Source organism: Lissotriton vulgaris, chromosome 6, assembly GCF_964263255.1.
Source record: "Lissotriton vulgaris chromosome 6, aLisVul1.2, whole genome shotgun sequence".
Lineage (NCBI taxonomy): Eukaryota > Metazoa > Chordata > Amphibia > Caudata > Salamandridae > Lissotriton > Lissotriton vulgaris.
Window position 1 is genome coordinate 748,823,781 of NC_141694.1, and position 72,089 is coordinate 748,895,869.

Consider the following 72,089-nt stretch of genomic DNA (forward strand, 5'->3'; position numbering starts at 1 on the left):
GAGGTCTAGGAGGATGAGGGCCGCTGTTTCTCCGTTATCCATCAGGGTTCGGATGTCATCGGTGGCAGCGATGAGGGCGGTCTCGGTGCTGTGGTTGGCTCAGAAGCCAGACTGTGAGGGGTCGAGGGATCCGTTCGTCTCGAGGAAGGCGGCCAGTTGCTTGTTGACGGTCTTCTCGATGACTTTGGCTGGGAACGGGAGGAGCGAGATGGGGCGGTAGTTCTTGAGTTCAGTGGGGTCCGCTGTTGGTTTCTTGAGTAGAGCGCTGAGTTCGGCGTGCTTCCAGCTCTCAGGGAAGGTGGCGGTGTCGAATGAGGTGTTGATGATGTCCCGCAGGTGGGGTGCGATGACAGCGTCGGCCTTGTTGAAGACGTGATGAGGGCAGGGGTCGGTCGGAGATCCGGAGTGGATGGAGTTCATCATGCGGACAGTGTCATCGGTGCTGATAGGAGTCCAGGCGCGGAGGGTGGTGGTGGGGGGCGGTGGTTCGGTTGAGTCGGACGTGGCGTTCGTCGGTTGGGTGTTGAAGCTGTTGTGTATGTCCGCGATCTTGTTGGGGAAGTAGGAGGCGAGGGAGTTGCAGAGTTCTTGCGATGGGGTGATGTCGTTGTTTCCGGCGTTGGGGTTGGAGAGCTCTTTCACGATGTTGAAGAGTTCCTTGCAGTTGTGTGCGTTGTTGTCCAGTCGGTCCTTGAATGCAGTTTTCTTGGTGTCGCGGATCAGCTGGTGGTGCTTCCGGGTGGCAAGCTTGAGGGTGGTCATGTTGTCCGGTGTTGGCTCCCTTCTCCAGGCTTTCTCGAGGGCTCGGCAGTTCTTCTTGGAGCTATTGAGTTCGTCGGTGAACCATGGGGCCTTCTTGCTGCCGGGTCTGCTGGGCGGGGTCTTCAGTGGGGCAAGTTCGTCCGCGCAGTTGCTGATCCACTTCGTGAGGTTGTCGGCGGCCTGGCTGGGGTTCGCTGAACTGGCGGGAGGGTGCTGGCTCAGGGAAGCGGTGAGCTGGTTGACTGTGATCTTGCTCCAGTTTCTGCGGGCGACCTGTTGCTGGTGGTGGTGGATCGTCGTTCTTCTGAAGGTGAAGTGGACGCAGCTGTGGTCCGTCCAGTGGAGTCCTGTGGCGTGGCTGAAGGTGATGTCTTTGCTGGATGAGAAGACGGCGTCGAGTGTGTGTCCGGCGAGGTGGGTGGGGGTGGTCACCAGCTGCTTGAGTCCGAGGTTGGCGAGGTTGTCGAGCAGGGTGGTGGTGTTGCGGTCGTTGTTGTTCTCCAGGTGGAAGTTGAGGTCCCCCAGGAGGATGTAGTCAGCGGAGGGGAGGGCATGCGGGCTGACGAAGTCGGCGATGTCCTCGCTGAATTGTGTGCGTGGTCCCGGGGGTCGGTAGATCAGGGTGCCTCTGAGGGTGGTCTTCGGGTCGGTGTGGATCTGGAAGTGTAGGTGTTCGGCGGTAGTCAGGATGTCGTCGGATGATTGGCGCTTTGACTTCTTAGGCGCTATTTTTAATTGAAATATTTAAAGAATCATGACTCTGCTCCTACCGATTGTATTTTTAAAGTTTTAGTGTCAAATTATTAATTAAAATTTGCTTTCTTTTTCTAAACTGGTTTGAGATTTTTCTTGTGTGCTGTTTTCACTTTATACATGTTTGTATGTTGTATAAATACTTTACACACTCCCTCTAAGTTAAGCACAACTGCTTTCGTGCCAAGCTGCCAGAGGGTTAAGCACAGGTTTAGTGACTTTTTTGTTGTTCAGCCTGACAGGTATTGAGTTTGTTGCTTGAGAAGGGTTCACACCCCCCTCAGCTGGCAACACATTTTCTAGCAGTGCCCAGTCAATAAGCCCTCTTACAGCTTCTTTGTCCCTGCAAGGAGCTGAGGCAAAATTGTTCTATCAGTTGCATGGGGTCATGCCCCTAAGCTATTGAGAGAATGCACACCTGAAATCATGCTGGCACACATTTTGCATCACTGCACTCCATAGTGCAGAAAGGGCAGCACAAGCAACTATGACCTTTTCTTAATTTACAAAGTACCTAAGGGATCCAAAATGTGTTTCAGCGGGATTTCAGGTGTGCATAAAGGGGAAGCAAGTGGCACACTTGGGCACTATGTGTAATGCAGCTCCTGGACCACAAAGCATGTTCCAGGGATTTGTCAGCTGCTCAAAGGAATTCGAATTAGCAGTTGACAGCCAATCAGAATGGTTCTACACAAGGAGCTTTCAACCAATTGGGACAGAACCATGTGGTAGGACCATCCTGCTTATCAGAATAGCTCCTATGTGTATTGCTCCCAATTCATATATTCTGCAGTGGCCTGTGGATCATATTAAAATGATCACCTCCAATTGGCCTTCCTTTTAGCACAATGTGGGCAAATGCAAATTGCATAAAAATGGTAGATTCATAACATGAATAGGGGTGGACGGAACTCGCGGAGCAACATTAAAACTCCACAGGATTACATGGAGTTCCGCAAATCAGTGGAAATATGCACTTTGCACTGCTTACCCTGTGATTTAACACTGGGATGTCCTTCCACCCTGAAAGATCACCACAAATGGCACCATGTGGTGCACCAGAGAGTTCTGATTCTCAAGTTGATGTTGCTGCCGCTTGAGTAGATTTTCTACTCGAGCAGCATCTTTCTGATGACGAATGATCGCGACCACCTGCATTGGAGAAAACTCGCCGGGGACCCTCCTAGCAACTGAAAATCATGCTAGGTAGGGAACGTCAGCTCTTGCTCGCCAACTTACCATTACTGAGCTGTACGTGAGAAAAGCTCAGCCACGCAACGGTTGGTGGAATTTGTCCGGAACACTGCGTTTCAAGTGTAAAGCGGAGTGGCCAAAATTCTACCAACTCTACCGGTGGAGCGGAATTTATCACCCACCTCTAACCATAAATCATAAAAAAAACACAAATTGTTTACTCCTAAATATGACATTCTTTTCATCAATGTTTTGTTTTGTTTTTCCTTCCTACATATTTGAAAAGAGGCATCCTAAAATTTGAACTAATCAAAAGTGGAAGGATCACTTGTCCTGCATTGGAGGATCACTTGTCCTGCATAACATTGGGTATGCGGTCTCGGTACTAGTCCCAATAAAAAACCCTCATTAACGTGTTGTTTTTGTGGTTGTCTCTGAGCAGTATATTTTCGTTCTCCGCTTCTTACACACGTTTTTGCTAAATCATGGGGTTTAGTGGTTTCGCAACCTCCACCAGGAGGTAATACCCTTTGCTATAACAGTAGTGACCAGAGATGGTGCTCGTGAAATAGTGAAGTGGATTTAAAAGTCTCTCGGTTCCGGATATAACTTTTTATTCGTTCCGGGGTCTTTTGAGACAGTAAAACTATTAGAGGTGATTGAGGAGCTTGTTATGGCTCTATCACGCAATGATTGTGAATAAGGTCGACATGTTTCAGCCCTTGTTCGCCAACAGGTCGGGTGGGCTTTCTTCAGGACCAGGGTGAGGTGAAAAGGTGAAGGATACTCCTAAGAATTACTTGGTGTATCTCAATTCAGAACGTCATTCATTAGTGTTCTGACAAGGTCCTTTACTGGTACCTATGGGAAAAGGATGTATAGAATGTGATAGCTAAAGTAAAATTAAACAAAGGGAGGGGATATGGGAAAAATGTAACATTATTTACAATTATATACACTATCCAGTGTGGTAGGGTATAATCGATTTTGTGCTCGCTCTCCAACCCCTGCACAGTGGGTCAGGTCAACTCTCTCGGTAACTTAGGCAAACTGAATGTATTAAGACCAAAACAAAGGTATGTGCATATTAAGAGCACGCGTCATAGTAGCGCGCAGAATCACGCACTTGAATGTTCCAAAAAAAAAAAAATACGCATGCCCTAGGAAATAATAGGAAGCACACAACGAGCACAACGAAGCTAATAGCATGCTGGAATGACACTCACTGGAAAGGGTGTTGTTGATATTTGAACCATTTCCCAGAATAGATGGTGTATGTATGAAATAAAAATGAAGGTACATGAAATACGCCTTCGAGCCTGCAAATGAATGAGTGAATGACTGATGAGAACCTTGAATGTTTCTATACAAGACAAACGATGGTCGTTTTTCAACTAATACCGAGACAGTCAGTATCCATACAAAAACCAGACTGCTTAATACATTCAGTTTGCCTAAGTTACCGAGAGAGTTGACCTGACCCACTGTGCAGGGGTTGGAGAGCGAGCACAAAATCGATTATACCCTACCACACTGGATAGTGTATATAATTGTAAATAATGTTACATTTTTCCCATATCCCCTCCCTTTGTTTAATTTTACTTTAGCTATCACATTCTATACATCCTTTTCCCATAGGTACCAGTAAAGGACCTTGTCAGAACACTAATGAATGACGTTCTGAATTGAGATACACCAAGTAATTCTTAGGAGTATCCTTCACCTTTTCACCTCACCCTGGTCCTGAAGAAAGCCCACCCGACCTGTTGGCGAACAAGGGCTGAAACATGTCGACCTTATTCACAATCATTGCGTGATAGAGCAATAACAAGCTCCTCAATCACCTCTAATAGTTTTACTGTCTCAAAAGACCCCGGAACGAATAAAAAGTTATATCCGGAACCGAGAGACTTTTAAATCCACTTCACTATTTCACGAGCACCATCTCTGGTCACTACTGTTATAGCAAAGGGTATTACCTCCTGGTGGAGGTTGCAAAACCACTAAACCCCATGATTTTGCAAAAACGTGTGTAAGAAGCGGAGAACGAAAATATACCGCTCAGAGACAACCACAAAAACAACACGTTAATGAGGGTTTTTTATTGGGACTAGTACCGAGACCGCATACCCAATGTTATGCAGGACAAGTGATCCTCCAATGCAGGACAAGTGATCCTTCCACTTTTGATTAGTTGATATTTATACAAGGGAATTGAACGGATCACGAATTCCTTCCTCCCTCACCATTGATCGAGAAAAATCCTAAAATTTGGCCACACAGTTCACAGACACAAACCTCACTGAAACAAAGTAACAGTTACTAATCTTGATCTTTCCTGGCATACTGTTTTTTTTAACAGGAGAATGCATTTAATATTAAGCAATTCTCCCTAACTGACATGATAGGTGGATCACTACATTGGTAAGTTGTTTCCAATGCCCCCGCAATTGCTACAAATAAAAACTCCGGTTATGAGTAAAAAAAAGAAAGTTGCAAATCGCAGGGAATACGGAGAAAATTTAAAAATATAATACATTAATGAATCATGGAAAATGTCAGCTTGGAAAACATGAGAAGGGAACCTCGCGCTGAAAGAAATGAACTTTTGCATCTTGTAACAGTGCACACAGGTCCTCTCGTAACAACATGCAATGTCCAATCAGCATTGCAATCTGTCAGCACTCATTTCTGTTGCCTGAGGTGTCCTAAGTGATATATTTCAGGTTCGAAGGCCTTTAGGGCCATGTTTAATAAAGACATGACAGTTCAAACGGAGATTCTATTAAACAGGACATTATGGTTGAGAGAAAAAAACACAATGGCAGAATCACTCCCAGCTGCCACATGAGGAAATGGCATGCTTCCTGCACAGCTGCAGTCCTTGAGGGGAGCTGCTGTGCAGGCGATACCCTGGATCTTTACTGTTCTGACAGACTGCTGCCAAGACTCGAGATTGAGACAAGAGCTGATTTCCCCAGGGTATTTAACAAAACAACTAATGTAGATTGATCGGGGTCATTCACTGTGCTCCTTGGCGTCAGTAAAGCAAATCCATGACAGTCCAATTTTTCAATTTATCAGAGGTATCGAAATCCAGTTTCTGCAATTTCAATTAAGAATATTTTTTGAAAACATGGAAACAAAGTTCGATCCCTGTTGTCAATCAACAACAACAACAATTGAATTTCTTGGCTACAGAGGCTAGATTATCAGAGATAGATTAAATAATCTGTGTCATCAACGTATGATAATGCCTGAAAGCCGAAAGAACGTATTCATTCTGCAAGGAGTGACACATATAGATTAAAGAGAGTGGAGCTAAGCGAGGAAACCTGAGGGAGCCCACAAGGGAGGCTGAAGGCCTTCGCTCTGAACACACCACAGCTCAAATCTCACAACTTGTATCCTGCCAGTAACAAAAAGGTAATGAGGTATGAGCGGTGGTGTAGCTAAGGGGGGAGGGACGGTGGGGACGGACTGCCTCAGGCGGCATGAGCTTTAGGGGCGGCAGCCAGCCCCCCACCCCGCCCCAGCTCTTACCTGTGGTTTATACGGCCGCCAGAATCACCAGCTCCCCCTCAACACCCTCCCCGCTCTTACCATCGGCCGTCGCGGACAGCAAACACAAGCTGCCATGGGCGGCCTAAGGTCTAGCTACGCCACTGCTAACGAGGTTGAAAGGACCCTATGAATCTAAGCTACTCATTCCTAGGTTGGCGAAACTCATGAGGAGGGGTGGTAATACTGATTGCCGGCAGTGGGATACATGCTTGGAGGAATTACCTAAGCTTCACAAATTTACTGGGAGAAATTAGCAATTTCATCCCAGAAGAGCTATGTGCAGCTCCTCTTTCCATATTTATGAGCAGGTACAAATTGCCAAAATGTGTCAGATGACCAGTGTGAGAATTTAAGAGCATATTTCTGAAGAGGTAATGCAGCGCAGCAAGTCACCTTGCTGCACTTTATAACAAGGAAAGGCAGATAATAAGGTGCATTATTGCCTTTTTCCAGCGTGGGCGCACAGTGTGCTGTCTAGAGCCAACGCAGGCACTCTTGCACCTTGCAGCAAGGGTGCCTGCTTTGCACGCAGGATTGTTTTTGTGCAGGAAGGGACACCTTTTGTTTTTGTGCAGAAAATATTTTTGTGCGGGAAGTGGCTCTTTCTGCACAAAAACAATCCTTTTGGCATTTTCCTCTTTCTATGTGTGTTACAAAATGCAGTAGACATAGAAAGAGGAAAATATGAGGAGAAATAAAGATATTTCTCCTCGTTACGCCACCCCTGCAGATGCGTAGCAGCTTTAGCACGTTCCCAGTTCTTCATATGGTAAATCGCGGAAAATTCTTGGGTTTTGGTTTGAAAAACCCACGCACCACCCATGGAATGCCTCTGTGGGGCAGAGTAATAGAACACAGTGATTTGATCTGCGTTACAATACTCTGGATTTACCTAGCCACTCCAGACCAAAGGGAAGGTAAATCACACCTTAAGGGTTGCATCACTATTGCACCCCATTGCATGGTTCAAAAGTGACTCAGCCATCTGATAAATACTATTTACTACAAATGCCCAATTTGTTTTCCTCCATTCGTAATTTCGGCCTATGGAATCGTCTATTACAGGAGTGAAAAAGAAACCTACAAGTGAAATGTTTTTTACAACTCCAGGCTTTTCACATAAAGCACATCAATTTTATTGAGAAAAACACAAACTAATGTTAACGCCTTATGAAATATGATGAAAAGTCTTTGAATGTGCTGCTATCTATACCAGAAATCCCCAACCATACGGCTGCCTCCTACTTCCTTAACAAGATACTCAGTTTTAATCACAGAATCTATATTTCTGGCCAAGGGACATTGTCTGCATACACATTTCAAATGCAAACTGGAGGCAGGTCTTCTAGCTGAAGCCCTCCACCTCAGTGGTATGTTGTTCCCCAGAAGCATTTGTAGTATATACTGTTCACAAAAAATGGTTCCAATATGTGACCAGTATTTTAGTGACAAGTAAAGATTTTTAAGGAACGATCTATCTATTAATAGGTAGATTCTTAAAAATCTGAATTGTAGAGGGTCGGAATCTGACCTGCCTCATGCATATTCATGAGGTAGGCTGCAAATTCGGATTCACTACTATTCGTTGCCATCAAAATGATGGTTGGCTGCTGGGGTCAGCAGACCACCATGTCTGTGATTGCTTTTAGATAAAGAAATCTTTTTTTTAATGCAGCTCATTTTCTTTAAAGGAAAATTAAATGCATAAAAACAATGCAGGGTTTCATAAACCCTTTTTTTTTAGCAATATCAGTGGTCCCATGGACCACTGTCTACTTCTAAAAAATGTTTACAAAAGGTATGGGATCCCTTGAGAACTCCTACCTGTTTGCGAATAGGTTACTGCTACCTTTGTGTAACCGTAAAATATTAATGGGTTGCAACCGAAGTTCAGTTGCAAAACATAATACATACCTTTAGGAATCAGTACTTGAAAGTTAAGCGCAAAACATGTGTAGTAAATGTCCTCTCCACTGTTCTTCTCTAGATAGACTGTACTATGATATCTGTGACATCATAGAATGCCTGGGTGTCCCTCTGGCTCACAGTGCCTCTCTCTAACTTACTGTGGCAGTTGGTCATCTTAGGCTGAGCTGCTAACAGCTGGCTCCTGGTGCGGTTTACTTCTGATCTTGACCTGTCTACCTGACTTGGAAGGAACTTGCAATAAAGGATCTTAACTTACACAGTGGACTGTGCATCATCCATTTACCACAATATGCCCCTTCCCAATACTCAATCGGTATGGTTTCCTGGACCCAGTTACCGATTTGCAAAACCTTTCAGATCGTTTACGAATGCTAAAACCCTTTGGACAGCTGGCCTTCAATTCTAATACCAATGTGGTTTATCCTGCTGCCAGTGTATAAGGCACTCAACATTAACTACAGCAAAGTTCTGCATTGCAGTCAGTGTTTAAGGTCCTCTGTTTTAAAAGAACTGGGGCTCTGGCCTGCAGCTGTTGGAGAATGTAATTCCTATGAAATATACATTTTGAAACCACTGCTTTTAAGCAATATAAGCAGTCACAAATTATATATATGCACACATGCTGTAAAATTATTCACAGCAGTAAAACACAGGTGTGTGCTGAAAAACAAGTAAAAGTTTTACAAAATAGTAGAATAAGGGCCATATTTGGAGTTTCGGAGGCCCTGAAGCGGCAAGCATGCCACCCCTCTGGTCCAGAACTGTTGAAACGGACCCTCCCACCAGATCACACATCATTTTGTGGTCTGGTAGGTGGGCAGTGTGGAGGTCCCACGGTGGTACTAGTTGAAGGCTGATTCTGAGCCTTTAACATCACCACCGTTGCACAGCAAGTGCATGTTTCTGCACGGGAAGGAATGCATGATGGTGCATTTCTTCCTGTACAGGAGTTGGGGGTGCATAACTACTCTGCCCCCTGCAAGCACACCTGTGCACAGAGGCACAAGAGGGCCCTATAGGGTCCGCATTGTTGCCTCACCACCACTCTTTTCATGGCAGTGTGACAGCCATGAAAATGGTGGCAGTGAGGCAACTTAAAATATTTTCGGCGGTGCAGCTGTGGCACCACTAGCATATTTTGGCCTCAAACCGCTGCCTAAATGCTGCAGGATCCTTTATCCACCGTGGGAGCAGCAGAAGTCAGTGGCGGTCCAACAGTCACACTTATAATACTGCAAGAGGTCCAGCAGTGTGGCAGACGACGATCACAACTACAGTGGTCCCAGGTACCGCCGTAGTCGTAATAAGCCCCTAAGATAGCACCGTTAAGTTGCTGCACTGCCTTGCTTAGCGGAGAGAGTAGCGCAGAGCCATATTTACTGGATATGGCCTGCTGATGCTCTTTTCCCTTGTACTGGCATTATTCAAGGCTGCCTAGTGCCATTCACACACCTTTGCAAAGGTGTGTGTGCAATGTAACATAGATTTTTCCACCGGAAGGATACCCTTTCAGTCCAAAATCCTATGCCTCGACATTTTAAATAACTTTTCACACACTAGGTGTGTGGTGTACAGTGCTGCACCTACATAGTGTGTAAAATGTAAGGAAAATAGTTTCTCCATTTTTCAGCTTACTCAATGTAGCATAATTATTTTATGCAAAGCATGGAATAAAATTGTTAGCATTTTGGGTCATAAACCATAGGTGGTTGCCCTGGAACACCGAGTACTACCCAGGGAACAATCTCTTGATGCAAAGAAGTGCAAAGACTATTTGTGCAACATAAAGGACACCTTCTCTAGCAAATAAAATGTGTGCTGGAAAGTAAATGCTATGTTAAGACTTTGTTTCACTTTCCATGACTTTGCGGCTGCACAAAGTCCTGATAAATCTACAACTCAAATTTTCAAGGAGTCTTTTCATTCACTAACAGACTCTGATGGAACAACTACAAACCCTTCAGGTAGGGACTGGAATCCTTTGCCTTATTTGAACATTGCATCTATTTTCCACCTTAATAAAGGTCTTATAAGTCTAGCTGCGCCCTGGGTCTGTTTTTTAGTGGCGTCTGTGGGCATGCCAGGTGAAATATGTTTTAAAATGGCATCAGGAGATTGGATTGGAACCATACTATCCCTTCTCCCAGTTTCTTACCAGTTGTGCCGGTTATGCCAGCTTGTCTGTAATTCACCATGCGCTGCAGCTGACGATACCTCAGGCATTTGGAGATTTCACATTCATCAATATCAGCTATAAAGAAGCTACCGGTAAGAAGGGGGTCTCCGAGGGGAGGGAGCTTTGCCTATATAAAGATGGCAGTCTTCTGAAAAGCTCCGTCATAGCCACACCCCATATTCTATTCAATGGCGTGGCTAGACCAACCTCATCAAGCAAGAACAGTAGGGGGAAGACCAGAGAAACTACCCGTAGCCAGATCACTATACGAATTATGTGCCATGACCTGGGCAAATATCTTCATAGTGGCTCTACAGCTCAACCACCACTGCAAACCCTGAGGCCTTGTACCTACCGGTGCTGCCTTCTGTAATGCCCTTTTCCCCAGCAAGGAGATCGTTGAGGTGACAACATACACCCTCCTTTAGCAGCAGCATCCACCTTGGATCGGACAAGGGTGGACGTGTGGCACGCAAACTTCTTGCCACTAGTCTCTTGCCCATCAATATCGAAACATATCATTCTGCTCAGGAGGGAGGTGCTTTTGCTGCTGCACAGCTTACACTGCGGCAAGCAGTCTCCCTCTCGTTCTAAATTTCACAGACTGCTTCTGCACTCCATACTTACCAAAAAAGGATAGACCCAAATTATGTCACTGGAACTCGTGTATAGAACAGTACATTGCATAAAGTGGTCCCAACGAACAATTCATCAACACCAAAGATATAATAGTCAAATAAAGATATTAAAAGAAACATGTCATATAGTTGGTACTAAGGGCCATATGTATCATACTACAGTTTAGCAAATTCCAAATAGCGAATTTTAAGGAATCGCTATTTGGAATTCGCAAAACGGTATGTATGTACAAAATCGCTATTAAATAGCGATTCTTTGCCATTCCTAATTTGCGATTAGCAAATTGCTAATCGCAAATTACCCATTCATTTCCATGGGCCAGGAGGCCCATAGGAATGAAGGTGCAATTTGCGATTAGAAGCAACTAGAAGTTGGTGGTAATTTGCGATTCCTTAATGGCATTTTTTGAATATTTTTTGTTTGATACATTGCATTAAGGAATCGCAAAATTTGCGATTCCTTAAGTGCAATCGCAAAATAAGGAGTTGCAAATTTTGCTATTCCTTATTTTGCATCAAACATGTTTGATACATACCATTTGTCAGATTAGCATTCGCAAAGGCCGAAATTCGCAGAATTTCGGCCTTTGCGACTGCTAATTAGCTTGATACATATGGCCCTAAGTGTTATTTAATCACACTGACTGTACATATATTAATAACAATATTTAAGCAATACCAAAACGTTTTTGTGCCCCTAGAAAGGAGAAAGAGGAGGTTTGGGTAAGAAGTGTCTTGTTGAATCCAGCCTAGAGAGCGTTGCCATAGTCCAGTCTGCTGCTGATGTGTGTGTGCATGACAGTTTTTCTGGATTTGGTTGTGATCCATCTGAAGGTCTTTTGAAGCATACGGAGGGTGTGGATAAAGGTCAAGGAGACAGCATTGATTTGGTGGTTCATTGTGAGCGATAATGCTGGTGTTTCCGCGTGGTCCGTCGTGGTGGGGGGATTTCTTAGGGCGGAGGGCCACAAGGAGTCATTCCATGTGGACGGGGTGAAGCCAAGGATGAGGACTTCTGTTTTTTTCTGTGTTGAGTTTCAGGCAGCTGTTCTTTATCCAGGTGGCGATGGCTCTCATCTCGTCTTGGAAGTTGTGCCTGGTGATGTTGGGTTTGTTGCTGTGGGAAAAGATCAGCTGGGTGTTATCGGTGTATGAGACGATGCTAAGCTCGTGGTTCCTACTGGTGGTGTGAGGGGGGACGTGTGGACGTTGAAGAGGGTGGAGATGAGGGAGGAGCCCTGGGGCACTCCACAGTTGGTCTCTGTTGGTTACAAAAGGTAGGGAGGGAGTCTAACCTGCTGGGTTCTACCTTGTGAGGATGGAGCAAATCCAGTGGAGGGCCTTGGTGCTAAGGCCGGCGTTGTGGAGTCTGATGGCTAGGGTGCGGTGGGAAACATTGTCGAATGCAGCCAAGAGGTCCAGGAGAATGAAAGCTTTCATTTAGGCCTGGTGAAGGAGTGAGCGGATGTCATCGGTGGCAGCAAATAGGGCTGTCTCAGTGCTGCGATTGCTTCGGAATCTGGATTGGGAAATGTTCAAGGCGTTGTTTGTTTTGATGAATTTTTCTTGCTGGGATGATGACGGCCTTTTCCTTGACTTTGACTGTGAAGAGAAACAGGGAGATGGGCCTGAAGTTCTTGAAGTGTGTCAGGTCCACAGAGGGTTTCTTCAGGAGGGGGTTGACTTTGGCCTGTTTCCAGTCGTCGGTTAAGGTGGCGGTCTCAAAGAAGCAGTTGATCATCTGAAGTAGTTTGCTGGCGATGGCAGAGGCGTCTCTGTGGAAGATGTGTTGTGAGCGGGAGTTTGAGGATACTCGGATGTGGATGCTTTTCATGGTCGTCAAGGAACCATAACACCGGAGTAAACCTGTTAACCCAGTTGAAGACCGGGTAGAGTATGCAGCAAAACAACAATGTCTCAACCGGTAATCATTAGCGAGGACAATTCCAAGTGTTGTATAAATCACTGAAAGGAGGTGGAAGAAAGGAAGACCATGAGAGTGTAGAGTGTTATCTGCAAGTAGTTGTATCAGCACTGCAATACAATTTTACAATAGTAACCATGACACACAACTGTGCACTGAAGAAGCAAGTGACGGTGAACAGCGCAGTGACACAAGGGTAGGAAAAAACAGCTTGAACAGCAAAAATACAACTGATACAAATGATTGAGTGGTCAGTAAAACAAAAAAGATATATACAAGGTAGATTTTTCGATTTAGACTGAGTTGGTTGACCGCATAAGCGCCACAGTTTGCGCTGAATAGTCAACGGCGTGTTGACCTGTTCAATTCCAGGTCATGGTCTTCAAGGCATTTTCTATCATGAGCGGGATCCATTTGAGATGGGTCGGTTGGGTGGCACCACATGAGGAGGGAGCTGGAGCAGTGAGTGAGGTGGTCTTGGTTGTCGAAGTTGTAGATCATCTTGATCTTCTGGTGGAAGAAGGTGTTGAGTCTGTTTCAGAGGTCTTGGGAGGGTGGGACGTCTGTTGTTTTACTGCAGGGTTTGGCAAATTCCTTAATGATTGAGAAGAGTTCTTTGGTGTTGTGTATATTTATCAGGATTCTGTCTTTAAGGGATTTCTTCCTTGTTGACTTGATGAGTTGGTGGTGTGCAGTGGTGGCTGCTTTGTAGGCAGCACGTGCTTCCAGGGTTTTGTTGTTCCTCCATGTCTTTTCGAGTCATCTGAAGTGGCGTCTAGATTCTTGGAGTGCAGGGGTGAACTAGCTTGCCTTCTTTATGTGTCTTCTGGTGGATTTCTTGAGGGGGCGAGTGTGTGTCAAGCATGGAATAAAATGTCAGTGTCAGTGGTGGGGTGCTGACAAAGGTGGAGATTAGCTGCTCTTTGGTTTATTTATTTCAGTTTCTGTGGGGGAGGAGGTGGACATGCTTGTGCATGGTGGGTTTTTGGAAGGAGAAGTGGATGCAGACAGTGATCTGTCCTGAGGAGTTCTATGGTGTAGCTGTAAGAGACGCTGTTTCCTCTGGTGAAGACGGGTTCAGGTGTGTGTCCCGCATTGTGCATGGGGGCAGTGACTAGTTGTTTCAGTCCTATGTTCGCGAGGTTCTTTAGGAGGCAGAAGGGGTTTGAGTAATCATGGTTAGCCAGGTGGAGGTTTAGGTCTCCAAGTACGTTGTAGTGTGTGGATGCAAAGGCATGGGGTGTAAAGAGGTCATTGATGGTGACGGTAAAGGGAGCGTGGACCGGGCAGCCAGTAGGTGAGGGTTCTGAGCAGAGTTGTTTTGGGGTTGGTGTGGATCTGGAAATGGAGGTGCTCCATGAGGGTCATTTTGTTATCCGGGAGGGTGGTCATGCAGAGGGTGCTCAGCATAAAAAAATAACGAGGGACAGGGAAAGGACCACATTCCTCAGGCCACCAACTACTAGTCCAGACAGAGTCTTGGGTGCCTAAGACCAAGACCTCAGTTTTATCAATGTTATGCTTTAAAAAAAATCTTTCCTCCAGGAATTTATCCTGGTCATGCAAAATTGAATTTATTGGCTACAGAGGCTCGATTATCAGAGCTAGGTAAAATAATCTGTGCATCATCAGCATATGATAATGTTTGAAAGCCAAAAGAATGTATTAATTCTGCAAGGAGTGCCACACACAGAGTCAAGAGAGTGGAGCTAAGCGAGGACCCCTGAGGGACCCCACAAGGAAGGCTGAAAGCCTTAGCTATGAACACACCATAGCTCACAAATTGTATCCTGTCAGTAAGAAAGTGGCAGAGGTCAAGAGCCTTCCCACTAACACCAACCTGATTAAGTCTCGCACAAGGTGCATGGGTGAGACGGTAAACACCTATTATTCCGCAACTTTCTTCCCGCATACCATCACTTTGCATACTTTCATTACGAAAGTACCATGACTCCGCAATGCCATTATAACGTATGACTTTACATTTGATATGCTTTTACCACGCATACATTTACAACAAAATTCGTTGTAAATGTATGAATGGTAAAAGCATGTTTTTTTAATATGTTAGGATAAGGTAAGTATGGGTATAGGGGTATATGTTTTGGGGTAATGAGGTATATGTTTTGGGGTGTTTGGGTATTTTAAGGGTTCAGATATAGTTTTGGGTTATGGGGTACAGGGGTATTTTTAGGGTTTAGGGATAGGTATGGGTTTTGGGATCCAGGGGTATTTTTAGGGTTCTGGGCTAAGTTTGGGTTTTGCGGCACTGGGGTATTTTAGGGTTCAGGGCTAAGTTTGGGTTTTGGAGTACAGGGGTATTTTTTAGGTTTCAGAGATAGGTTTGGGTTTTGGGGTACAGGGGTATTTTTAGGGTTCAGGGCTAGGTTTTGGGGTACAGGGGTATTTCTAGGGTCAGGATGGGTTAGTGTTTAAGGGTGCTGGGGTATTTTAAGGGGTAAGCGTGGGTTAGGATTTTGTGGTGCTGGGGTATTTTAAGGGACCAGGGTGGGATTCGTTTTTAGGGTGAAAAGAGGTTTCTGCTTCTTTTCATTGGAAGGGAGATTACTGTTTCATCAATTCCACGCGTTGCCCAGAAGCGCGTTTCAGAAACCCCCTCTTCGAAAGTGGCTTGGAGACTCTGGACCCTGCTACGGCAGTTTTGTTTTTTTTCTTGTCAAGGAAAATCTCCGGGCTCGCCAGCGGTCCGGACTATTTTGGAGCGGCTCATCGAGGCATCGCCTCAACCAGGACGGGTTGAATTGCCCTCCCGCCCCTGCTTACTTCCAAATCCGGATTGTTGACTGAAGAGGTCACGGGGACCCGAGGCAGCACCATCAATTGTGGGGTCCCTGAACGTTCTTGCATAGTGCCCAACCCCCAGCTATTCTCTCGGATTCCACAGAGAACGACCCTGAGCACCACTCACCTGGGAGCCACTGTTGCTTTCTGGGACTCTGAGTCTTTGACTTGCACTGACCAGCTGAACTGAGATAATTGAAGCTTAGGGGCGGAGCTGACATTTGCACCTATCGTAGTGCGGTTGGACTCATTTAAACTGCAGTAACGTGGGGCTCTTCAAACATTTATTGCAGGCGCTGACGAAGGCCACACCGGCCGAAATGCATTCGCCTTTGAATTGTTATTAAAATGGAGCTGCCTTTCACCCCCGCTGAGGTTTCTGCTTCTTTTCATTTGAAGGGAGATTACTGTTTCATCAATTTCACGCGTTGCCCAGAAGTGCGTTTCAGAAACCCCCTCTTCGAAAGTGGCTTGGAGAGTCTGGACCCTGCTACGGCAGTTTTGTTTTTTTTCTTGTCAAGGAAAATCTCCGGGCTAGCCAGCGGTCCGGACTATTTTGGAGCGGCTCATCGAGGCATCGCCTCAACCAGGACGGGTTGAATTGCCCTCCTGCCCTTGCTTACTTCCAAATCCGGATTGTTGACTGAAGAGGTCACGGAGACCCGAGGCAGCACCATCAATTGTGGGGTCCCTGAACGTTCTTGCATAGTGCCCAACCCCCAGCTATTCTCTCGGATTCCACTGAGAACGACCCTGAGCACCACTCACCTGGGAGCCACTGTTGCTTTCTGGGACTCTGAGTCTTTGACTTGCACTGACCAGCTGAACTGAGATAATTGAAGCTTAGGGGCGGAGCAGACATTTGCACCTATCGTAGTGCGGTTGGACTCATTTAAACTGCAGTAACGTGGGGCTCTTCAAACATTTATTGCAGGCGCTGACGAAGGCCACACCGGCCGAAATGAATTCGCCTTTGAATTGTTATTAAAATGGAGCTGCCTTTCACCCCCGCTGAGGTTTCTGCTTCTTTTCATTTGAAGGGAGATTACTGTTTCATCAATTTCACGCGTTGCCCAGAAGCGCGTTTCAGAAACCCCCTCTTCGAAAGTGGCTTGGAGACTCTGGACCCTGCTACGGCAGTTTTGTTTTTTTTCTTGTCAAGGAAAATCTCCGGGATCGCCAGCGGTCCGGACTATTTTGGAGCGGCTCATCGAGGCATCGCCTCAACCAGGACGGGTTGAATTGCCCTCCCGCCCCTGCTTACTTCCAAATCTGGATTGTTGACTGAAGAGGTCACGGGGACCCGAAGCAGCACCATCAATTGTGGGGTCCCTGAACGTTCTTACATAGTGCCCAACCCCCAGCTATTCTCTCGGATTCCACCGAGAACGACCCTGAGCACCACTCACCTGGGAGCCACTGTTGCTTTCTGGGACTCTGAGTCTTTGACTTGCACTGACCAGCTGAACTGAGATAATTGAAGCTTAGGGGCGGAGCTGACATTTGCACCTATCGTAGTGCGGTTGGACTGCAGTAACGTGGGGCTCTTCAAACATTTATTGCAGGCGCTGACGAAGGCCACACCGGCCGAAATGCATTCGCCTTTGAATTGTTATTAAAATGGAGCTGCCTTTCACCCCCGCTGAGGTTTCTGCTTCTTTTCATTTGAAGGGAGATTACTGTTTCATATATATATTCCCCATTGCACCCGCTCAGATACGCGCCAAATAACATATGCTTAACATAGCGGGCCTGACACATCGTAAATAAGGATAAATAATGCAAATGTCCTTACGTGCCTAAAAAACCCCCGTAGCATTCCCCATTGCACCTGCTCAGACACGCGCCAAATAACATATGCTTAGCATAGCAGGCCTGACACATCGTAAATAAGGATAAATAATGCAAATGTCCTTACGAGCCTAAAAACCACGAAATAGGCAACAAGCTGTGATTACCAACTCACCAGTGCCGAGGGAGATTTAAAACACGATTAGACGCGCGAAGGTCTGTCGGTCTAAGCATAGCGAGGCACATGCACAGCGAGGCACAGGCACGTTATGAATGAGGAAATCACTGGGCTCATGTTGCGGGAGGGTTTCTATAGAAACGTAACCACGCATGGGGGCGGATGATGTAATCAATTAACTGTGAAAGTGAAAATAACTCCTCTATGTCAGTCTAATTAGGACGACGCCCCATATCACCATGGGAACTGGGTTAGACACGACTGTGAAATGTGAAAAACAAGCTAAAATGTGCATGGAAACAGGAGTTAAACGTGCATGATGTAATGCAATGACTAAGGGGTATAAATACAATCACAGTCTGTCATGATGTTGTGAACAAGGCGGGTGCTTACCGCCGAAACGCGTCAAGCAGCCTAAATGAGAGAATAAACTTATTTGGAATCAACTATTTTCACGGAGTCAGTGCCTTACTTGTATGAGAAAGTTTGGAGTGTTCCAGATATATATATATATATATATATATATATATATATATATATATATATATATATATATATATATATATATATATATATATATATATATATATATATATATATATATATATATATATATATATATATATATATATATATATATATATATATATATATATATATATATATATATATATATATATATATATTCACTGAAAAAAACATAGGTTATAGACCATATATAGTTAGGAATTAGCATTTACAAAACCTTGAAAATTCACTGAAAAAACCATAGGTTATAGACCATATATAGTTAGGAATCCACATTTACAAAACCTTATTTTACTCACACAAAACCATTGAAATTCCATATATATTTAGTTGCACTAACTATATATCGCGCACCCGCAATCCACTGCTGATGATGTCACATATTACATCATTCATGACATGGTCAGTGACATCACTGATGACATCACTGATGACATCTCAAATGACATCACTGATGACATCTCAAATGACATCACTGATGACATCACTGATGACATCTCATTTGACATTACTGTTCACATCACTGATGATATCATTCATGTGATAATACGATGAACCTCTTCAGACTCTAATATAACCTTAGATACAATCAGTGTAAACAGACACTCACAGACTGTCACTCATCCATGGAGTTACTCACACACCTAGTCAGTCATGCAAAGAATCAATCACACCTCCATTTCCTCAACTATACAGTTATACAAACTTTACTTATTCAAACATATACTAACACATATTTACTCTCTTATACAATCCCTGATACAAGTTCACAATGATCCATACAGCCACTCACACATTCACTGGCTCTTATGCACAGTTATTTATATATGTCAACTCTCACATGGAGTGTGTTTTACATATGTCATCAGTGATGTCATTTGAGATGTCATCAGTGATGTCATCAGTGATGTCACTGACCATGTCATGAATGATGTAATATGTGACATCATCAGCAGTGGATTGCGGGTGCGCGATATATAGTTAGTGCAACTAAATATATATGGAATTTCAATGGTTTTGTGTGAGTAAAATAAGGTTTTGTAAATGTGGATTCCTAACTATATATGGTCTATAACCTATGGTTTTTTCAGTGAATTTTCAAGGTTTTGTAAATGCTAATTCCTAACTATATATGGTCTATAACCTATGGTTTTTTCAGTGAATTTTCAAGGTTTTGTAAATGCTAATTCCTAACTATATATGGTCTATAGCCTATGGTTTTTTCAGTGAATATATATATATACATAAATATATAAACATATATCATCTGTATATCTATATAAATACAAACATAAATGCATGCATACATATACTTATATGCATACAGATGCATGTTATTTACATGAAAGTTGAAAAAACACTAATAAAAGCAAAGCTAAAAAGCCACCTCATTACAAACAGAATGGCTTTAACTTAAACGAGGGCGAGATCTATTGCATTTTCAATGCTTGTTTACTTTGGTTCCATCAAGAAGGCATTCAGATGTGTCACACATTTGCCATAAATTCTGAATGTTAGCACTCTAGTTGCACATTAGATCACTGTAGTAAAGCTACTGCTCACCAGGGACGTCTGCTGCTGGTATTCAAAGTGCATGTTTCAGTCTGCATGTCAGAATTTTTTTAATGAAATAGAAGAGGATTTGAGAAGTCACTCAAAATGATCCCTAATTTTTCTTTCTGAAGCACTAATCATACTTTCTATGGCAAAATTAACCCCCTCATGTTGTTACTTTTTAAATTGAGTGTTTTTAGACTTACCACTTCATTCCAATCAAGATGGCTTCTGGTGTGCCATACTTTTGTCATAAGTAAGACTGTTAGCGCTCTAGTTGTTCTTTAGAACACTCTGGGACATTCTGTCATTGGGCTATACTTGGGGTACATCTGGGTGATATTTGGGCTACATTTAGGCTCTTTTGTCTCTGGTGGCCATCTTGGGAGACTGTATGTCAGAATTTTTTAATGAAATTGAAGAGGGTTTGAGAAGTCACTCAAAATGTGCCCTAATTTTTCTGTCTGCAGCACTAATCATAATTCATATGGCAAAATATACCCCCTCATTTTGTTCCTTTTTAAATTAAATGTTTTAAGAGTTACCACTTTATTCCAATCAAGATGGCTTCAGGTGTGCCATACCTTTGTAATAAGTAGGACTGTTAGCACTCTAGTTGTTCTTTAGAACACTCTGGGACATTCTGTCATTGGGCTATACTTGGGCTACATCTGGGTGATATTTGGGCTACATTTGGGCTCTTTTGTCTCTGGTGGCCATTTTGGGAGACTGCATGTCAGAATTTTTTAATGAAATAGAAGAGGATTTGAAAAGTCACTCAAAATGTGCCCTAATTTTTCTTTCTGCAGCACTAATAATACCTTCTATTGCATAATATACCCCCTCATTTTGTTCCTTTTTAAATTAAATGTTTTAAGAGTTACCACTTTATTTCCATCACAATGGCTCCAGGTGTGCTATACCTTTGTAATAAGTAGGACTGTTAGCGCTCTAGTTGTTCTTTAGAACACTCTGGGACATTCTGTCATTGGGCTATACTTGGGCTACATCTGGGTGATATTTGGGCTACATTTGGGCTCTTTTGTCTCTGGTGGCCATTTTGGGAGACTGCATGTCAGAATGTTTTAATGAAATAGAAAAGGATTTGAGAAGTCACTCAAAATGTGCCCTAATTTTTCATTCTGCAGCACTAATCATACTTTCTATGGCAAAATATACCCCCTCATGTTGTTTCTTTTTAAATTAAATGTTTTAAGAGTTACCACTTTATTCCAATCAAGATGGCTTCAGGTGTGCCATACCTTTGTAATAAGTAGGACTGTTAGCGCTCTAGTTGTTCTTTAGAACACTCTGGGACATTCTGTCATTGGGCTATACTTGGGCTACATCTGGGTGATATTTGGGCTACATTTGGGCTCTTTTGTCTCTGGTGGCCATTTTGGGAGACTGCATGTCAGAATTTTTTAATGAAATAGAAGAGGATTTGAAAAGTCACTCAAAATGTGCCCTAATTTTTCTTTCTGCAGCACTAATAATACCTTCTATTGCATAATATACCCCCTCATTTTGTTCCTTTTTAAATTAAATGTTTTAAGAGTTACCACTTTATTTCCATCACGATGGCTCCAGGTGTGCTATACCTTTGTAATAAGTAGGACTGTTAGCGCTCTAGTTGTTCTTTAGAACACTCTGGGACATTCTGTCATTGGGCTATACTTGGGCTACATCTGGGTGATATTTGGGCTACATTTGGGCTCTTTTGTCTCTGGTGGCCATTTTGGGAGACTGCATTTCAGAATGTTTTAATGAAATAGAAAAGGATTTGAGAAGTCACTCAAAATGTGCCCTAATTTTTCATTCTGCAGCACTAATCATACTTTCTATGGCAAAATATACCCCCTCATGTTGTTTCTTTTTAAATTAAATGTTTTAAGAGTTACCACTTTATTCCAATCAAGATGGCTTCAGGTGTGCCATACCTTTGTAATAAGTAGGACTGTTAGCGCTCTAGTTGTTCTTTAGAACACTCTGGGACATTCTGTCATTGGGCTATACTTGGGCTACATCTGGGTGATATTTGGGCTACATTTGGGCTCTTTTGTCTCTGGTGGCCATTTTGGGAGACTGCATGTCAGAATGTTTTAATGAAATAGAAAAGGATTTGAGAAGTCACTCAAAATGTGCCCTAATTTTTCATTCTGCAGCACTAATCATACTTTCTATGGCAAAATATACCCCCTCATGTTGTTTCTTTTTAAATTAAATGTTTTAAGAGTTACCACTTTATTCCAATCAAGATGGCTTCAGGTGTGCCATACTTTTGTAATAAGTAGGACTGTTAGCGCTCTAGTTGTTCTTTAGAACACTCTAGGAGGCTGCAGTAGAACACAAAGGAATCAACTGACAGTCTCTGTCCTTGTTGGATGTACATGTTTTACTGAGAATGTCAGACTTCATTTTCACATGACTGAGAAAGATAATGTGAATTTACAGAAAATATGCTTTCAGTTTAGCTTATAGATCCCCTTCCAAATCACTGTGGGAAAATCATGAGATATTAGTTTTCTTTCAAACAATATTCATGAAATCACAGCAGAAGGTTTTTTCACATGGTAAAATCACCTTAGAACCCACCACAATTCCTAAAACGAGTATGGTACCATCAACAAATGATTTATAATGTAACTAAAGTCCTAAAACCCTCTATTAACTACAATGCTTTTTAATGAGGTGCTATCATGTATATTGGTCCCAAGATGGCTGCCAACACTTCTTGGATGAAGTGCTGACAGCCAATCAGATCAGATGTGTGGTTAGGCTCCGCCCAGATATATATCTTTTTTTGAACCTAAATTACTCAAAATCCACTGGAGCACATATATTGAGACCTAGCAAAGGCACATCGGGCTAACAGTCCCTACAATTTTGCCAAGTTTCGTGCAAATCCATTCAGCCGTTCGAGCTAAAAGTGAGGCCAACCGCCCTATGGAAATTAACATGGGAAAAACGCGTTTTGGGACCCCCCTTTTTTCTCGCGCCCCCCTTGATGAAACCCCCCCAAATTGTCAGGGGCTGCTCAGAAACAAAATGTTCCATTTTCCTGAAAATTTCAGCCAATTCCGTCCACAAACGCCAAAGTTATTAGACATAGAATTTTCAAAAATCCCATAGAGAAAAAATCCTAACTATATATACCTACTGGCGACCGCCAGTAGGTAATATATATATATATATATATATATTCACAGAAAAAACCATAGGTTATAGACCATATATAGTTAGGAATTTGCATTTACAAAACCTTGAAAATTCACTGAAAAAACCATAGGTTATAGACCATATATAGTTAGGGATTAGCATTTAAAAAACCTTATTTTATTTGCACAAAACCATTGAAATTCCATATATAGTTAGTTGCACTAACTATATATCGCGGACCCGCAATCCACTGCTAATGATGTCACATATTACATCATTCATGACATGGTCAGTGACATCACTGATGACATCACTGATGACATCTCAAATGACATCACTGATGACATCACTGATGACATCACTGATGACAACACCCAGTGACTGTATGTTTCTGTAAAGTTAAAATATGTCTTACATATTGAAGAATGAGTGGATGTATAAGTGTCTGGATGAAGGATTTAGTAGGTGCATGACTGACTGTATGAGAGAATGATTAAATGTGTCTCACTGAGTGTATGGGTTAGTGATTAAAGTGTCTTAATTTGGCAATCATTATTTATGTTGTTCTGTAAACTGCTGCATGTTTAAATCAGTAGCTATATCAGTAACTATATGGGTTATTGAATGGTTGCCCAAGTATTTGTATGGGAGACTGAGTATGTGTGTGGGTGGCTGGGAGGTGTATAACTCTGTGCATAGATGTGTGAGCAGTTGATTCCCTAGGTGTATGGGTTCAAAAGTGCATGTAGAAACAGCTGTATGGACAGTTGACTGTGTGCATGAGTATATTGGTGAGTGAATGGATATCTCAGTGCTACATGTCAAAGTAAGTACATATGTAAAACACACTCCATGTGAGAGTTGACATATATAAATAACTGAACATAAGAGCCAGTGAATGTGTGAGTGGCTGTATGAATCATTGTGAACTTGTATCAAGGATTGTATAAGAGAGTAAATATGTGTTACTATATGTTTGAATAAGTAAGGTGTGTATAACTGTATAGTTGAGGAAATGGAGATGTGATTGATTCTTTCCATGACTGACTAGGTGTGTGAGTAACTCCATGGATGTGTGACAGTCTGTGAGTGCCTGTTTACACTGAGTGTATCTAAGGTTATATTAGAGTCTGAAGATGTATTATCACATAAATGATATCATCAGTGATGTAATCAGTAATGTCAAATGAGATGTCAGTGATGTCATCAGTGATGTCATTTGAGATGTCATCAGTGATGTCATCAGTGATGTCATTTGAGATGTCATCAGTGATGTCATCAGAGATGTCACTGACCATGTCATGAATGATGTAATATGTGACATCATTAGCAGTGGATTGCGGGTCCGCGATATATAGTTAGTGCAACTAACTATATATGGAATTTCAATGGTTTTGTGCAAATAAAATAAGGTTTTTTAAATGCTAATCCCTAACTATATATGGTCTATAACCTATGGTTTTTTCAGTGAATTTTCAAGGTTTTGTAAATGCAAATTCCTAACTATATATGGTCTATAACCTATGGTTTTTTCTGTGAATTTCATTGGTTTTTTAAAAGCTAATATCTATAGCTGTAAAATATATTCTTTATTAAGTGACGTATCACGTAGCCCGTGAGACGCCTCATGATGCATCGCATAACCGTGACGTATCGTCTCTGCAGCGCAAACCAAACCCAAAACGTAAGCGCGCCAGAACACGCTTAAAGATATATATATATTTTTTTAACCTTAATTAGACAAAATCCACACGTGCACATATCACAAACGTTCAAAAAACACAATATGTCGGACTCCCGTTACGCTGCCGGTTAGCTGCCCGGTTAACGTACCAGGAAGCACCTTTACCGCGAAAAATCGCAATTTTTTTTTCTTTTGCCCCGCAGGGAACTTTAATAGCCCCCTCATCAATCCTAGGGGTTCAGGAGGGGTCTGCCTTACCCCTTTCATTCATTTACACCTTTTTTTTTCCACCTCTTGTCTCTCGATCCCACAGAGAGACAAGATGGCGGCCGCTCCAGACTGTTTACAATGATAACAGCCAATCAGCTTCTCCTCAGACTCCTGTTACACTGCCGGTTAGCTGCCCGGTTAGCTGCCCGGTTCGCGTACCAAGACGCGTCTCTACGGCGAAAAAATCGTTTTTTTGTTGTTTTTTTTTTGGCCCCGCGTGGCTTTATAATATCCCCCTCATCAATCCTATGGGGTCAGAAGGGGTCTACCTTGCCCTCTTTCCTTCATTTCCCTCTTTGTTTTGGTCTCCTCTTGTCTCTCGATCCTACCGAGAGACAAGATGGCGGCCGCTCCGGACTGTTTACAATGTTGACAGCCAATCAGCTACTCCTCAGACTCCCGTTACACTGCCGGTTAGCTTCCCGGTTAGCTGCCCGTTAGCTGCCCGGTTCGCGTACCAAGACGCGTCTCTACGGCGAAAAAATCGGAATTTGACTGTGTGCATGAGTATATTGGTGAGTGAATGGATATCTCAGTGCTACATGTCAAAGTAAGTACATATGTAAAACACACTCCATGTGAGAGTTGACATATATAAATAACTGAACATAAGAGCCAGTGAATGTGTGAGTGGCTGTATGAATCATTGTGAACTTGTATCAAGGATTGTATAAGAGAGTAAATATGTGTTACTATATGTTTGAATAAGTAAGGTGTGTATAACTGTATAGTTGAGGAAATGGAGATGTGATTGATTCTTTCCATGACTGACTAGGTGTGTGAGTAACTCCATGGATGTGTGACAGTCTGTGAGTGCCTGTTTACACTGAGTGTATCTAAGGTTATATTAGAGTCTGAAGATGTATTATCACATAAATGATATCATCAGTGATGTAATCAGTAATGTCAAATGAGATGTCAGTGATGTCATCAGTGATGTCATTTGAGATGTCATCAGTGATGTCATCAGTGATGTCATTTGAGATGTCATCAGTGATGTCATCAGAGATGTCACTGACCATGTCATGAATGATGTAATATGTGACATCATTAGCAGTGGATTGCGGGTCCGCGATATATAGTTAGTGCAACTAACTATATATGGAATTTCAATGGTTTTGTGCAAATAAAATAAGGTTTTTTAAATGCTAATCCCTAACTATATATGGTCTATAACCTATGGTTTTTTCAGTGAATTTTCAAGGTTTTGTAAATGCAAATTCCTAACTATATATGGTCTATAACCTATGGTTTTTTCTGTGAATTTCATTGGTTTTTTAAAAGCTAATATCTATAGCTGTAAAATATATTCTTTATTAAGTGACGTATCACGTAGCCCGTGAGACGCCTCATGATGCATCGCATAACCGTGACGTATCGTCTCTGCAGCGCAAACCAAACCCAAAACGTAAGCGCGCCAGAACACGCTTAAAGATATATATATATTTTTTTAACCTTAATTAGACAAAATCCACACGTGCACATATCACAAACGTTCAAAAAACACAATATGTCGGACTCCCGTTACGCTGCCGGTTAGCTGCCCGGTTAACGTACCAGGAAGCACCTTTACCGCGAAAAATCGCAATTTTTTTTTCTTTTGCCCCGCAGGGAACTTTAATAGCCCCCTCATCAATCCTAGGGGTTCAGGAGGGGTCTGCCTTACCCCTTTCATTCATTTACACCTTTTTTTTTTCCACCTCTTGTCTCTCGATCCCACAGAGAGACAAGATGGCGGCCGCTCCAGACTGTTTACAATGATAACAGCCAATCAGCTTCTCCTCAGACTCCTGTTACACTGCCGGTTAGCTGCCCGGTTAGCTGCCCGGTTCGCGTACCAAGACGCGTCTCTACGGCGAAAAAATCGTTTTTTTGTTGTTTTTTTTTAGCCCCGCGTGGCTTTATAATATCCCCCTCATCAATCCTATGGGGTCAGAAGGGGTCTACCTTGCCCTCTTTCCTTCATTTCCCTCTTTGTTTTGGTCTCCTCTTGTCTCTCGATCCTACCGAGAGACAAGATGGCGGCCGCTCCGGACTGTTTACAATGTTGACAGCCAATCAGCTACTCCTCAGACTCCCGTTACACTGCCGGTTAGCTTCCCGGTTAGCTGCCCGGTTAGCTGCCCGGTTCGCGTACCAAGACGCGTCTCTACGGCGAAAAAATCGGATTTTTTTTTTGGGGCCCCGCGTGGCTCTATAATATCCCCCTCATCAATCCTAGGGGGTCAGAAGGGGTCTACCTTGCCCCCTTTCCTTCATTTCCCCCTTTGTTTTGGCCTCCTCTTGTCTCTCGATCCTACCGAGAGACAAGATGGCGGCCGCTCCGGACTGTTTAGAATGTTGACAGACACCGGAGAGCCAATCAGCTTCGCTTCGCAAAGTTCCGATACGCGAAAAGTTCGCGAACCGGAGCGCTACCCGGAGCGCTGTTACAGATATATATCTTGTTTTAAACGTTAATTTCTCAAAATCCACTGAAGCACATATATTGAGACCTAGCAAAGGCACATCGGGCTAACAGTCCCTACAATTTTGCCAAGTTTCGTGGAAATCCATTCAGCCGTTCGGGCTAAAAGTGAGGCCAACCGCCCTATGGAAATTAACATGGGAAAAACGCGTTTTGGGACCCCCCTTTTTTCTCGGCCCCCCCTTGACGAACCCCCCCCCCAAATTTCCATTTGCCATTTTCCTGAAAATTTCAGCCAATTCCGTCCACAAACGCCAAAGTTATTAGGCATAGAATTTTCAAAAGTTCCATAGAGAAAAAATCCTAACTATATATACCTACTGGCTATCGCCAGTAGGTAATGTCCAGAGAGCAGCGCTTTCTTCCGTGGGTCAGGAGTCCTCCACACCACAGAACACGCAGACACGGACCAGGTTCGAGCGCAATTTTCTTTTATTTAGGTGCAAGCAAGCCGCATGATGTTTCGGCTCCAAGGAACCTTGTTCACATGACCAAATATATATATATATATATATATATATATATGGTAAGTACATTTACTAAGTTTATGACTTCACCACACATGCCTTTGCGTTGTAAGGGCATGCATGGTAAAGTTATATGCGGGGTAAAAGAATGCGGAGTGATGGTACTGCGGAGTAATTGCTCATGCGTTGTAATAAATGCGGAGCCATGGTATGCGGGAATAAAGTTTGCGGAATAATGTCACATATTCGGGTGAGACGGTGTCAAAAGCTGCGGACAAACTGAGCAGCATCATGACAGCCACCCCGCCCTGGTCCACCTGGGGTTTGATGCTATCAGTGGCTGCAACAAGAGCAGTCATGGTACCATGACCCCTTATGTAGCCATTCTGTAAGGGATCAAGAATGTCATCATTATCAATGAACTTCACAAGTTCTTGATTAAGATATTTCTTCAATATATTCGCTGGGCAGAAGTGAGATACGGCAGATGTTTTCATATCATCATAGTCAGAATTGTTTTTAGTTTTTAAGTGGGATAACAGTGACTCATTTTATAGTTGTGTAAAAATCCCATAATCAATAACATGATTGAGTACTCCCTGTTAAGTCTTTGAAATACATTAAGGAGCTAGCTTCAAAATTTTAGGTGGATAGGGTCTAAAGGGGACCCTGACTTAGGATTCATCAAAAACTCCATGGTGATCTGTACAGAAGTCGGGGGGAAGACAGTCACCCTGGAAGACTTAATTAAGGAGGCTTTCAGCAAAAGACTATATTCAACAGAAGAAGGGAAATCAGAGTAAATATTAACAATTTTATCTCTGAAATAAGGGGCCAATCTATCACCGAATTCCTGTGAAGGATTAGTGAGACCAAGAATAAACGTGCTGCAAAAGTTCTCTAACGACACTAAAAAGCTCCTTAGAGGAGTTACCTGCTACTCTTATTTATTCTGTATAAAAAGTAGATTTAGCCTACTGAATGGCGAGTTTGTATTAATGTAGGAGTGCTTTGTGACCCACTTTTTTAGTGGGAATGCGATTCAGGTATAATTTTTGTTTCTGTTTATAACAGGTCTGCCGCAATTTTTTTAAACCATCAGAAAAACAGGGCAGCTCTAGTACCTCATTTGGCTCTCACAGGAGCAACAATATCAAAGGCAGACCCTATCCAATTCTGAAACCCTTCAGCCGAAAAGTCAGATGAGGTCCCTGAATTAACAAGAGTCTTATTAAATGCCTGATTGAAGCCATGTGAGGTCAGGAGATACCAATTAAGGGACCATCTCTCAGGGAAACCAGGAAGGGTTTCGCAGCGGTCGAAGCGCCTTGGGACCCTACGGGTAAGTAGTGCGCTATATAAATGCCTATACATTTACATTTACATTTACATTTTATTCCAATTCCTCCCACAAATTACCTAGGGCCTAGAGGCTTCCAGGCCCCTTACCTTCTGCTTCAATGATGGGCATCTGATTTTAAAAGTACTAACTTGATGATAAGCCCAGCTAAGCAGAACGGCTTCATTAAATGTAAGGTCACTAGAATTAGAAAATATACCATCCACAGTATGCTCTGCTATGTGGGTGGGGGCTTTTACCACTGGGGAGAAGCCAAAATTCAACACGGAATCTCTTAAGGCCATGGAGTCCCAATTAGATAGGTCTTCTAGGTGGAAATTAAAATCGCCAAGAATGACGAGGGATTGATAGGCCAAAAAGAGGTCCAGTCTTGAAGCCAAACCTTTAGAAAATCATTGTATGTGCCTGGGGGACGGTAAACCAGAAGTCCAGAAAATTCAGGGGTAGCTGCAAGCTTCAATCTAAAAAAGGCCACCTCTGTAATCTCTGAAGCATGCAGCATCACAGTTTCTAAAATGAAGCTTAGTTAATCTTTGTAAATGATCACCAGGCTGCCTCCTCTGCAGCGATTGTGAACCTGCCATGAGATGGTGGAACTTACAGGCGTCGCTGCTACCAAATCTACACCTGAATCTTGGGATGCCCAAAGGCAATTAAGATGGAGGGAGAGAATAAGTTCATTAATTTCAATGCTATGTTTGATGAGTGTAATATAATATTAACAATAATGTGGTGACCCGGTGTCCCTCAGAACCTGGGTATTAGTATTAAACAAAAACAATTGGTTCTGCAGGGATGTGTACAACTGCTTACGGTACTGTTTGTAAATACAGAGAGCAAATACTTATTAACAGAAAATAGAGCAATGATTCACAAAAGGAAAATGATTCACAAAAAGAAAAACACACGCTAAATAAGATCAATAGTATATTCTAAATGAATATCAAATACTAACGCTGTCACAGTTACAAATTCAATTGCATCAAGAAACCATAAGTGGTGAATAAAGTGACATATAGTAATTAAGTGATATGAACAGTACACTACATACAAGACAAGTACATGTAGAATAAAAAGATACAGATGAGGCTCCAACTGGCTGGTGAATACCTTTTTGTCATTTCCTGACACATTGCCAAGAGTCACTGATCGCTACAACCTAATCACTGCATTTTGATTTCATCTACTGAGACTTCTGCATATTTGGCTGTCCACTCATCCCTCCATCGTCCTGAAGAAGACCCGCTCTGATGCACCTTACATTTGCGCTACTCTCAGGGTTGAAACGTTGATATGCCATGTATGTCCACACAGCCCTCATGATCACGATTTAATTTACTATTGGATTTTGCAGCACATGTGCAAAAAGAAACAAGACAAAACTTTTTCGAAAAATGTCCCCTCCCCCTTTTTATCCTACATGTACTTGTCTTGCATATAGTGTACTGTTCATATCACTTAATCACTATATGTCACTTTATTCACCACGGTCACTTATTGTTTCTTCATGCAATTGAATTTGTAACTGTGACAGCCATTAGTATTTGAAACACATTTAGAATATACTATTGATTCTTATTTCGTGTGTGTTTTTCCTTTTGTGAATCATTGCTCTATGTTCTGTGAATAAGTATTTGCTCTCTGTATTTACAAACAGTACCCTAAGCAATTGTACACATCCCGACAAAACTAATTGTTTTTGTTTAATATGTTTGATGAGGGGACCTGCAGGAACAAGTAGGTGGAGCCAGTTCCATCATGGCTGCTCGGACGTCATTCCACCTGGCTGCTGCATTGCAATGATATTGGCTTTATTCTCACCAAGCGATCGCGCCTGGGATTGAGCGGACTCGCTCTTGGTAGTAGTAGAGCGGGGGCCATGACATCGGGAGCAGCCCCCCGTGAAACTACTCCTGACCGTGTGGCAATCGTCCTTCTGCTGCCGCGATGAAAACCCAACATACAGACCCCTGGACCCGGACCCATACCCGCTCCGACCGCACTCCGAACACCCAAATCCCTGATGCTGAGTCCTTGCTCGGGCCCTCAGGGCGTGCGAAAATTGGGTTCTTCGTGGTAAGGTAAAATCTATCTAAAATTTACCTCTGATAAGGCAAAATCACCTTTGCAGCAGTTTGAATGATGCTTGAATTTGTGAAGGAATTTATTGATGCAGCCTGACCCTAAGATGGCAGCCGTTCGATGGGATACGGCGAACGAAGCAACCTTCGCCTAGGTGAGCGACGGGGACTTGGGCCTCCCGCGGGGAGCAGCACCACAGTCCCTGACGAGAAGTGGCAAGGAGGGGGTGACATCAGCCAAGAAAATGGGGCACCTCTACCCCAGCGTGTCCCACAGAAAGAAACCTCAACGGAGCGGGCAGCCTGATTCCAACATGACGTTCGTTTTGGTCAATTATAACTGGCAACTCCAGCTACAGCTCAGGACACCCAATAACCTGCTGCCTGAGGTTTTGTAAGGACAGCATCCAGGGTTAAGGAGGCATTTTGAGGAGGCATGTGTAGGAGTGGAACGCCTTGAGGACCTAGGCGCTGTTGAAGAGGAGGGCCCATTCTTGACCCTGAAATGGAACTGGCCTGACTCGAGGGAGGGCATCAACAGTTATTTTACTTCCAAAGAGACCCAAGTAAGCCCTTATTTGGCTTTCTTACTTTGCCTAATGCTATCAAGCCCTTTCACTCACCAACCTCCGTCCTGCCTCAGATGCCTGACCTTAATATGGCCGACCTACCTGCAATCGACCACGACCAAATTGGCCCCACCCCTGTCTCGCTCCAGAGGTCTGCAGCAAAGAGAGAAGCCCCTCCAACCACACCGGACTACATGGACTGGCTCTCCGAGCTTCCACCAGCGAGGCTAGGGATGCTCTCTCACCTTCTTCCCCCACTAGGATCACCTATCATGACACTGAATATGTGATTCATCTATTTCCTTTAAATGTTTTACTAGAAACTGATGTAACTTTTTAACTGGTGTTAAATTTGTAACTTTTTTGGTACCTCATGTACAGCGCTCTGATACCTTCGGGTCTTGCCAGCGCTATTTCATAACCCTAACACCCACCTACCACTCAACCAGCAGCTCCTCAAGACTTGTTATCATTTTTGTTGTGGCTAATTTATTGTTAATTGAAGAGTATGAGAGATATACTTTGGGCAGATTTCTGCCTTCGTCTTTCTGTTGTTTCTCCCCCTTATCCTGTTACCCCACCCCTAACCCCTCTACATTTCCTCTGACCTCGTCCTCAAAGATCTCTACATGTTCTCCCCCCCACTAGGATCACCTATCATGACACTGAATATGTGATTCATCTATTTCCTTTAAATGTTTTAGTTGTAACTGATGTAACTTTTTAACTGATGTTAAATTTGTAACTTTTTTGGTACTAAGCATGGGCGAAAAATCCGTTCCGCTCGCGGATTTCGCGGATTTTCGGTAAATTCGCAATCTGCGAGGTTCGCGAATTTCCCGCAAAATCCGCAAACGGAAATCCGCGAATGGGGATTGGGTCAAAAGTTCAAGCTGACTTTTGTAACTCTTTTAGAATGGCGCCAGCAAGCTGCCAGAGCCATTCTAAAATAGTTACAAAAGTCAGCTTCAACAGGAAGCTCTAATAGATAAAGTAAAGCAGGTGCAGCTCAAAGTCAGTTACACAATCATTAATCACCCCCAAACTTGGGGTTAGTAATGATTGTGTAACTTACTTTGACCTTCCACTGGAGCACCTGCTTTACTTTATCTATTAGTGCTTCCTGTTGAAGCTATTTCTAGCTATTTTAGAATGGCGCTGGCAGCTTGCCGGCGCCATTCTAAGTGGGGCTGGGGGCAGAAGGGCACAAAAGTGGGACAGATGGCAGAAGGGGACAAAAAATGAGTGGGGCAGAGGGCAGAAGGGCACAGAAACAAGTGGTACAGAAGGCAGATGGGCATAAAAAACAAGAGGGTGGCAGTGATTAAGCAAGCAAAAAAAAAAAAACCCTGCGAAATTGCAAAGCGCCTTGCGAACACCCGCGAACACGCAAAGCGCCTCGCGAACATGCAAAAATTAAAAAATCCGCAAATTCGCGCAAATTCGCAAATTTTGCGGATTGCCAATTCGCAAATCCGCAAATTCGCGAATTGCCAATTCGCAAAATTCAGCCATGCTTATTTGGTACCTCATGTACAGCGCTCTGATACCTTCGGGTCTAGCCAGCGCTATCTCATAACTCTAACACCCACCTACCACTCAACCAGCAGCTCCTCAAGACTTGTTATCATTTTTGTTGTGGCTAATTTATTGTTAACTGAAGAGTATGAGAGATATACTTTGGGCAGATTTCTGCCTTCGTCTTTCTGTCGTTTCTCCCTCTTATCCTGTTACCCCACCCCTAACCCCTCTCCATTTCCTCTGACCTCGTCCTCAAAGATCTCTACATGTTCTCCCTGCAACCAAGGTAACCTGTAACTGATGTAATTTTGGAGCAAAAAGGATCTCATGTAAAGTGCTTTGATATCTTCTGGTCTAAGCTATTTTAATCCTGAATTCTGAGGCCTGAGCAACATGGCTGATGCCTGGTGGAGCTGTTAGACAGCTAATGAAGAGATTGGCCTTGGTTTCCCGCTCGACCTTCACCTACCCAGCTGGACAGTGGACACAGTTCTTTCTCGTCTCCCTGCTATGGCTCCTTCCCTCCTCCTTTCCTTCGAATTTTTTCAACTTTTGTTTCAACTACCTTACAACGTTACTACGCTATGGTAACTGATGTAGCTTGTAACGCAAAGTCCCTCTGGTAAAGCGCTCTGATACCGCCGAGTCTAGCCAGCTCTATATAAACTTTTCAAATCAAATACACTCAAAACTGGCTCCCCTGTTTCGCTGAGACCTGAGAAACATGGCTCATATGCAGTAGAGCTGGTAGACAGCTACTGAGGAGATGGGCCCTGGTATCCACCTGACCATCACCTAAGCAGCCGGACATTGGGCACAGTTCCTTCTTGTCTGCCTTCCCTCCCTCCTACGAATTCATTCATTTTTGTGTACTGTACCTTTCTATGCTTTTGTAACTGATGTAACTTTTAACACAATGATCCTAAAAGTAAAGCGCTCTAATAAGCTTCTTGGGTCAAGTTTGAGCTATACAGAACTTTATAAAAAAAAGGTTGAGGTACTTGAACAGTCACGCTACCTAATGGGGACAAAGAATGAGAGGTAAAAAATTATTTTTAGTCACAGACAATTAAGCTTTATTTTTTAATGGAAGAGAGGTGACATTAGGTTGCCGAATCTGGAAAGGCTTACCTATGTGTATGGTTACTGATATTAAAATCGGGTGTACTGTTGAAAGGGCAAACATAACACTTACAAAACTATCAGTATTCCATATAACTTATGACTTTTCTAAGTCCCAGAGGACGCAGTGATCATAAAATAATGTTTGCCATTCTGTCCATGTCTTAAAGTACATTAGCACAGTGACACATTCATTACATTGCTGGGTATAAATTGTTACTAAGGGGTTTATTATGATGATGATCCGACATCAGTCCACCGGCCATCATCACGGTGATGGGACAGGGCCACAGACGTGCGGCAGTCCCACCGGCCCAATGAGGATGTGCCTGCGATACTGGTGTGTGCATCCTGGCCCTTTACCATTGCGGACGGTGCTGCTGACTGCAGCACCGTCTGCAATGGTAAAAGGGCATACAAGGCATTTTACTGTACCACGTGGCAGGCACCACACGATACCTGCCCCTTGGTGCAGGGACCTGCAGGGGTGTGCAGGGGGCTACCTTGGGTACCCCCAGGGCCCCCCATGCCCCCACAGAGGGTGCCTGCAACAGACCCCCAAAGCCAAACCCTGCCAGCCTTTCCATTGCGAATCACCGCCATGGAAAGGTCCATTAATCACCCACATCACCCACATCCTAATATGTCGGGCGGTGTCTGCTAGGCACCGCCACCATATTAATGGTTCAGCTCCGCCCGGCCGGCAATCGTAACAATTGCTGACCGGTAGAAAAGCGGCAGACAGGCTTTGCGTCCACCACAATACCCACTGCCATCATAATATGTCGGGAGTATATCTCGCAACGATGGCGTAAAGATCGCCACCGCCGTAACAGCATTGCCAATCATTACGTCATCGTAATGTGTTAAACAAAGGAGGTTGCTGAACTGTTCCTATAGAAAGTGGGGAATTAAATGAGACTGGCGTGACCGGAGGTGTGTGTGTTACACCTTTGGACATCCATTTTGTTGGACGTGTTTGCCTCACACACCCAAAAGGGTGTCATGCTTCATCATAGGCGTTGCTCCTCGTCGGGGAGGCGGTGCAATCCCCGACGGGCTCACCTCGGAGAGGGGCTCTTTGGCGGAGATCTTTTTGTCCAACAGCCTATTGGTGAAACAAAAATGGGGATACAACCAAAACTCAGGGCGCTCCTCTTGTTATCAGGGAATAGTATAAGCTTAATATCAAGTTGTGGATGGTGCGTCTAGGGGAAGGGCGTGTATCCAACACCCTTATCTCTCTGTAACACACAGAGTTGAAAACAGTACCATTTGCCCCTGAGCACACAATCAATAAAGTATAAGTCCAGATATCCTGATGCTTGAATTGGTCAGCAAACCACAAAATATATTAATGAAAGAGTCCTTAGATTGTCCTTCAGATTTTAATTCCAAATGTTGCAAATAATGGTCAGGAACCAAAGCAAATCTTCAGTACATCAATTCAGGTCAAAATGCCAATTCAGGTCAAAATGCCAACACGTGTTGGCATTTTGACCTGAATTGGCATTTTGACCTGAATTGATGTACTGAAGATTTGCTTTGGTTCCTGACCATTATTTGCAACATTTGGAATTAAAATCTGAAGGACAATCTAAGGACTCTTTCATTAATATATTTTGTGGTTTGCTGACCAATTCAAGCATCAGGATATCTGGACTTATACTTTATTGATTGTGAGCCTATTGGTGAAGTGCGGGTGTGTGGGTTAGGGCAGTAAGTTTCCTGGAGAAAGTGATTTAAAATGTAGCAGGGGGTGCCGGAAAACACTTTATTCTGGGGGTCCCCCTACTGCAGTTAAAAGCGTGGATCTAGCTCGCTGGGTGACGGCAAATTAGGTAGCGCAACCCTAGAAGAGACTAGAGTGAGGGTTGGTCGACATGTTTCTCGCATGGGATTATTTTCCCGCGATTCTTCAGGACCTAGTGACGGTGAGAGCTAAAAAGAAAAGAAAAACATGCTGGTGTCATGTGTTGGGTGTGGGTAAAGTTTACCTCAATGGTTAATCCTATGCCTAAACAGGGGAAAAAAAGGAACAAGGTTAACATATTTATAATTCTCCTGTTAGCATTTTGGTCAGAGCCAGAGCAACAACATGATACAGTATGTTAGCGGTATTGTGGAACTAATAGCACAGCTAAAACATGCCCGTGATGTTGCAGTGTGCAGTGAACACTCGCACACACTATGTACGTGAAAAAGGGTGTGGTGAAAACTCATTAAAAACAGTGATCTAAAAACCGCAGCAGCAGTATAGGAGAGAATACCATGCTTATGGGCGTGATGGGCCGAACAGTGGTGATGGTATAATGCTAACTCCTGACTCACCTAATGGTCGGGGATTAATTACCACATGAGTAGTCGGAGGGTCGGTACATCAGGGTTGTGCCTACAGTTTTGGCTGAAGGAGAAGATGAACCTGTTAGCCTTGGAGGTTACAAGTCAAGGAAGACCCCCAGGGCGGGTCAAGTCAAGTTAACCCCTGAAGTGGATTTGCAGGGGTAACCAGAGGTTTGTTGGGAGGGGATTGTCTTACCTCAAACTTCCCGTGTCCGTGCGGATTCACCTACCCATCACCGCCGAGCTCGAATAGGTAAAGACGCTTAGTGGCGTGTACTATTTATAGGTGGCCGCGTCATAGGGCTGCGTCAGTTGACGCCCACTGGGTGGGTCACGTGCTAAGTTAGAGGATGGTGTCAGCCATCGTGCAATGGTATAGATGGTATCTGGAGTCAATGGCAGAACAAGAGTTCGCTGTATCAATTAGAAAGGATTAGTTGGACAGGCCAATAGGCACAACGGAAGTGGTACACAAGTAAGATACGGAAAGTTAGCGGCGGCTGAGAGCAAATTTAAATGCTGGTGGTAAACAGGACAATCAGTGGTTGATTTACAGAGAGTGCCAAGGAATTTCCTCATTGAGTCCTTGTTTATCAGAAGAGAGGCGGTGGACCCATCTTTGTTCTTTCCGGAATAAGGCATTCTTGGGGCAGTTAGGACTGGATTCAAGTACCACCCACCTCAATGAGTCTGCGTTGTGATTGTTTTCCACATAGTGCTTACACATCTTGGTGTGGGTTTTTTTACAGCGAAAGTTGCTGCGGTGTTCAATGATACGTGTTTTGATTGGGCGGGTTGTCATCCCAATGTATTGTAAACCACACGGGCATGTCAGCATGTATATGCAGTGGGTGGTGTTGCAGTTAGTGTGACCCCTGATTACCCACTTGAAAGTGTCAGAGAGTTGTATGGTTTTATGAGGTGTGGTGTATCTACATACCCCGCATGTGCCACATGGGTAATGGCCAGTGACAGGCGGCAGATGCCATAAGGTCTGCTGAGTGCCTTTCTTTGTCGTTTTTGGTCTGGTATTAATCAGGATGTCTTTCACGTTCTGTGACCTTTTGAATGCGAATCTAGGCTGTTCAAGATTCATATCGCCTGTGTTAAGGATACCCCAGTGGCGTTTAATTGTGCTCTTGATTTTGTTTGATAGGGGGGTGAAAGTGGTAACACGGGTGATTGGCTGGTTCTCGATTGGTGTTTTTCCTGTCTTTCCAGTAAGGCTTCTCTGTTGTTGTTTCTGTAATGTGCTCATCCTGCACCAAAAGCCATTTACACCACTGCATTCTCACCCTCGGGTGCACCTTGTTAACATTCACTTGATAGATCTTTGCTGTTGTTGCCACAAATCACACACTTTAAAAAAAATCTAATTTGTCTTGAACTCAGGGGCCTGAAAACCATCTTGTTTTCCTGTATTCAGCATTCACTGAACTACAAGACACTGCAGGTGACCCATTTTCTCTGACTATCTCCACCTTGCTAACCGCTGGGTTCCCAAAAATGTTCTGATGTAAGTACAGGTGAAGAGATTTGTTTAAGTGGTTCAGTGCATAAAAGTAGCAAGGCACTGACACAGGCATCTTTGATATCAACATCTTCATTAGGATTGGTATAATGCTCAACTTGACCCGCCTCCTGGCTATACCAATTCCAACCTCAATGAGATGAATAGAGTATCGATGTAGCCTGGAGAAGGGAAAGGGTATGGGAGTAGGAATCAAAGAGATGGAGGTCTGCAATGCTATAAAGAAAATGAAAGAATGTTCTTCTCTACTATGTTAAACAGAGCTTTTATATTGTCAACATAACTATGAATAATTTATGATTCAGAACTCCTAACTTTCACTGCCAGGTATTTCAATAAATAGAAACGCTATTGGAATTGCCTGATTTCTCTTTCTAGTCGGAAGCTGTTATCACACAAGAACAGGAATTCTTTATTTTATGCTATATTAGGAAGGTTTGAAGAGCGTCCTATCAACCATGAGGGAATCTTGTCGCTGAGCAGGTGTGAGTCTAGTTAACCTAGGGCCTAGTGGGACTAATCAAAAAGCAAGGTCCACAGCTTCTTGCGGAATTCCAAAAGTGAGGAGGAGGCTCTTATGCATTGTGCCAGGTGGATTGCGCTTTAGTGGCAAAGTATGAGAAGCCTCAACCGCCGTATCTGGTTTTCTGTATGCATGGATTGTGTGCAAGTAGGAGTCAGTACGGGTGAAGGAAGGGTTGTGAAAGCAGATGCAATTGTGGAGTCATGCTGGGCTACTGTTATGATTTGCCTTTAAACTGTGGATGAGTAGTTTGAATTATGTTTGTTTGTGTATGGGGTACCAGTGTAGTCCCTACAGGTGTTGTGTAATGTGATTGTGGCATGAGGGGTTGAGAGTGATTCTGACTGCTGAGTTTGTATAGCCAGTAGCCTTGTGGTGAAGTTTTTGTTGATCCAGGCATAGAGGGTGTTCCCATAGTCCAGCTTGCTTGTGACAAGAGTGTTGGTGGCGGTTTTCTAGGTGCTGATTGAGAGCCATTTGAAAATCTTATCAACCTCTTCAGGGTATGGAAGCATAAGGCTGTGATTTTGATGGCTTGGGCAGTCCTGTCAGGTTTACTGTCTTGGAAGATCCTGAAGTTCTTGGCATGAGTGTTTGATGGTGGGTGTTGATCCTAGCTCTGTTGGTCACCAGGTGGAGTCCCACTGTGCATCTAGTGATCAATTTCAGTCGTCTTGCAAGCATTAAAGTTCATCCAGGTAGTGGGTGTCTTGTCTGTATTGGAGAGAGAATGAGTTGCATGTCATTGGCATAGGTGAGGATTTTGATGTTGTGAGAGTGGATGATGCTGGATAGAGGGATCATGTCTGAGTTAAAGATGGTATGGCTCAAGGGGATCCTTGCAGAACTCCACAGATGAGGTTGTGAGGGTTCAAGTTGTACGGTATCAGGCTGATTGAATGAGCACTTTCATTCTGGATGAAGAAGATCCATTGGAGTGTGTGTCCTAGGATTCCAATGTAGTGTGGGCGTTGTATGATGATTGGGTATGAGACCATGACACATTCTGAGATCAAGAAAAATGAGTCATGTGATTGTCATTCATGGTGGTGATGAGTTAATCTTTCATACTGTGGTTAGATCTGAATACAAATTGAGTGGTGTAGATGTGTTGGTGGTACTTGAGGTTTTAAATGAGGCATCTGTTGCTGATTGTCATTAAGACCTTGACTGGTAATGGTAGAAGGGAGGTTGGATTGTACATGGCGAATGTTGAAGGGTTTCTGAAATCTTTCTTAAGCAATGACAGGACAGTTGCATGTTTCCAACCATCTGGGACGGTCCCTGAAGAGGTGGAGGTGTGCAGAATGAGTGTAAATATGATGTTGTGGGTTGCAATTCTTTGGGGTAGGTGTGGTGAGGCAGGGGTCACATAGGGACCCTGGTTAGATGGACTTCATGGTAGCAGCAATTTCTTCTGCGATGATAGCACATGGTTAGAATTGTTTTTTTCAATACGATCGGGAAGGGTTCAGCAGTGGGTTGAAGCTGCTGTAAATGGGGCTGATTATGTTGCTATAGAATTGACAAAGTTTATTGCAGAGGTTCTGGCAGGGGGCGATCAGGTTTTAGTTGACGACTGTTGAGGTGAAATCCTTCACAATGGAATAAAGCAGTAGTTCCCAAACTTTTCCAACCTGCAGCTCCCTTTACCCATTGATTGTTGGCTGCGGCTCCCCATTATGGTATCTTTTTTGGCGGGTGGTGACGTTAAGACCATTATCAGGAGTACTTTCATGTTTCCCTAAAAATGTTTGGGATGAAGCTGAAGGTATTATATAACATAGATGTAATCATATTCTGGCCACTGCAGAGCCCCATGCTGTATCAACGACTGATTGGGCTCATTGGAGAGACATAGGGGCCATATTATCAAGAACGGCGATAACATTATCGCTGCTTTAGTGGCAGGAAATAAGGGCTTGATAATATGCCCTTGTGAATTCCCATAGAAGCCCAGGTTCTGGTGTGCAGGTCTAGATCGTGTTGTATTGCTGTATTTGAACAAGGCCAAGGATTTGGCACAGGTTGTGATCCAATTGTGTGTGTTCTTGATGGCTTTGTGGTGGCTGTTGCTGTATTTGGGTCACTGGGATTTGAGAATGGTGTTCCAGTCCTTGTCAGTAAAGCTGTTACAGTTTTGGCATGCTGGTCAGGCAGTGGTGTGTGTGCATTGGACATGGACGTGGATGCTGAACTTGGGCATTGTCTGTCCAAAAGACTTGTTTCGGCTTGTTGACTTGGATGTTGTCAAAGGATCTAGGAGGTGTCATGTCACATGCATATGGTCCTTTACTCTTTTAACTTCAAATAATTTTAATTTGGTTTCATACAAGAAAACCATGAAAGTTAAAACACACAAAGACATAAAACCCAGTTACATTAAAAAATACATGATAAGATAGCAATCTATATGCGGGATCCCCACTATTTGATATATAGAGCCCAGTATATAAAAAACACAGGTTAAGAGAAAACAATGCATTCAATATATATAAAAGACATTACATGCAATTATAAAGCGCAAAGTGCTGTGTGGGACAATAATCCCTTTACATGTTTGTCCTTCAAATGTGAGCATAAACTTCACAATTTATCAAGAACCTAGTTATCCGGGCACTACCTAAGCATCCAAATATGCCCTGGTTTTTACAATAGATTTCAAATATCCCACAATAAAAAATTGACAATCCTCTTTCAACAACTGCAAATAAAAAAAAGAAGGGCGAGCTTGGATGAAATTCAACTTCTTTAAAATAAGCACCAAGAAACGCCTTCGGGGGTTTCAAAAAACCTACATATGAACATAAAGTGCAGCAAATCCTGTGGAAACTGACCGGCGCAGCCACAGGGTGCAAGCACTTGTCCTCTACTGCATCCCTTGGGCCTTGAAAACAGAAGGTGAAAAAGATTATTCCAAAACCTTGTTAATAAAAACGTCTCATGTATAGATAAGGACCCTAAAAGATAGGCCTCCATAAGCGGGGTTGTTTTAAGCATTAAAAAAATCCGGACTCTTGGGGCCCGCCATCAGTGCAAAAATTACCCCCGACCACATTACAATGACTGGGGGGTCCGCGGCGAACGGACAGACCGTTCACCGCTTTTCCGCTCAGTTGACATGTTGACCGGGCGGAAAAGGGTTCTAGCCAGCCATATTAGGATGTGGGTTTTCAAATGCCTTGCGGAGCCCCCAGGGACTCCAGGGGGTGGGGGGTGCACATGGGTCGTCCCCCTGCAGTTCCATGCACAACATGCCTTCCTGGCATTGTGGCGGGCGGTGCTGAGTGTACCGTCCGCCACAATGTTAGGAATGCAGGATGCACCCGCCACTGTGGTGGGCACATCCTAATCGCAGCCACGGGACCCCCGCCCTTATGGCGGGCGGTTTCTTTGTACGACGGGATGGCGGGCGGACTTTCTAATGTGCCCCTTGGTTTCTGCACCTCCTGTTCATCCCTTTCCATTTTCCTAAGGGTTAAAAAACTTAAACTAATTGATTCCACATCTTTCTTAACAATAGTTTCAGGTTTAAAAAATAAATCAGCTTGCCCTAATCCTTCCAGACTTCTTCTAATGTAACTTAACAAGGGAAATCGCATTGCCTTGGCAAGAGACATGCACTCCCGCAAAATCAAATGGTTTAGAGTTAGCTCCTCGTTCATCCAACACTTCATCTAGAACACAAGAGGGCGTAGAACCAGGGTATCACTTAAAAAGCAGTCTCCCAGCTCCTCATGGCCCACTAGATTGGATAAACCACACGGGACATACAACAACCACTTCAGGAATTTATTCTCAATCACCTGAAGGGTGTTCACAGCAATATGGCCCAACATTTCGCTTCCATAGCTTGCTACAGCCATGCTTTTGGCCTGATAGACTTTTAACATGTCTCCAATAGGTTTCCTCCATACTTTGGAAGCAAAGTTAAAAATTGCCGCGTTTACCCTGGACAAGTTCCCCTTTTTTTCACAATAAGTGGCCCCCAATTTAGCTGGTCATTCTAAAGTACCCCAAGAAAAGAAAATACATTTGTACGAGGTAGTAATGTATGGATTACGGACTTTAAAAGGTAAGTAAACATAAAAATAAATAAAACGAAATTCGTTGCATACACTGCATCGCATTTTTCATTGCAGCGTGTGCAACGAAATTCGTTATATTTATTTTTATGTTTACTTACCATTTAAAGTCCATAATCCATACATTACTACCCCCTACCCTGCCCCTCCCCCTCCCCACGTCACCGCCTAGCTGGTACTCCCACTACCGGCAGCGGCTGCGCTTCTCTCTGACCTCCCATCCTTGGGTCCCTGCCTGTCTTCTGCGCCATTCATAGGTATGAAGGGGTTACTTCTTGTGCCTACTGTTAGAGTCTTGTACCCGATTTCTGGGTCAGAGGGCCACGAAGATGGTGAGGGTAGGGGACGGTTTGAAGGATGCCGCTGATTAGTCTGTAATTTGGGAACCCGTACAGACTTCTGCTCAGGGACTCTGCTGGGGGCTCTGATAAGTGCACTGCCTCCAGTTGGTTACGTGACACTAAGCTACCCTCAATTTTAGTTAATCTCTCAAGGATAGGACTCAGTTTAAGATCTAAGAGTTTGGACAATACTAGCTGGAATTCTGTTTGCGCCCCAGAGAAATCTAATATAGGGGGGCAGGTAAGGAGGCTGAATCAGATGGAATGAAATTGGAGGCCAGATTAGATTTTGCTCTCTTCGCTTTGGCCCCAGTAGCTTCACAACCGGAATTGCCCCTGTACTGAAATGAGCAGAGGAAGGTATTGCCACAATATTACTCATGCAACTGCCCTTTTCCCAGCTCTCAATCAAATCATAACTTTTGTCACGTATTACAATAACAGGCGAGAGTGGCAAAGGCCTTGTACTTCTGTTACCAACTAGAAGACCCCCGGCCACCCTGAGAGTTCAAATGGGGCCCAAAACAGTCAGTTGGACCTGTGAGTTCATTTGTATCCCCTCCCCGTACCACTTGTAGCACATGAACATCCGTGGAGGGCAAGTTAGAGAAAACACTAGGAGATCTCAAGAGGCGCCTATTCACCATCTCAATCTCTTTGGCCAACACAGAAGCAGCCCTAAGCAGGAGAGAATCCATGGTAGAGGCTGAAAAGACCAATGAGGCAGCTCCCACTTTCTTTGTCCCCAAAATGGCCATGGAAGTAGACGGCGTGGCCTTACGCCCAACCATGGCTGCAAGAGTCTACAGTCAACGTCCGCCAAAGTGGGTATATCAATTCAAAGGTCCTGGACTGCCTCACTAGTAAGTCCTCCGGGCCTAAGTCAGAGCTTATTCAAAAATTCAAAAACCTCACAGTTAGTCAGCCCCTTATCAGACCAACAGACTCACCATAGTTCAGCTCGATAAGTGGATAGGTCCTTACAGCTCACACAGTGCACCCGTCCACAGGACTTGAGTCACAGAGGGTGCGCCCAGCCTTGTCCAGTCCCGGATGGGCACAGATGGGCAAAGCCCTTGGACTGGGCTTCGCCCGGCACGCCCGCGTGTGTCCTACGAGGCCGGTGCTGCGATTACCTTTTGTACTCCTCTGGGCGCACACAGCAGCATCGGCGCCTCCTGGCACGTGATGCAGAGCTTCCTGGAGGTTGGAGTCCACCCCTGTAAGTGCTAAGGTAGTTTTCACTACAAAAATCCTTTTGTACGCCTCCGGGCACACACAGCAGCGTTGGCGCCTCCTGGCTCATGATGCAGGGCTTCCTCGGGGTTGGAGTCCCCTCCTGTAAGGGCTGAGGTTGTTTTTACGGCAAAAATCGGCTCCCACAAGGCGGAAGCTGCGATGACCTTTTGTACGCCTCCGGGCGCACACAGCAGCGTCAGCGCCTCCTGGCGCATGATGTAGGGCTTCCTGGGGGTTAGAGTCCCCCCTGTAAGTGCTAAGGTAGTTTTCGCAGCAAAAATCGGCTCCCTTTACTCATTGGGTGAGATTGGGTGAGATCCAAGCTACCAAGGCCTTCAATTAGTGCTTTTTAGTTGGAGTGTTGTGTTCTTCCAGAAGAAGGTTCAGGTAGGTCACTTCAGGAAGCATTCATCCCATCACCTTTTGTGTGTTTGATGTTCAGCCATAAGTGGCACAGGTATGCCAAGACATGGGTCCTGTGTTCACTATGCCACTGGAACCAAGCAATACAAGATTGATGAGCCCTCTTTAGGGTGAAACTGGTCTTGGATTGCTTGTGTCCAAGTTCGGGGAGTATCTCGCTTGGCACTGCAGTTCAAGCTAACTGCTCCAACTGGAGTCCGGTCAAGGCTGATATGAATATGGGGGGATTCCAACTAAGGTGTCCTGGTGGGTAATAGACAATTGGTTGGAAAGATACCTGGAGCAATTGCAAGTGATTATACTTATTGCAAGCATTCTTTTGGCCAAGGGTCCTTAATGACACCAATGATATTCAAGTTTCTACACCTCCTTGTTTGGTACGAAAGGTAAACCATGTATAATAGCTCGATCCCATTCACTGGTTTGCCCATTCATCCATTTACAAGCACTAAATCTAGTTCAATCCAAATTCAAAAATGTTCAGATTTTAACACTTCAATTACACGTTGTGATTTCAAGATGAATTGTTGTGGATTTTTCTTTTTCTTTTCGGCATTTACTGGTCTTGTCATTGCATCTGCTTTGCAATTCAGGACTCCAAGTCACAACGTCACTACAAAATCAAATAATGCGAAGAACAGCATCCATCTCAGCTGCACTGGTGACAGTATATAAGCAGAGCGCATGAATTATAAATTTCAATGGTCTTTAAAACAGTCACATTGTGTTTAGCCCCTGAAAGGAAATGGTGCCATTCCCTGAAATAATCTCTAATGGCTAAAAAAAAGAAAAGTTCTCAGCCACTGTGTAGGTAATGTCTGCTTAATTCAATTTACCTGACATAGAGGCGACTAGATGAAGTTGTCCATTTTCTGATGTCTTTGCTATAGGATGGCTCATGCTGCAATGTGAGAAACGTCTGCTTGTGCAAAGAACATTCATCAAGATTGCGATGAGCCAACTTCAGGGGTGGTAGTAAATGCATTCTTGAGGAGATAAACCTTCTTCAGCTCTCTTCGACCAAACAAGGGTACGCTTCTTTCCAATGCATAAAGGTTATTGATGCAATATATAAGCATAATACGCGGGGTTAAAAGTACTCTGAGAAATTCTACATTAGTGGCATGGAAATCACTGTTTGTGATCTTACAGTACAAGTTATGTTTTTGAAGAGCCAAAATAACTTTCAAAATGTGCTGAACGTGACTGCTTTCATCTATAGGTGATCACAAATGCATCCCAAAACTCACATAGCACCTCATTAATGAAATTTGGAATGCTGCTGGGCGATTACACCGCCCAAATGGCATTGCACAGTGTTAAAACAGACTATACCTGGCCTTAAATGGAATATTTCATTTGTCCCCTTGTTTCACCCTTTCCAAGTGGTAAATTTCCCCATGATCAAGTTTGTGTAAATAGTGACTTCCTTAACCTCATATAACACTGGCTAAATGGCACTTATTTTTCATGGTGTCCTTATAGAATGTCATATAATCAGTGTATATGCTAAGCTTGCCATTTGCCTTAGGGCCAAAAACCTAAGGAGACACTGTGGGTGACCAAGAGGGCCTAATAAAACAAGTGAAGAGGAATTTATCAAGGTAAAATCGAAGGTGAATATTTTATAATTTGGTGAGCTCATACATTCTACAAATTGGGATTTCTGCCCCAGGTATCAGGTTAATCTGACATATTAGAAAAGTCTGCATATACTGTGGTTAATGTGACATCTTTTTCTGCTGTCATAGAATTACATGACGTTGAATAATATTGAATCAATGTTTGTACTAGAGTTTCCACAGTTATGTCATTTTGACCAAAGGGGCGCAACTAGAGCCAAATTTCAGGGGTGGAGGTGGGGCAACATAAAATGTTGGTGGGGGCTAATTCTTCCAGCAATAGGCAGAGTGGAGATGCAGGGGCTCTAAGAAGGGGTGAAAAAACAACAAAGCCTCGTTAACAAGTAAATGGTCTTTTAACACCTTAGCTGCGGTGCAATTCCCTCCCCAGTGCTGCGCTGTCCATTCGAACTAGTGCTGAATGAACGTCCAATGGACGTGCGCAGCACTGGGGAGGTCGTGTTGCCGTCGGCCAACGCACCGACGCAGCACTTAAGGGGTTAAAGATCTGTGCAGTACTGGGGTGCAGCTGCAATAGAGGGACGCCAGACAAGCCAGCCTACGACAGCTCACAAAACTGTCTGTGTGTGTGCCCGGGAAGCTGTCTCAGACAAGCTGACACACACAATGAAGGGGGGAGCTGAAGCGCTTTGATGCCTATGGGCGTTACGCGCCTGGCATGAGGTCCAATCAATGGTTGGGTTATGGGTTCTTAACCATGGCATTTCCAAGATTGAGCTATATTGTGGTACATCTATTTTGGCAAATGCAATATTTTCATGCTTTTTTTTCTTTGTCAAGGAACAAACGTTTAGCTGGACAAGTAGGCACAGCACCAAAACCAGGTTTTAGCTTGATTCTTCTGTAGCAGTGACTTGTTCTGTGGGTTTTTTGGTCTCCACATGGATTTTTTAACAATTCACTATTTCTCTGTAGGGATTTCCCAACTACTGCCCAAAGAGGTCTCTTATTCCTTCCTTGAGCTAATCCGTTTTCTGACCTACTTCATGGACGGTAGTCACAGTTACCCTTTTTTCTTGATTTTCTGAAACCTTGCTTTTAGGTTGGCAAGGCATTCCTTCATGAAATACCTTTCGGCACAGTAGAGGCATAAACCTTTCAGTCTTTTGGAGTCTTTCTCTTCTTTTGTGAGTGGTGCCCCAATTTTCCCTACTTCCATTGGCTCTACATTAGGGTCTCCAATGGGTTGTGAGGCTTTAAATTGTTCCTCTCTATTGGTACATGCGGAAGACTTGTCACTTTTCTTTTGATCTTCTCAAATCTCGCTAAGTCTTTGGTCTAACCTCGAAGTAAATCTTTATGAGATCCGCACATGTGGTGGGTTGTGGATCAATTTAGGCAGTACCCTTTATTACATCATGTTTCAGGCCTTAATTTAATAGAAGAGTGCTGCTCTCTTCCTCTCTGGCCATGTGATTTCAGTTACTAGTAAATTAACCTGAGGCAGATAAGTCAATAGCTCTATATTTCAGCGATGCAGCTCTAATAATTTCTTGCCAGCTGACAATGAGGCTTGTCCATTAAACGCTTTCTTAAATTCAGTCTTAAATGTATCCCAGTTATACAATAAGGAGCTGTCCTGTCCAACCAGATGGGATTCAAGTTAAGCTGCATTACCACCCAATTAGGATATAAGGAAAACCACCATAGGCTGTGAATCTTCAAAGACAGTGGGACAAAAAGTAAAACGGAACTGAATCTAAGCCACATATATGTGCACTTTGGAGGCATCCTCTATAAATATCCCTATGCAGCTAAAATAACTACTGGGAGCTACGTTAGTGGTCTTTTGGCCTGCAGATTCGAGGCCGAAACTGGCAGACCACCTTTGATCCGGCATATTGAAAAATTGCTGGTTGAACTGGGATCACTCTCTTCCAGGTGAGAAACTCTAGCAGGTAAAGCTGCCATTTCAAAAGGAGGAGTCCCTTAATCCTGCTGAGCAGTCACTTTGACCTTAAGAACTCCATCAAGAAAAGCCTTGTAAAGGTTGACTCCCTCAGGACGATAAACATTCATAAGCACACTATTTTCAGATCCAAAACTGTGCTCCGGAGTGGAACAATGCTCAACTGAGCTAGCCTCCTGGCAACACTTACTCCAACCTCCACAGGATAAATAGAGTATTGATGTGACCAGAAGTAAAACACTATAGGGGAAGCGGAGTAAGAGGCAGGGAGATCTGAAATGATAAAAATAGACTGCATGAGTGTTCTACTCTAAGGTGTTGAACAGAGCTTCCATAATATCAAGATAACTGTGAATCCCTTAAGATTCAGAACTCCTAACCTCCACTGCCAGGTATTTTGAGGAGAAAGATGTTGTCGAAATTACCTGATTATTTTCTCTTTCTAGCCAGAAGCAGCTGTTATCACACAAAAAAAAGAATAAGCAATTACATCATTTATTTAACTTGTAATTCCATTCAATACAACAAAGAATATTCCCTGTATGAAACATAATAACATTAGCATACCTAATTATTTTCAGTAACATCGTGCCTTTTGTTAATGAAATTATCTTTTCATCTCGAAATAGTGAGTGTTAGTAGGCAGGCTCTTCTGCAATATAACTGTTAATCTCTTTCTAGTGGTCGTTTTTCAACTTGGTCCCAAAATAAACAAAGGTGGGCGGGTCACTTAAGGCTTAAGTGGAATCTTAGGCAAATTATTTATTTTACAAAGCCATACGAGAGTCCTTCCATCATGTGAGTTCAGGATGTGCGCTGCTTAAAGTAATTTGGTGTATTAAGATGAAAACTTCTGTATGTTAAAGAAATACCTTTTTTTTATTTTTAAAGAGCCTATCACATTTCCGCATAATGTTTGTTCATGGATTTCTGTTTTCAGAACTCAGCTGCTCTAGGGTGTTCCTAGAGCCGAGCCAGACCCTTGGCTCGGCTCTTATTATTAATTTATTGGCTCTCCTACCTCTACATATTAAGTCAAACTATGTGTACATATTCAGATTGTACAAGTTCTGATAAAATGTTGTCTCTCATCAGCAATAAAACCGACAGTATCACATGTACTCGAAGCCTTTTTGAAACAACAGGCCTCATGTGCTGAGAATTCGCCTGTAATTATCTCAGTTTTACATAAAACAAATTCAATTCAAACTTCAATGCAAGCACAGAACATCCTATTTGCTCAACTGTACTTGAACAGCTGCTGCTCAATTGCAATAGGAAATACAATCAAAATATCCCTTCGTATGGAAAAACACCCACTCCTACCTCCATTTTCAATGTTTGCAAGGCAGAGTTCAATTACAGGGGCTTAGCTTCAGTGGGGGTGGGGGAGGGGGCCAGGGGGCAGGAGTGGTAACCCCCCACCCCCCCCATAAATATATTTTATGTTAAACAGTCGGGTACAGGTGCTTTCAGTGGGGTATGGTGAGGTGTCTGTCAGATTTCAGAAGGTATTTTTGCTTAAATACAAAAACACACACACTCACTCCCTCTCTGCTTTAAAAGTCTTAAAAAATGTTGGTTATTTCACAAAATCTTATGTTTTCACTCACTTAGTACCCCTACCAATCTGCGTTCGTCTCCCTTTACTCTGCCAAGCTTATTGTACAATGTAGTTTAACATTATATGCCAGCCTGATTGTTGGAAAATCTGAAGCTCGTACTCCCCCAATATTACTTATCAAGCTACGCCCTGTAGTGTCCTGCGGGACACGGTCTAGTTGTTGTAAGTGATGTAACCTACACTGTACACCCACCCACCACTGATGTCACGAGTCACGTGACACAGTCAATAAATAGGGTGGAGTGCACGTGCTCTTGGCCAGTCTTACTAACCCACTACCTTGTGCCTGCGTCCCTCATTGCAGCTCCATGTGGGCCTAAGGCCCAACACTACACTGGCGACGAGGTCGGTACGTGCGCCCATGCGTGCCACTGCCCAAATTCGATGAAAAAGGGGAAGAGAGCTGCCCGCCTGCAGGGCACCCCCTGTAGCAGGGCGCAAAGCGCCGGAAAGCCGGTGGGCACGTCTGAGCCCTACAGCCTGCAGTGACCGGGAGGCCCACCGCACCAGCCTTGAAGGACGAGCCGACCGGAGCCCACCCAGTGCCCACCTGAGACGGCCGCGAAGCAGTGACCCCACGGAGAGGTATACCGGCCGGGCGGAGCCCACCCGCCACGACCGCAACAGAGCATCAGGCCCGCAGGCCGAAGGTGAGCTCCAGGGGCGAAGTGCCCGCCATGAACTATGCCAAAGTATAAGCAGGACCAGCGGAGCCCACCCGCGGCCTGCCCGAGTCGTCCCCTGCCCCCGCCGCGTGTGCGAGTGGAGGCGGCAGCGGGGCAAATCTACTGCAAGCGGCTTGGGGAGAGCTGCCGGGCCCGAAATTAAAGGGAACAACGAGGGGGAGGGAGCGGAGTAGCTAACCGCCTCCCAACCCCCCTCGCAACGTTGTCGAAAGTCTACTGCAAGCGGAGCCCACCCGCGAGTGCAGCGACCCCCTGCCGGACATTTAGTAGTAAAAGCGGAGCCCCCCCGCAATGAACAAAGGTGCCCAGCAGGGCGCGATGCGGCCGGAATGCTGCCGAAAATATATGGAGAATGAGGTCAGGCCAGCAGAGCCCACCCGCGGCCTACCTGCACTTTCCCTGTGCCCCGCGAACTTGTTAAAGGGAACGCCCGCAGCGTGGGAAGACCTGCCGGGCGCCAAAGGAACAAAGCGGAGCCCACCCGCGACAAGAGCCCCGCGGCATGTGTGAAGCTGCTGGGGGGTCCGCCGGAGCGCTGCTGGGTTTTCTAAACGTTGCTGCATAAGGGCCCAGCGCGTGTATGCGCAGAAAGAGATACCGGGACTGCAAGGCCGGTAACAGTGCCAGTGACAGCACGAGGCAACGATGTCCCACGAACCGGGAACATAGCATGAAGCTCGAGGCACGGTTAAGAGTTTCAGAGGCTGACTGAAAGGACATTGCAGCAACACTGGCATTTAGTGGCCACTGCGTCACAACGCAGGACTGAAATAAATACATTTGGATGATAGAAGTGGTAGTTTACTGCTGAAGTTGGAAAAAGGGACACTGCCTGTCAGAGTTCATGACTGGCACCAGTAGTAAGACACCCATCTTCCCCACCAGAGGAGCAAAGTAGAGATCCTGCGAACGGTGTTGCAGTACAGAGGACTGCAGGGCAGAGACTGCAAATAGCAACAACCTACCTGCAATCACGCCCATGGCTTGTGGCGACTAGCCACACACACACGCAACAGGCGTCCAAGAGCCCTGAACAGTAAGTGCGCAGATAACGCGCCACGTGGCAACGCACAGCCACCGCAAGGAGAAAGAAGAGCGCAGACAAAAGCGCACTAAAGGAAAGCAATGCAAGCAGCAAAGTGCAAGAACCACACAGCGTCCCGCCAACGGATCGGCAACCGCAGCCTGCAGATCTCAGAGGACGCCCCGCCATCACCAGGAAGATTGCCTGCTCACGCCCAGTAGCTGAAACGGACTCCACACAGGACAAATTTGCAGAACACACAGCAAAGTGCGCCCAAGGAATCAAAAGCGCGCCAACGCTGAAGCAATGCAACAAAAAAAAAGGAACAGTGATCACACAGATCACTGGAAGCATCCAAGAAGTCAACCGAGTACGCAAAGGACATGCAAAGTCAGAAGCGCGCAGGAGATCGCGCCAGTGAACCTGACTGCACAGTCGGAAAACCTCTCCACTCAGAAACAATGCTGAACGCAGGTCGGAGAGCACACACATCCCCACCGCCACAGCGAAGCCCTACAGTAGGCCGAAGACCACCAACAGTGTCCTCCCTCGCACTGCCTCCAGATGGAGTCGGCAGTGACCCACGACAGGCAAGAGAGGAGTCGCACACCCCACGTGGCAGGCCGCCACAGCACCATGTGCTCCAACAACCAGCGACACAAGGCGGACGTCACGTCGCCCAGCAAGCAGGAAACACGTCACCAAGTGACTAATCCCGATAAGCACGCCAGAGCAAAGGCAGAAGCCGGTGCCACAACAACACCGCCTCGAGGTCCGAACGCAACGCCCTCGAAGAAAAGAAGAGTGACAGCTCTGTCACCCCGAAGACTGGATGAGCACAGGTGGACTGCACAAACCAACAATAGAGAAGACCGAGGACTCACAGCCAGCCAAGAAGCACACCCTGACACGCCAGACAGCCACCAAGGCGGACCGACATCCCAGGACACAGCCCCACGGATGAACCAAACATTAGCCGCAGCAAGCGCAGTCCACGTCTCATCCCAACGCTTCCCCAGGCGACCGTCCATCCCCGAGCGTCGGCAGTCTGAGTCAGTCGGCGTCCCTGCTCCCGTCCGCAGATGCCAAAGGCGAATACCAGCACTGAGCGGCTGCCCTCTCACCGCCCCAAGATGGAGTGGGCAGTGGCCCCAAAACAGGCAAGAGAGGAACCGAACACTCTACGTGTCAAGCCGCCACCTAAGGTCAACATCAACAAAGCAGAGGCACAGGCTGCCAAATCTTCCCGGACATCCAACACTCCCAGCAAGTCCCCAACACCTATCATCCCGAGTCTCTACATGGCTGACAACCACCATCACCCCAGCCATCAGCACCTACACCAATCAACACCACTGCCAGAGACTGGCAATGTGGACTGGCAAGAGGTTCAAGAAGTTCAAGTAAGACGTGGTCCGCGACCAAGAAACCAACGAACTTCGACACCCTCAAGAGCCAGAAGTATAACCATTATCAGGAGAAGGTCGCGACGACTGGTCCAGTCACTGAGTGGAAAAGAAGACAGTGTCCTAGAGCCAGGACAAGACCAGAAAGAAACGGGCGGAGTGCACGCTGCTCGGAGAAACCTTGTCAGAAGGACAAGAGCGGCAAGGTGACCGGACCGCGTCGCGAAGAAGGAAAGAAGATGGAGAACGAGTGGCACGATGCCACGAAAGGAAGGAGAAGGAGAAAGGAATCATGTGGCACGACGCCATCAAAGAACAGCAACATCCAGAAAAGGGAGGAGAGGTGTGACGAGTCTGCACACCCACCAGAAGAGAAGGTGGCACGCACCACAACATCGAGGGCCTACGAGTCCAGGGGAACATCGGTAGCACTAAGTGAAGAACAGGCCCCTACCTACAAGTCCTCTAACAACCCGCCAACTGCAGGAATGAACAGGCTGGACCATTGGCAACACCCACCTTTGGGATTGAGCGGAAGTCTGGATAGGGAGAACGCTCAGACGCCCGGCAGAGGGAAGACTGAGCACCCCACACCAGCCCGTGGATATCCAAGGGGCAAAGGCCTCAGGGACACCGGTGGCAGAGGGTCCCGACACGAGAGATGGATCCGTCGCCGTTTACCCTGCACGTCCCAGGAAAAGGGGAACTTGTGCGCAAAGGAAAGAGTCAACAGCCACCCTCCAGGCGGAGCTACGGATGCATGGTAGTATTCTCATCGCCTCTTACATTCACACCGGTTTGTGGAGTTGGAGCAATGCTACAGAGAACACCCTGCCCAGCGGAAACCTGAAGAAGAGGTCCTCCGGGACATCTCGTGGCAGGAGAACACCCGCGAGAGGGGCGTCCCAGTGAGAAGGATGCTTTTCAACCACTCACTCCTTTGCAATGTGGAGCCAAGCTGCCTACAGCGAAGAAACCCGACGGACTAGTAATAGACAACCTCCATCAAGTCTACCTTCTGGTCATCCGGTTCGGCGTCACCCCAAGATCAAGCTCTCAACTGACTGAAGAACACACTGACATGGCGCAAGTCCAGAAGAGCACGCCCACCAAGGACCAGGACAGCTAGCCCAAGAGAACGAACGTTTCAGCTGGAATTTTCCACCGTCGTCATCTAGCAAGCAGCTGAAGAGACTCTTTCCAAAATTATGATTTTGTATATTTTGTGTTTTTCTCCCACAGGTTCGGATTTTATTTTGTCTCAACTTTCATTAAAGTTGGGGAGGAATGTAGTGTCCTGCGGGACACGGTCTAGTTGTTGTAAGTGATGTAAACAACACTGTACACCCACGCACCACTGATGTCACGAGTCACGTGACACAGTCAATAAATAGGGCGGAGCGCACGTGCTCTTGGCCAGTCTTACTAACCCACTAACTTATGCCTGCGTCCCTCATTGCAGCTCCATGTGGGCCTAAGGCCCAACACTACACGTCCCTCTTCAAGACTTCTCCTTTCTGATGCAATGGAATATCCAGTGTAGTAGTTGGCAAGACTTCAGTAGTCTCAGACCTCCAATTGTGCGCACGTTCGGTCGTCATGGCTGTTTTTTATGCAAGGAGCCACCCAATGTGACCATCGCATTATGGCACCTGGGAGATGTAGTTCTTTTATACTCTCCATTCCAGTCAATATATCCTAACCTTGCACAGTGCCACTATCATTTTTGACCTTCAGCATGTACAACATGCCAAAAGTCGCCTAAGTCTCTTTGGCCCATATGCACGAACCACTTCGTAATGCACGAATCGCTACTTCAGGACATCAAGAATTGCAAAACAGCCTTTCAATAAGTATGAAAGACATACGCATCATCACAAAATGCAATTCCCACCCAGTAGAGATCGTATTTTGCGATTTGCAAAATAGAAAATCGCAAGTAAAAACTTCCTTATATATGCAAATTGGTAACCACATGTACATAGAATTTCCTACTTGTGACCAGTCGCAAAATGGCAATTTAGGAAATGCTCTTACCATCGTTTCGGATCTGATGGGAACCAGGAGCAAACTTAAGAAAGGCACCCAAAATACATCAAATAAGATCACCCACTGTCTAAACATTAAGTGGCGAAATGTCAGATGTGAATGTTCCAAATAACATTTCACTGAGCACCTCCTGGGTATTCCAGGTGACTGAAGAGTGATCACCGAGCATTAATCTTCATTTACAGAATCTTCCGCGGTGGGCTTGCTCCTCATCATGGTCTGAAATTTCGGTGGGATCCTTTTCCAATGTGTTGTTGGCATATGCAGAACTACTTCCTGTGCGAAAAATGTCTTCAGCAAGTGACACAATGATAACGAATTACCTCTTGAATATATGCAGAAAGCCTGTTCTGCTAGGGTGCTGCCAAAGAGCATATTTTCCATTGAAATGGACATTAAAATTAGCATCAGACATGCAGTTTTAATGCTGAACATACATGGAACACATACAGCGTAAAGCATCTTGGTTTATTTTTGTCCTGTTAAAATCGATTTCCATCACAATTCAGAATGATAAAAAAAATTCTCATTTGCACTTTCCTTGTTTTTTTATATATTTTTTAATATTTCTATAGTTCTTTCACAGGTTTTGGGGCCCGATGTAGGAGCCTTAATACCGGTCGGAAACGGACGATTTCGGCCGTTTCCGACCGGTAAATGGCCATTTGGTATGTAGGTGCCCGTTTCCAAGGGCATATGTAGGTAACTGCACATTTACCGAATCGGTAAAATTACCTAATCGGTAAAATACCGATTCGGTAATTCTACCGATTCGGTAAATTCCTAATGTAGGTGGGACTCTTCTGAGTCCCACAGGTGTTACCGAATCGGTATTTAACCATGAAATACAACTTCATGGTAAAATACTGATTCCGGTGTGCATGCACATGTGTGCATGCACACCTATGCCATGTGGCAGGCAGACCTGCCCCTAGGGCATGTATGCCTGCCACATGGCACCCAAGCCTGTATTGGGGGTGCTAGGGGGTGTCAAAGTGACACCCCCTGCACCCTTGCAGAAATCGGTAATTACCGAATAGGTAAATGCCGATTCGGTAATGCCCTTTGATTCCTATGGGCTTCAAGGCCCATAGGAATCAATGGGGGATACCGATTCGGTATTTACAGAATCGGTAAATACCGAATCTTACAGATTCGGTATTTACCGATTCTGAAATACCCACATCTCCCCCTCTCCAATTTACCACTTCTCAAATACCGAATCGGTATGATTCGGTATTTAAGAAGTGGTAAATTGGAGTTTACCTACATCGGGCCATTTGATTGTTGTTGTGTGATATAAAGTATTTGACAACCTACAGCTGCACCCAATGCCACATCAAGCTTGACACTTGGCCCGATGTAGGTAAACTCCAATTTACCACTTCTTAAATACCGAATCATACCGATTCGGTATTTGAGAAGTGGTAAATTGGAGAGGGGGAGATGTGAGTATTTCAGAATCGGTAAATACCGAATCTGTAAGATTCGGTATTTACCGATTCTGTAAATACCGAATCGGTATCCCCCATTGATTCCTATGGGCCTTGAAGCCCATAGGAATCAAAGGGCATTACCGAATCGGCATTTACCTATTCGGTAATTACCGATTTCTGCAAGGGTGCAGGGGGTGTCACTTTGACACCCCCTAGCACCCCCAATACAGGCTTGGGTGCCATGTGGCAGGCATACATGCCCTAGGGGCAGGTCTGCCTGCCACATGGCATAGGTGTGCATGCACACATGTGCATGCACACCGGAATCGGTATTTTACCATGAAGTTGTATTTCATGGTTAAATACCGATTCGGTAACACCTGTGGGACTCAGAAGAGTCCCACCTGCATTAGGAATTTACTGAATCGGTAGAATTACCGAATCGGTATTTTACCGATTAGGTAATTTTACCGATTTGGTAAATGTGCAGTTACCTACATATGCCCTTGGAAACGGGCACCTACATACCAAATGGCCATTTACCGGTCGGAAACGGCCGAAATCGGCCGTTTCCGACCGGTATTAAGGCTCCTACATCGGGCCCTTGGTTCCCTTTATAAATGTCAATCACCATGCAGATAGAGGAAGGGAAGGACACATAAACAGTCTTCACCATGTTTAAAGAAAAAGCAGCAATTTGTCAGGAGACCTTGTACGACATATGACTTCTGTCTTTGAACGAACAGCAAACGCAACAAGATAAAATCAAAATTAAATGCATCCTGCAAGGTGTTTTTGGGACGTGCTGCGGTACCACCCACAGCCCAACACCCCTATTTCAAGCGCCCCTGAAATGCACCTTTATTTACAGAAATAGAGTCTACCTGTGCTATTAGAAACTAAAAATCTCAGAAATTTAAACCAATTAGCAATGTGTTCACGACACGATAGGCGAAGGATGAAAGTTTCTGACATTTTAAAATGGTTGGTTTAAAGGTGGAGTGGCCTGCACTTACATGAAACGTCACCACGTAAGTGCGAGCAGGTAACAATCCTGCAGAATATAAAGGCAATAAAGAATGTGCATTTTGCTCAGCAACGAGAACAGCTGCTCATTGCTCAGTCATGTCGCTCTCCCAAGTCTGGAACCCTAAATGTGCTGTCTAAAAAGAGGCCTTTGCCTTTAGGTATGGCAGAATTAAACCGCCTGCAGTCCTCTTTCAAAATGCAATTAAAGGTCATCAGAGTACGCTGTTCCCATCTGTTATCCATTACACAAACCCATCATGATCTCTTCAAACAGTAATCAAAGTAAATGCCTTTAAAAAATGTTTTCTGATATGTAGTTGTGAAATATTAGTTTGGGTTTGAGATTTGTTCTAAATAGTGAGATCTGATTATGTTTTCGTCATCTTATTCTAAGATCAACTCAGTTCAGCCCACATGTGTACATTTTGAGTGTTTTTATTAGGAAATCGCACGATTGTGATTTCCTAATTTGCGATTTCCTAATAGCGAATCTGTAAGAATTGCTATTAGGAAATTGCAGGTTACATTCACTCCTTTTTGCGATTCCCAAACAGAGATTTCTACGGATTCGTTATTTGGGAATTTCGTACATATAGGCCTTTGCCTTGGCCTAAGAGCAACTGGGTGACAGCTAGGAAACCTTGACTCAGTTTTTGCTAATTAATTCCTGAGTAGTCCTTCACTTTTTGCACAAACCTTGCTATGATTGTGCAATTTCATGGCATTAAGTTATCATCCTACCTGTCTAGAACTACAGTTTTAGTTCTCTCATCCAATCATCATTCTTTTTTTTACTAAGAAACCAATGTAAAACTCTACCTTCTTTATGTTCATTGCACACATCTCAAGAATGCCAACCTGATTTGTGTCCAATCATCAGCTTCCTTTCTAAAGCACCAGTCACAGGAAGGAGGCATTAGCGCCCTCTAAAGTCTGTGTTGCTTGCCCCAATTGTGGCTGTAATGTAAATGTAAATGTATGTATACTTGTAAAGCGCACTCTCACCTTTCAGGCATCCTGGCGCTGTATACCGCTGTGGAACCCTTCCTGGCTTTCCCTGTGAGATGCCCCCTACTGGGCACCTTCAAGGTGAAGCCTGGCATCCCAGCGCTTTCGGGGCCGTTGTGGAGATTAAGCAAGCTATTGCCCAGAGTTTCAGAGTGGGACCCATGATTAGAGTAGGCACCGAGGCGAGAATTATCGAGTCCGTGGACATTGAGCCCAAGACCCTGCCGTGTCGGGAATTGAACCCTGGTCCCAGGCCAGACCTCTGCATCAGGGTCTGCCGCTTCTAACCAGTGAGCCACACTTCTCTGTAATGATTCATGTACATCCCAATACTCATTTTGCGATTTCTGAGTGTCTGGGGAATGATGGTGGTCTGTGGCATAGCCTGAGGGTGGTCAGCCCTGGGCGGCATGAGTTTTGTGGGCGGCCTCCCCCGCTCTCACCTGCGTCCGATGTGGGGAGCCGCTGATGAAATCGGCAACACCCCTCCCACCCCCACACACACTTACACACAATTGCGTGGGGGAGGCTAATGCTACACCAATGGAGGGAGTTCAGTGCCATTTCATCCAATCCGGAATTCAAAGAATCAAACCGCCTTGTTAAAAGAGGATGATTTCTGTTACTACATCTTAATCTCATAATTCTGAAAAACATGACAATTAAGGTTCTATTTGATTTCAGACATATATCGATTAGTTCTCAAAGCAGTCTTAAAATATGTGGGTACTTTGTCAGCTGATTGTTCACAGGTGTGGGCCGTACAAAGCAGTCTTAAAATATGTGGGTACTTTGTCAGCTGATTGTTCACAGGTGTGGGCCGTAGAGGCAACAGCGGTGGGGTTGTACAAAGGGTGAAGTGAACAGACAACGTGATAGGGAAAGGAAAATAAATAAAACCACTTACCTTGTGCTCGCTGCATTGGAGCGCAAGGTAAGTAGTTGGTTTTCTTTTTTAAATTTTCTTTTTCCTATCCTGTCATCTGTCCACTTCCTCCCTACTGCCCCGCCCTGCCCCCTCCCAACCACACCGCCCACCGATGTTATCTGTGACAGCCACACCTCATTGTTCATTACCCGCACCACGGACCAACTACCTGACTAAAGTTTAACGTGCTGGTTTATTAGTAGATATTTCCATCTGATAATGACACCAACATTTTAACTAGCTACTCGAAATTTGCTTTGCCATTTACAGAACTGCCCTTTCCCCACTGTGCAAGCACATGGCACACTGTTTCTGTCCAAGAACTACATCAAAACAGATGTTTCCTTCTGCATTTGTGTACAACTCCACTTCCACACAACTTCCTTTTATGCCTCCACAGCAACAAGCCACTTAAATTGATTAGAAAACTTAGGCATTTGATTTGTAAAATATATTAGATGTCACAGACCCATTGTGACTCTGGCTAGTTGCCACCTCAGCGATATTGTCTTAAGGGAGAAACTGAATTGTTCTAGATATCACTGCAGCTGCTGCAGCATGGACATCATTTGGGGGTAGTCATGAGGTTCCGTGACAATTTGAACCCGTGTTTTCAATATTGTCGGAAATACATAATATTGGTATCAGCGAACCGCAAATGATCCATTTAGCATATCCTGGTGTTTTCGCTATGCTACGAGCAAGAGTACTCCTGTTACAAACACATTTCTGATCTACCCATGGCATCCATCTTAGATCATGGCAGCCATTTTGTGTTTCTTGCCCTCACATACGCAATAACCTCTGATCACTTCATTTCAATTAAGGACACGTAGGCTTAGCCGGCGATTCACCTCTTTAGTGACACGTGCACCTTGGAACAGAACACGCTGTAACTGCATGACTCGACAAAGGCTACCTCCTCTGCCCGAGGCTAGTCCTGCTATACTGGTTCTCGTGGTCGTTGGCCTGATCATGATTAGACGGCCGAAGCTGGTAGCCTTGCCCATTTACAACCCACAAACATCCCTTATCCTGCATTTCTATCTTCTGCACCTGGCTCTGCTCCTTTCCTTCTGGGCCTTTATTAGGGGGAGGTAACGAACTTTACGATGAGGCGGTCCGGGTCTTGAATGAAAACTTGACATGAGATTATGATGGAAAAGTGGTAACCCCTCGTTCGTAATGTTTTGACATCAGATATTGTCGACGATTGTGCAACGCAAAATATTTATTGTTTAGGACACAAAGGTTTGGGAATGTACTAACATGTGAAGAATTTGCCTGAAGCCCAATTTTTAGTATATAAGGAGCAACCCTCTTTGTACAAATCGAACAGGCTCCTAGACACTGCCCATGTGTGGTTTCTGTGACTTCTGTGTCCCTACAGTAATAAACCTTTGGTCCTTGACGCCACCATCGAGAAGCCCGTGTTTCTGTTTATTTGTGCACCAAGACAGGTGGAACTCCGGGGTCTTCGGGTGTTGTTCCCTGACACCTCTGGACGGAACCAAAAAGTCCAGAACTCCAATTGGCGCCCAACGTGGGGCGACGTCATTCGGTACCGGTCCAAAAGCCTGAAGAGTTTGAGAAGCTTCGTGTGAAGATTCCTGAGGGAAGCGCCCCACTTCATCGATCCCGGCATATCGCAAAAGTGGCCCGAAGTTCTCTTCCACGAGGGTTCCCGTTCGGACGGCTGCAGTGGGCCGTTGCCTTGACCGTCGCCCTGTCTTGGACCCGAGGTGCAGTCCTTAGTACGGCGAAACGTGACGGGTTTCTCCTTGGTGACGTCTTCAGTGCCTCAGTTAAGTATTTAGTGGTTGCTAGCTGGTTACTTCGTGAGGGTTGAGAAAAAAAATCCTTTTTTGGTTCTTGGTTTGGTTTGGTTTTGTAAGATTATCACTGGTTGTTCTAGTTACGATAATCTATTTGGTTCAGTTTGGGTATCCAGTTTGCTTTTGGTAGGCCTAAGTTCTTGGTTCAGGTGCACATATCTGTTTCTTGTTTTGTTTGTTCTGTGTTCCGGATTGCAAAATGGTAAGTCGGAGAAATTGTATGTTGTCGTGTTTCGGTTGCAACAGTGATTCACGATTGGAGGACTCATGTCTGGTTCCTCCGATTGGGACTCCCCTATATGATTTGTACTGTAAGCATGGTGTGGGTCCTATATCTTATAATGAGGTGTGGGTCCGATACACTAAAAAGGATGGTGTCCTTAGTTGGCCACTACATGGTAGTTTCGAACCAGAAATCCTTGACAATTTAGAAGCGAAATTGTTTAGGAAGAAAGCCCGGCCGGCAATGTTTGATTCTTTCCGTTACTGGCGAAAAGAATCCAAACAGAGAGAAAGTAAGAGGTTGAAGAAAGAACAGAAAGAGCAAGAGTTGACTTTAGAGCAGGCGGCTAAACAACTGCAAGTTAACGAATCTGAAAAGGCCGTAGAGGTGGCCATTAGAGAGCATAATTTAGCGATCGACAAGTGCTATCCTGCCTTGCCATCAAGTACAACTAAGATACTAGAGGATCCCGAAAACGATCCTCTGTTGTCTTACTTGTTACAGTCACCCCCACCGTATGCACAGGGTATTGTGGCTCCACCCGTGCAGAATGTTCAATTGCCGGTTGCTGGACAACCTGGTATTCCTGCTCCTGCCCCTCAGAATCAAGTTCCTGTACCTCCTGTGGTTAATGTGAATATTCCTTCGGCACCTCCTCTTCCTGGGTTGCCGACTTCTCTACCTATACCTGTGTCGCTTACACCTACTATTCCACAAACTATCTTCCTCGATACTCCTACTATCCCGCTATCTATTCCAACTACCACTGTGTTCTCCGCATCTGCCAGTATGTTGACTCCGCTTTCTGTTCGTCGAAAAATTACTGATTCTGTTTCCAGCATTCTGTCTCCTCTCTATAAAACTTTAATTAAGACTCCTACTTCTGACTCTGTACAAAGACGCAGTCAGCTTCCAAGTACTGAGGAACGGGGAATCTTGGATTCCACGGCTCTCAGATGGATTTCGAAGAGTAGGAGATATAGCACGAGAGATGTACTAGATACTTTTATGCAGTGGAAGGAACCAACGCAACGATATGTTTTTGACGAGATGTGCTCCCTGTTGCGTGATGAGTTAGAAGAAAATGATTCTGAATCGAACCTAGAAGAATTAATTAATGTTCAAAAAGAGTTTGCTGCAGGAATGATTGTAGGCCAAAATATAAAAGAAGCGATGGAACTGATTTTAGTTATAGGAATGATCCATCACTTCGTTCTCCGAGAGACTTAGAGAAAAGTAGTACGAAGCTAAATCGCCAATATCCAATGAGGGAGGTTCCTCCAATTTGGCGCGAAGCTGTGGAAGCTGACGCACCGAATGGTATTTTAGCCGCTCCGGCGCAATTCCAGAGAGTGTGGATGCACATTCCATGGAAGCGAGCAGAAGTGCTAGCAGTGAAGCAGGCCTTGCCAGACCCGCGTAAAAATCCTGCCGGATACTATAAGGAATTAACACAGACAGTTGAGGCTTGCATAATGAATTTGGCGGACATTGACATGTTATTTGGTAATGTAGTTCCACAGCCAATTTGGGCTAAAATACGTAAAGAGAATCATCCAGTTGCCCTAGGTGGTGATTGGGCAGCTATCATTGCCGCAGATGGTCAGCAAATAGGTGGTTCCAAACCCGAACCTTTAATTGCTGATCTTCCAGGTAGAATAATCGACTTGATGAAGACTCTGATGCCCGCATTGCGTGTTAATTGGGACAAGTTGTCCGCATGCAGGCAGAAGAAAGACGAAAGTGTCTCCGACTTCTTCACGAGGTTCGAAGAGACTTTTGTAGATCATAGTGGTCAGGATATGAGCACAGAAGGAGGACAGAGATTGTTTGTCGATAAATTCGTACATAATTTGTTACCTGAACTATGCAATAAATTAAAGGATTCCGAGAGTGCGTGGGCTGTCTCTACAACTGCGCAAATACTTGCAACTGCCCAGTATTATGAAAATAGAGATAAAGAGGAGAAAGAGAAATCAGACAAGAAAACGAAAGATTTAAAGACTAAAGTTCTTTTGCAGCAGGCGTATCCGCCTCGAACGAATCAGACTGATAGGCAGCAAGGTTCGTATCAGAGGACAGATTATAGCTCATCTAGGCCTCAGTATCAATGGAATCAGTGTGCATACTGTAAGAAAGAAGGTCACTACAAAAATGAGTGTCCGATCTTAGCACAAAATAATGCAGCAGCAGCTCAGAGAGGTCGTGGTGGTTTTGTGCAAAATTCTAGAGGTCGAGGGCGAGGTGCTATGCCTCCACAGACGAATGATCGCCCTTCCAATCACTTTGATCAGCGAAGTGGACAGTCTTCCCAACAAAATAGATCTCAACAGTATCATGTTGAAGACTATTGTGAAGTAGATGAGGGATTTCAACAAAATGGGTACTAGGACAGCCATGGACAAAGAGATGGAGTAGTAAACTTGCAAAGCAGCTACGATTTCGTTATTGCATCATTTGTCCAACTTGAATCACAAGGTATCACCTTCCAAAATGCAATACTGCTGCCAAGAAGTGACCTACCTAGGTCATCTCTTGTCAAAGGAGGGAAGGAAGTTGACCCCAGAGAGAATAAAAGCAATTACGCAGATGAGTGTTCCCCGCACACAGAGAGAAGTACGTGCCTTTTTGGGTATTACCTCTTACTGTAGGCAATGGATCCCAAATTTTTCTCTTTTAGCGAAACCATTGGTAGCTTTGACTGGGAAAAATGTTCCGAGTCCGGTGCCATGGTCTGATGAATGTCAGGAGAATTTTACTGAGTTACGAAAAGCATTATGTTCAGCTCCTGTATTGGGTACACCTGATTACAGCAAGCCATTCACGCTCTACGTTCACGAGAGAGAAGGTTGCGCGTTGAGTGTTCTGACACAGAAATTTGGTGATAAACAACGCCCTTGTGCGTATTTTTCATCAACATTGGATCCAGTAGCTAGAGCGCTACCTAGTTGTTTGAGAGCTACAGCGGCAGCTGCGGCTTCCATTCGACAATCTGCTGGTTTGGTGATGAACAACATGCTGGTGGTTATGGTTCCTCATGCTGTTGATACACTCATGAATCGAACCAAGACACAACACCTTACCAGTGCGAGATTATCTGGTTACGAGCTGACATTACTAGCGAGTCATATTCAGATCAAAAGATGTAATGTATTGAATCCAGCAACGCTGTTGCCGGCTAATCAAGAGTCGAGTGATTCCGAGCCCCATGATTGTTGTTTTAGAACAGAGGAAGAGACAAAAGGACGAATTGATTTAAAAGACACCCCATTGTTAGATCCAGATGGCACGTTGTATGTGGATGGGTCATGTTTTAAATTGGAAAATGGTGATGTGACTGCTGCTTATGCGGTAACGACTTTGAGGACGATTGTGGAGACTGCAAGAGTGAGTCAGAATTCTGCCCAAGCTGCAGAATTAATAGCTCTAACAAGAGCGTGTGTTTTAGCTAAGGGAAAGAGAGTGAATGTGTTCACAGATAGTCAGTATGCGTTTGGCGTGGCCCATAGTTTTGGCCGTTTGTGGAAAGAAAGAGGTTTCATTACGTCCCATGGGACTAAGATTCAACATGGTCAGCTAGTTAACGACTTGTTGGAATCTCTAACCTTGCCGACTGAAGTTGCAATTGTAAAATGCAGTGCTCATAAAGCAATCACGGATGATGTTGGTCGTGGGAATGCTTTTGCTGATGAAACTGCTAAACAGACAGCTAGAGATATGATGAGTAGAATGTATGTTGCTACGTCTGCAAGATGGATTTCTGAGTCTGGAATGTGTGAGGATACAGTGGAAAGTGTGAAAGAGATTCAGAAAGAGGCAACTGAGGAAGAGAAACGTGTATGGAGAGAAAGTACGGGCAAGTTGGATTCGAGTGGGTGTTGGATTGACTTGTCGGAACAACAGCGTTGGATGTTGCCTGATGCGTATGTGTTTGCAGTGGTGACGATGGCGCATGGAGTAGCGCATATAAGTTCTAAAGGAATCTGTAAAATGTTGGCTCCAGTCTGGAAGAATGATGGGATTAGTAAATGTGCAGAGAGAGTGGTGAAAAATTGTATGGTATGCCTGATGCATAATCCTGGCAAGGGAACTCCAACTCCTGCTGGTCACTTCGCTCCACCTTCTTGCCCCTTTGAAGTGATTCAGTTAGACTTCATTCACATGGACCGGTGCAATAATTTAAAATACGTCCTGGTGGTAGTCTGTGCTTTTTCCCGATGGATCGAAGCATATCCACTAAAGGACAATACTGCCCTATCAACTGCCAAAATTCTTCTCAAAGAATATTTCCCTAGGTTTGGAATGCCACGGATTGTATGGTCAGATAACGGAAGTGAGTTTATAGGGAAAGTTATGCAGAGTGTGTGTGCCGGTCTGGGCATCAAACAGAAGTTCCACAGTGCAAACCATCCCCAGTCTGCTGGTTTAGTTGAGGGTTACAATGGCACCCTCAAACTAAAACTTGCTAAAATACAGGCATCCACGGGTTTATCCTGGCCAGACGCACTACCTTTGGCTTTGTTATCTACGAGAGCAACTGTACATTCTAGAGTAGGGCTTAGTCCTTACGAAATTGTTTTTGGCCGTCCGGCAAATGTGTGGGGTGTGCCTAGGCCGAAGGAGTTTTGTTCTATGGAATATCCTATGTTGATCGATTACCTTTACGACTTGACTGCTAAATTGAGTCTTATTCACCAACAGGTTTTCGATGCATTGCCAAAGCCTCCGGAGAGTCCAGGGCATCAGATGAAACCCGGCGACCACGTTGTGGTCAGAAACTTTGCGAGGACAAAGAACCTTCAACCGAAGTTTGTTGGCCCCTTCCAGGTATTGCTTGCGACAAGAACCGCTGTTCGTGTAGCTGGTCGCAAGCATTGGATACATGCGTCCCATGTCAAACGTGTGCCTCTACCACTTCCTTACGACGACTGGGTGAAGAAGGGAATTGGTGCCTCCGAATCTGAACAAACGCCAAAGTTCATCCCTTTCAGCGATGCCGAATTGATTACCGACACTCCGAACTCTGACTCTCCTCCTGAAAAGACTCCTTTGAACTCTGAACATTTGTCCTCTGCATCAGAAAAAACCCTGTCATCTGCGAACCTGAACACTGCAACAGCTACTAGTGATACGTTATTTGCCGATCAAACAGTTCCTGTAAAATTAAGATACAACTTACGATCTCGTCATATGGACAAATAAAGCAGGAAACTGCCTATTGTGATATTTGAAATCTTGAACTTTTGCCTTCAGCCAGGAAGTTTGCTATTGTTTTATGGTTTTTTAATATTGCCTTGCCGTCTGGGTAGCCGTAGGGTCGTGGCTGTGTGCCTAATTGAATCTGCGGGGGTCTGACACAAGGTCGATCCTTCTGTTGGTTCTGGGAACTCCCAGGGCTGATAGAGGCATTTTCATCTACGTACACATCATCAGTGGTCGCGAGCGGATTGTAGAAGATGGAGCTTCCTGCGCTGCAACGAGAAAATGTGATTTATGTTCGCAGAAACAGACTTTACAGAATACTTCATAGTAAATGTTTCCTGATGCAATGTGCTATTACATTTCTAATTGTTTTGATAACGTTGGTGGGTGGAATCGTCTTTGGTATGAGTTTGATTTTTATGCCAGTAGCTACAGTACCTCCCCTTGATCCTGCTACTTCTACTATTTCTTCTATGCACTCTTTTCACTCGTTTCCTGAACATGAGCAAGATCGACGCTCAGAATTTATCAATAACACTTTTGTACAGCTCTTACACCAACACCAACTGGTAGTTAACACTACAGACTGCTGGGTGTGTGGCTTGATACCCCACACTATGGATAAAGGTATCCCCTATCTGGTTTTGCCTTTCAGCTATAATGGATCATTTCAGGCCTTTCAAACCATCTTTGCTTATGCCCTTGAAACCTATCCTCCGCGTCCACCACGTTCCACTAAATATAACTCTGCCAACAAAGCTTTAGTCCAGGGAATTATTGACATGATCAAGGACGTCAATAATACTCCATCTTACCCTAGAGACGAATTGCGAGTATATTTGAGTTGGAACTCTTCAGAGTATCGCCTTAGTTTGGGAGAAAGCAAGCGTAAAAGCCCAACTCCAATCTGGGTCGTACCTCACCGAGGTCAGGTCTGTTTGCAAGGTAATGGGAGAAATCCGAGAGCTCAGCTAGGGAGGAGTGAGTGCGTAGAGACTTACGTGTTTCCGGCTAACTCTTCCCCTGCTTTTCTTACTGCTAGGGGTACTTACTTCATCTGTCTAGACAGAGCGTATACATGGTTGCCTGCCGACTTTTCAGGTTCATGTTATATTGCTCGACTGTTGCCTCCAACATACACTGCTTCATCCGATTATCACAAGACCAGAGTAGCAAGAGGTGTCTTCAGCAAGGAAGATACCGCTGGTCAGGAAGCTGAAGACTTCTTCAAAGGTTTCCTTCCATTCTGGGGGCCTATGGCCAATAGTAGAAACATACGTCAGCTAACACGGGTAGTTGAATCTACTATCACCGAAACTGCTGGTGCCCTTAGCAATTTGACAGCTGAGCTTCAGGCGGATAGACTCATGACGTTGCAGAACCGTATGGTTCTAGACGTAATACTTGCAGACCGAGGTGGGGTATGCAGAATGATCCAATCGAGCTGCTGTGTCTTTATTCCTAATAATGCTCCAACAGTCTACGAGGCGATCTCGAAGCTACACAAGATTTCCGACTCTATTCATGTAGACAAGGGAAACTGGTCCTTCATGGAGTGGTTTTGGACTCTGATATCAGCATGGGGATGGAAGGTTCTAATGGTCATTGGTGTCATCTTAGTATTCCTATTCTCATGCTGCCTGATTATCCAGTGTGGTCCTGCTCTGTGTAGTCTTTGTGCTGCAACTTGTTTTAGAAAACCACCTGCGTTTGGAGAAAAGGCGCGAGAGAGGATGATGATACAACAACATGTCACTGACCTGATGAGCATAGAACTAGATTCTGACATAGACTGAGTAATTGCCTATGTAAGGGCAAAAGGAGGGTCTGAGGTTCCGTGACAATTTGAACCCGTGTTTTCAATATTGTCGGAAATACATAATATTGGTATCAGCGAACCGCAAATGATCCATTTAGCATATCCTGGTGTTTTCGCTATGCTACGAGCAAGAGTACTCCTGTTACAAACACATTTCTGATCTACCCATGGCATCCATCTTAGATCATGGCAGCCATTTTGTGTTTCTTGCCCTCACATACGCAATAACCTCTGATCACTTCATTTCAATTAAGGACACGTAGGCTTAGCCGGCGATTCACCTCTTTAGTGACACGTGCACCTTGGAACAGAACACGCTGTAACTGCATGACTCGACAAAGGCTACCTCCTCTGCCCGAGGCTAGTCCTGCTATACTGGTTCTCGTGGTCGTTGGCCTGATCATGATTAGGCGGCCGAAGCTGGTAGCCTTGCCCATTTACAACCCACAAACATCCCTTATCCTGCTTTTCTATCTTCTGCACCTGGCTCTGCTCCTTTCCTTCTGGGCCTTTATTAGGGGGAGGTAACGAACTTTACGATGAGGCGGTCCGGGTCTTGAATGAAAACTTGACATGAGATTATGATGGAAAAGTGGGAACCCCTCGTTCGTAATGTTTTGACATCAGATATTGTCGACGATTGTGCAACGCAAAATATTTATTGTTTAGGACACAAAGGTTTGGGAATGTACTAACATGTGAAGAATTTGCCTGAAGCCCAATTTTTAGTATATAAGGAGCAACCCTCTTTGTACAAATCGAACAGGCTCCTAGACACTGCCCATGTGTGGTTTCTGTGACTTCTGTGTCCCTGCAGTAATAAACCTTTGGTCCTTGACGCCACCATCGAGAAGCCCGTGTTTCTGTTTATTTGTGCACCAAGACAGGTGGAACTCCGGGGTCTTCGGGTGTTGTTCCCTGACACCTCTGGACGGAACCAAAAAGTCCAGAACTCCAATCAAGGGTCGCAGCTGTAATCTCTAGCTTGCTTCCTTCTACTCCTGATACTTCCTTTGCGGCCCCTGGGCTCAGAGTGGGTAAACCTTTCGCTTCCTCTGAGGCCTGAGGTCGCAAAGAGAGTGCTAGGAGTAGCAGGCAGGTAGAAATGACGTCCATGTGTGAGACCGTATCACTGCAGTTGCCAATTGCCAATTGCCACTTGCCGCCAGAGACTGGGGAGAGATTGGCAGAGCAGGGACCACATTACCCCGGTTGCCCAGTGGTGCGCATGCCATCAACAGAGAATTCACGTGCCAGGAGGTGCTTATGATCAGGCCAGTGGAAGATCGTATCACTGCACTTGCCACTTGCTGCCAGAAACCGGGGAGAGATCAACAGAGCAAGGACCACATTCACAGGCTGGCTAGTGGCGCGCACTCCGCCAACAGAGAATTCATGCACCAGGAGGCGCTTAAGAGCAGGCATATCACTGCAGTCGCCACTTGCGGCCAGAGTCTGAGGAGAGATCGGGAGAGCCGGGACCACATTGCCCAGGCTGCCCAGCGGCGCGCACGCTGCAGATGGAGAACTCAAGTACCAGGAGGCGCTTAAGATCAGGCCATATCTCCGGCAGCACGGGACGTGCACAGACGTGCCTGGGCCAAGGGCGGGCCCATCTGCGCCCATCCTAGCAGGACAAGGCTGGGCTGGGTCACCCCCCTTGGTTCTTCAGGAGCTGCTAACTAACGGTAAGGAAACACAATATTTTGCATTATCTCCTGTGAACATACATAACTTCAGGAATATGGGCAAAAGAAAACTACCGTCCACTGTAGGGAAGTTGCCCACAAAAAGTGCACCCATTACCACATTTCTGAAAAGTGTAATGGGGATGATTAACAATTAGATCATTCTAGTTGAGGAACAACTTGCAGCCACAAAAACTGCATTCGACGCAGAACTAAAAGAGTCTGTAATAGAAGACGGGTCAGACCCTCCAGTATCCATGAGTAATGGGAGCAGAAAGGACTCTGCGGTAGAGATACTTAGCCCAAGTGTAAATAATGAGGTTAATGTTCCGAAAATGGCCAACCCTTGTATAATAATGACCTCTTTGGAGATTTCAGTGCTATCCAATAACTCAGATATGGTTTCTCTCTCTGCCAAAAAATCGAAACAACTACCTCAATTGATTAATGCACCCCTAGCTAAACAGATAGCAAAACATAAAATCAAGCCAAAAAAGGAAGAAAAAACTCAGAGGCGGCAAAAGGTGCAGGGGCTAGCAACACCGCAACTCATGCGCAAATCCCTCAAAATCTTGAAACGTTCTTTAAAAAATTGCACAGCAAAATAGATAACATCGAGCGACATTTGATGTCAGAAATCAAATTATTCCAAAAGGATGTTACCTACCTAACAGACTTGGTTACTGAACTAATGCCACAAAAGCCATCAAATAAGGCACCTATTGCAAGTAAACTAGCTGAGAGGCCAAAAGAAGGACTGGGTATCCCAATCACTGTTGGCAAAATCCATCAGAGGCAGACATACCCACTACCACCTCCAAGGGATTCCCCAACTACACAACCCGTGCAAGAACCCAAGATTAATAAAGTTAGCATTATTAACTCTCCCAGGACTGCAAAAGCCAATCAGGTGGATAAAATTAGCAGGACCCCGCAACCAATGAACTTTATTGAGGACTCACTACATCTCCCCCCCCAAGCGACTCCATACGTCATCGTTCTGAAAAATGTTCCAAACTTAATTAATAATAAGAGGAAATCATATGAGTCTTTGAAAAATCATTTTGTACATTGGATTTCCGTAAAGACAAATGTTGGCATTAATTTATTACAACGGAATATAATAATGTTAAGAAGAGTGAACTGGGTGGGTAGTTCCAGCACATCATGCCAGGGAGACTACATGGTTGTGAATTTTTGTAGCAGGGATCAAGTAGGGAACCTGATGGAAATACTCTTAAAAATGTTTTACTGATCCTGTTTTTCAACAGGATGATTATATAATTGCCGTCCCACTTGGTTTTTTCTATAGGCCTAGGAATGATTCCAATTATAGTTAAGCGAATATAACTTACAGGTATGACTCAATCCTGATTTTCCCCCACATACAATAAGTACGCTTCTCTAGGAAGCTGTAACGAAATCGAGTGACAGGGGGAGTTTGCAGGTGGGCCACTAGTTTGTAACAAGGATCATATTTCTACCTGTAACATAACAAATGCTGTTTTCAGTGTACCAATACATGGGTCCTTATCTATTATGTCCTGGAATGTGAAGGGGGTAAAAAACATGCTAAATGATGGGCATTGGCTAAAAACGATA